A 69,062-nucleotide genomic window follows, 5' to 3' on the forward strand; every position below is an offset into this window, starting at 1 on the left:
AGTGGAAGAAAATGTTGATGGTGAAGTAGGAGTGTGGAGTGATGAGGAAGTAGTTGAAAAGAATAAAAATAATGGTGAAGTTGAAAATGAAAAAGATGTGGAGATTGAGGAGAATAAAAATGATGAGGTAATAAGGGAGGTAGTGAAGAAGCCGAGATGGAAAAGCGCTAGAATAGCGAAAGGGAAGGAGGTAGTGAGCGCTACTCCTGTCCAAAACCTTCCTTACCCTCACGCCCCGTCAAAAAGGGAGAATGAACGGCATTACGCCCGGTTCATGGATATTTTTAAGCAATTACAAATAAACATTCCGTTTGCTGAAGCTTTGGAACAAATGCCAAAGTATGCCAAGTTCATGAAGGACATACTAACCAAAAAGCGGAGGTATACGGAACCGGAGACCATCGTCCTTGATGCGAGCTGTAGTGCCATCATTCAAAGGACGCTTCCTAAGAAAGAGGTTGATCCGGGAAGAGTTACATTGCCGGTTAAAATTGGTGATGTGTATGTCGGAAAGGGACTTATTGACTTGGGGTCGAGCATAAATCTTATACCTTTGTCAATTATCAAGAGGATTGGCAACATCGAGATTAAGTCCATCCGAATGACATTACAATTAGCGGATAAGTCGACGACCCATCCTCATGGCGTAGCCCAAGATGTGTTGGTGAAGGTCGACAAATTCTTCTTCCCGGTGGATTTCATTGTAATTGATATGGAGGAAGATGATGATGCTCCGCTCATATTGGGCCGACCATTCATGAAGACCGCAAGAATGATGATTGATGTTGATGACGGTTTAATGAAGGTGCGTGTTCAAAATGAGGAGGTCACCTTTGATCTATTCGAGGCGATGAAGCATTCCAAGGATAGACATGATAGCTTTCGAATCGATGTGATCGAAGACGCTATTATGGAAGTTTCAAAGCATATTCACGAGATATCTCCTACGGAGTTAGCTCTCGACGACTCATTGGAGGTTTTCACTGTTGAAGAGGAGCTAGCTCTTGAGGAATGCTTGAAGGAACTTGATAGCTTGGAAGACCTACAACCGTGGGAAGTAGAGGAAGAAAATTTGAAGAAGGAGGTAATTGACGAGAAAGCGTCAATTGAATTAAAAGAGTTACCTTCGACGTTGAAATATGTATTCCTTGATGATACCGAGGACAAGCCGGTTATCATAAGCAACCTTTTGACAATTGAAGAAGAAGCCCGTCTCATATTTGTGCTAAAGACAAATCAAGAAGCTATGGGTTGGACTCTTTCCGATCTTAAAGGAATTAGTCCATCCTATTGTATGCACAAGATTTTGATGGAGGAGGATTTCAAGCCGGTGGCTCAACCACAACGCCGCTTAAATCCTACGATGAAAGAGGTTGTAAGAAAGGAAGTGGTGAAGCTTTTGGATGCGGGAATGATTTACCCGATCTCGGATAGTCCGTGGGTTAGTCCCGTGCACGTGGTTCCGAAGAAGGGTGGAATGACCGTAATCCGTAATGACAAAGACGAATTGATCCCGACTAAAGTTGCCACGGGATGGAGAATGTGTATAGATTATAGACGGTTGAATACCGCGACTCGTAAGGACCATTTTCCACTCCCATTTATGGATCAAATGCTTGAAAGACTATCGGGCCAACAATACTACTGTTTTTTAGACGGCTACTCCGGGTACAACCAAATTGCGGTTGACCCTGTTGATCATGAGAAGACGGCTTTCACGTGTCCGTTTGGAGTGTTCGCATACAGAAAAATGCCTTTTGGGCTTTGCAATGCGCCGGCGACATTCCAACGATGTGTCCAAGCTATTTTTGCCGATCTAATAGAGAAAACAATGGAAGTCTTCATGGATGACTTCTCGGTGTTTGGTGGGACGTTTAGTCTATGCTTGGCAAATTTGAAGACGGTGTTGGAAAGGTGTGTGAAGACTAATTTGGTGCTAAATTGGGAAAAGTGTCACTTTATGGTGACCGAGGGGATTGTGCTAGGCCACAAAGTCTCTAAAAGGGGGCTTGAAGTGGATAGAGCTAAGGTTGATGTAATTGAAAAATTACCCCCTCCGGTCAATGTGAAGGGCATCCGTAGTTTTTTGGGGCACGCGGGGTTCTACCGGCGCTTCATCAAGGACTTCTCAAAGGTAGCTAAACCTTTGAGCAATTTACTCGCCAAAGATCAGGTATTTCTCTTCACCGACGATTGTTTGCAAGCTTTCGAGGTTTTAAAAGAAAAATTGGTTACCGCTCCAATAATAGTCGCTCCCGATTGGAATGAAAATTTTGAATTAATGTGTGACGCGAGTGACTATGCCGTTGGAGCGGTACTTGGCCAAAGAAAGGACAAAACTTTTCATGCTATACATTATGCGAGTAAGGTTCTTAACGAGGCTCAAATAAATTATGCCACAACGGAAAAAGAACTACTCGCAATAGTGTATGCGCTAGAAAAGTTTAGGTCCTATCTTATAGGGTCTAAAGTCGTGGTGTACACCGACCACGCGGCGATTAAATATCTGCTGACCAAGCCGGATTCGAAGCAAAGGCTCATCCGTTGGATCCTCTTGTTACAAGAATTCGATGTCGAAATTAAAGACAAGAAGGGGTCGAAAAACTTGGTAGCGGATCATTTATCCCGCTTGGTGAATGTCGAGGTTACCGCATCTGAAAAGGAAATCCGGGAAGAATTTCCTGATGAAAAATTGTTTAAGGTTCAAGTTAGGCCGTGGTTTGCAGACTTTGCAAACCACAAGGCTAGTGGTTGTGTGCCGGCCGATCTAACTTCGAACCAAAAGAGGAAGTTCCTTTCGGATGCGAAGTATTATGTTTGGGACGACCCATACTTGTTTAAGTTGGGTAGCGATAACCTGTTAAGGAGATGCGTAACTGGTGATGAAGCCCAGAGCATCCTTTGGCATTGTCACAACTCGCCTTATGGCGGTCATTATAATGGGGATAGAACGGCCACTAAAATTCTTCAATCGGGATTTTATTGGCCAACTATTTTTAAAGACGCACATACCCATGCGCAAAGTTGTGACAGTTGCCAAAGAAGTGGTGGGATAGGTAAGAGAGATGAGATGCCTCTCCAAAATATCCAAGAAGTGGAAGTGTTCGATTGTTGGGGCATAGATTTTGTTGGACCTTTCCCACCCTCTTACGGGAATGAGTACATGCTTGTTGCTGTTGATTATGTCTCAAAGTGGGTTGAGGCGATTGCCTCACCTCGGGCGGATGCCAAAACGGTGATAAAATTTTTAAAGAAAAACATCTTTTCTCGTTTTGGAACACCCCGAGTGTTGATAAGTGACGGAGGGTCACACTTTTGTAATGCACCTTTGGAAACAATTTTAAAACATTATGGTGTATCGCATAGGGTGACAACTCCGTACCACCCTCAGGCTAATGGCCAAGCCGAGGTCTCTAATCGTGAGATTAAGAGAATCCTCGAGAAAACCGTGTCTAACTCGAAAAAGGAGTGGTCCCAAAAATTGGACGAAGCATTATGGGCCTACCGTACGGCCTTTAAAGCTCCAATTGGCCTAACTCCGTTTCAATTGGTATTTGGTAAAACTTGCCATTTGCCGGTTGAATTGGAGCACAAGGCCTTGTGGGCCCTCAAATTTTTAAATTTTGAGAATGAGTCGGCCGGTGAAAAAAGGAAAGTACAACTACTTGAGTTGGAGGAGATGCGCAATGCCGCATACCACTCAAGTTGGTTGTACAAGGAAAAAGCCAAGAAGTATCATGACAAAAAGATCCGAACCAAAGAATTCGTGCCCGGACAATTGGTCTTATTGTTCAACTCCCGGTTGAAGTTGTTTCCCGGGAAGTTGAAATCGAAATGGTCCGGGCCATTTCGGGTGAAAGAAGTAAAAAAGTACGGGGCCGTTATCATTGAAGACATGGACGAGAAAGACAGTTGGACCGTGAACGGCCAACGATTGAAAGTGTATCTCGGCGGTCATGTGGATCGCGAGAGTTGTGCTCAGCCGCTCGATGCTCCTCTGTGAGCATCGCACCGTCGAGCTTAGCCGACGTTAAACAAGCGCTAGTTGGGAGGCACCCCAACATTGTAAGTATTTCCTGTTTTATGTTTGATGTTGTATGAGTATTGGATGACATGCAAGTGCTGCATTTGCAAAAGCACTTGCTGTCATGCTCGCTTGCAGCTCGCTAGGCGAGGCTGCAGCGAGCGCGCTCGCTACCTGCTCGCTAGGCGAGGCAGCAGCGAGCGCTGCAGTACTGTTTTCTATTTAAACAGTTCAGCAGGGCAGTTTTGCCCTTACCCTAAAAATTCTTCTGAACTGCTCTGCTGAAGTGTGCGATTTCCCTCCTCAAATTCTCTACCGTGCATCCATATCAACAACATTTGTGTGTCGGTCATTTGCAAACACTTCCCACTTCTCCTTTCCAAATCTGTTTACCTCAAGGTTTGCCCTATTGCATGTTTCTTTTGTTGCATTATTTATTTCCAAATTTGAATGGTAAATAGGATAGGTGTGATAGGAACCTTGAGGTTGCATGCAATTTTGGGAGTTTGCAATGTTGTGCATTTAGGTTTTTAAATTGGGGATTTACTCTTACTTAGGTTTTCCATGAAATTAGGTATCCCCAATAGCATAGAACAATTCATTGTCATGAGGAATCATTGAGTTTTGCTGTGGAAGCCTTGTATGTACAGGTTTTGGGGAAACAATTTTGAAAATGCAGAAAACCCCAAAACCCGTAAGGTTCGCTAGCAGCTCGCTAGGCGACCTGGGGCGAGAGTTCGCTGCAACTTCGCTAGGCGAAGCAGCAGCGAACATGGCAGAATTTTGATTTATGTTTTAATTTCTAATCTGTTTGTTTCGTGTTTGTTGCTTTATCTCTTGTTTTGCAGAATGGAGTCAAGATCAAGTGCTGGCAAGAAAAGAAAGGGAGCGGCAACTACTTCACGAACCGTGCCAATCCAATTCGACCACGACAAGTTTGTGGGCCCGAAACAAGCGGCACGGTACATCGCTTTGGAGAAGCGAAACATTTTGCCTGAGAAGCGGTTTCTGATCAACCCACAGGGCACGTATCGGAGTTTTGCCGGGTTGATTGATACAAAGAAATGGGATAGGTTGATAAATCCCTTGGAACACTATGACATCGCTACAGTGCGGGAGTTCTACGCTAACGCATTGCCAGATGATGATGAGCCCTTCACTTGGGTCTCTAGAGTGGCCGGTCGGCCAGTTCCTTTTGACAGGGATACGATCAACCAAATCCTCGGGGAGCCGCTTCAGCTGGGTGCTGATGAAAGAGACCAGTACCATATTGACCTCCGGCTGCACAAGGATATCCCAGCAATTACAGCCGCCCTGCTTCTACCAGGGAAATCAGTTGAGCCGAACCCATCTGGGGTTCCTATGAGATATCATCGGGAGGACATGACTCCCATGGCTCAGCTGATTCTTCTTCTGGTTTTGACCAACATACAACCCAAATCCCACACATCTACTGTGCCGATTCCAGTGGCACATTTAGTACATTCCATCCTCGCCAATGTTGAGATTGATGTGGCGAGGATCATTGCCAATGAGTTGAAGACGGTAATAGAGAGCGGACTGAAGTCGGGGGCTCGGGTGAATTGCCCCCTTGCATTCCCTTGTTTGATTATGAGCCTGTGCATTAAGGCACGAGTGCGACTTCCGTCTCGGGGTCAGGTTAGGATCCCGGCTCCTATTGATGACCGGTATGTGGCAAAATACTGCAGAGCTAAGGCCACCGGCAGCAGTGCAGCCTCAGGTAGCACTAGGGTTTCTGATGGTCCTAGTGCTTCTACTCCCAGGGTCGATCCATACCTGCGGGCTGCGTGTGAATACAATTTCCAGTGGATGGCAGCATCGCAGAGGGCTATGATTGACATGCACGACTCGATGCAGCGTTTGCAGCTGCAGGGTAGTGGTGCACATGCTTTGATGACACGGGAGCAGTTTCTGACTAATGCAAATTGGCCCGTGGACGTGCCAGTCTATTCTGAGGGGGTGGGAGCTGATGATGATGATGAGGATGATGATGAGGCGACCGGTTCTGAGGCCGGTAGTGAGGAGGAGTCTTGAGCCCTTTGTGGGTTAAGTTTTTGTTTTTTTTTATTATTTCAGTTTTTATTATGGCATTTTTATTTGTACTTTTGAATTTTGTATTTTGACCCATGGGTTGTACTATTGGGGTGTTTTGTCCCCCACGAACAAAATTTTATTTTTTTTCAGTTAATGTTATTTATGTTTGTTGTTAATTTTGTGTGTTTAATAAATTTTTGGTTGAATGAGTGGCAAACCCTTCTAGATTGGTTGCTCCTCAAGAAGTACCCAATGAAGGTGCATCCGAGCTTGGATGGCAATGATAAGAATAACAAGTGAATGAAGCTAAGGTACATGGTTACCGTCGGCTAGAATTTTAGAATGCATTAGGAACTTTACTCTTTTTGGTAAATTGAATATTGTCTTTGTGCAACATAATTGAATGAATGTTTCATCTAGAACCTAAAACCACAAAGTGTGAGGAAACCTCCATTGTACACTTAAATGCTGGAGTCTAATAAGTTTTGTTGATTCATTTGATTCATTATTTGTCTGTTATTATTGTGAAATTGTGGAAGCAATTAGAAATGATCAAGGCACTTGTTTTCTTTCGAGCACAACTACATCCAAAAACAACTTACCTGTGAGCAGAGAGAGTATTTGTTAACCCCTTTGAGCCTGAACAGTTGAATCTCGGCTTGAAATAAAGCGAGATCTCAAAAATGTTTTTTTTACAACCCGAAAAATCTTGATTATTGTTCTTTTGCCGTAAAAAGTTAAGAGCATTCACTTAGGTTGTGGAAGAAATAAGTTGGGGAGAACGAAAAAAAATTGGTAAGTACCACAGCTTTTGAAAATGAAAAGAAAAACCGAGCAAGCATAGAAAAATATATGTATAGAAAATGTAGAAAATAAACATCTGTTTTGTATATTTGATGTGAAAGAAAAGAACAAAAATAGAAAGAATGAAAAAAAAAAAATGAATGCTTGCTTGGAAGAAAAAAAAAATAGTAGTGAAAAATAAGAATTGAGTTGTGGAATATGTGTTGTGAAGGTTACAAATAAGAAACAGATGAAACAAGTCGAGTAGTGTGAATAATACTGTGAATGTCTCTTTTGCATCGGCACTTTCGTTTCAATGGCCTTAGAAATGACCCTTGTTTGTTAACCTGACCAAGTTTCAACCGAAAAGCCCTTAGTGATCTTTTTGCTTCCACAGTACCATTTTTAATTGATTAGACATTGTATGAATCTATTTGATATCTTCATTATTTGTTAGTGAGTGAGATTAGTCCCGCGGTTGCAAACGCGCAAAATCTTCATTCCTTATTCGAAGAGGAGAGATAGGATGATTCATTCAGAATAGCATTGTTGTAGATAGATAAATATTTTGCATTGCTATTTAAGTTTTAGTTCTTATGTATTATTTTATTCAAAACCGTTGGAAACGTGTATTAGCGGATTTCGCTTGTGTTTGAGCCGTTTATCCAACTTCGGAGAAACTGTTTCTTTATGCAAATCCTCTTGTCTTTCAAGAGGCATACTTTGCTTGAGGACAAGCAAGAATCTAGTTGGGGAGAGTTGTTAGATGCCCAAAAGTGCTTATTTGAGATATCATATGTGGGCATCTTTCACTCTTTTGCCTTGCTAAAATTGCCAAAATCACATTTATTTTACATGGAATGCGTACATTGATAAACAAGCTTGGTGCCTTTGATGTGTTTGTTATTGTGCAGGAAAGGCATGAATTAATTGATAATAAAGACACAAGAGAATTGGCAAAGGAACCAAAGCAAAGGAGCATTTCATCTGCCAGCTCGCTAGGCGAGGATGTGGCGAAGCAAAACCTTCGCTAGGCGAGCTCCTGGCGAAAGGCTCCAGTAAATTGGGTAATTAATTCGCTAGGCGAACTGAAGGCGAAGTGGCAGCGAATTCAGTCTGTTTTGGTGAAATGAGCAGCCAGCACTAGCTCGCTAGGCGAGGCTCTAGCGAGTCCCCAGCGAGCATTCCAGTAGCAAAACCTCTCAACCTCGCTGGGGCGAAGGTTGAAGCGAGTTCTTCGCTAGGCGAAAGTCTGTTCGCTAGGCGAACATGACAGTTCCACAGGCCCAGTTTTCTCTGGGCGCAGGGGCATTTTGTGCCCATTTTTGGCCTTCGCTAGGCGAGCCATTCTGCTCGCCTAGCGAACGTGACAGTTCTGCACTTGTCTATAAGTAGCAGGTGCCACCTTTTGTGCCCAGCCCCACTTTTAGACCACTTTTTACCAACTTTTCCATTTTTTGTACTTTCTCTTAGATATTTTACAGCATTGCTTTGTGGGGGATTTTATGCCCTAATTTCATTTCTCTTCATCTAGCAACCATCTTCCACAAAAAGAAGGTGGATTCCCATCCAACTTCGATCATTCGACTTGGATGTTGATCAACCCTCTTTTCTTACTTGCCGACCAAGCTACCATGAAAATGAGTAGCTAAGTCTCCATTTGTCAAGGTTAGATGTAGGTGATTTCCAAGCTTTGTGTGTAAATGTAAGGATCCTCATATGTAAACTCTTTAACGGTAAATATATGATGAAAACTTTGTTTCTATTTAAAACTCTTTGTGTTGGTATTTGATCGAGAGATGTTTACCGATTCTTGACCTAGGTTTTCATCCAAACTTGTTTGTTAGCTAGAGATAGTAACGAATGATTTTGTTCACCATAAGGTTGAACCAAAACGTTGTCTTTTTGATAGATTGTGTTCGAGAGAAACAATGGATCAAAATGACAAAACTCACAATGGGTGTTCGAGAGAAACGCATTGAGAGGACTTTGTGAAATTATTTATCATCTAAAGGAGTTTATAATATTGTTGACCGTGCAAAAACATGCAAAGCAAATGTAATCATTGAAACCTAACTTTGACAATATTTCTCATATTAATCAAAACGTAACTTTTACCGCAATTAATTACTTTGTATTCAATATAACTTGATTAAAACCCAAAACCCTAGTGTTACTTCAAGTTAAGATTAATTCAACCATTGAACGGCAGCGATATCTTACAATCTCTGTGGATACGATAACAAAACCCGACACTTAAAAACTGTCTCTCAACAGAGAGCAATGTCCAATGTTATAATTGATAAAAGCTTGGACATTTTGTTTGTTAATGTCATGCCAATAAGAATGATCAACAAGAAGCTGAAGCAAAGTTTACAGGGCAAGAAGATGATGAGAGCACATTGTTAATGGTGATTTCTGAAGCAAAAAATAGCACACAAAATGCAGTCAAAGAAGAGTTTAATTTCTTGAAAAAGTGATGGTGACTACGTGAGAAGATGCAGAATGCAACGATCAATGATTCCTTGCCTCTAGGTGTTCAACACACATGATGGGAAGAAAGGATTCACTACTACAAAAAACACATTTAACCTCGGAGGCAAATTTGATTTAACCTCGGTTATAGATGCGAGGTAATAGAATGAGCTAAGTGACATTTTCTCATAAATGTTGATTTGTTAATCCATTTTGCTATGTTGAAAATGCCTCAACCTCTAATTGTTTTGGGTAAGCAATGTTTTTCGCTCATTTGAGATAAAATAGATTTCGCTAAAATCATCCACAAACAAACATTTTCTACCTAGAACTACGTAGCCTTTAGTTCTCCATTGCACCCAGAGATACGTAGGAGCAAGATTCGCAATCATGTCAGACACCTTAATAAAAAAAAACTTTTTTGTGACCCCTTTTTTTCTCTCTTTAAAATCTTAACAACTCGAGAAAGTAAACATTCAAAAGCTAACACATATGCATAAAACTAACTAAATGGTTCCCGTTGAGTACAACAGATTTGAGGGGTTCCAATATCTTCATTTTGTATAATCGACTCCCGAGACATATTTGGTTGCGACGACCATATACTTGTCATTTTTTAGGGATTTTATCGATATTTTCCCTTTCACTCTTTGGAATAAATAAAGTTTGGTGGCAATTCTATTTCTCACTACGAGCATGCGATGCGCTCAAGGTCGTATTTTTTGCGCCACGACAGGTCCATTACTCAAGTATATAAAGAAACCTTGGGTGGTAAAAGACTTCTTACCCACTTATCCTGATTACAAACCCTTGGTGTTTGTTAACAAACCTTTCACCTTTAATTTCTTCAAGAACCATGTCTTCTGCTCTTCTCCTCCAATTGAGCATGCTGAATATGTCAAATGGTTGGGCAGGATTGAAGAAAAGAAGAAACACTTTTGAAGGTATTTAGGCATTTTTGACCTAATCCAACTGTCAAGAGTGGGTCCCTCCTACAACTCTCACATGCTCATCTCTGCCATGTGCTTTTGGGACATGTCGACTAACATGTTCCATTTACCTTATGGGAGGCTAAGTCCTAGTCTCTTCGACAATGTTCCATAGTTGGCCTTCGACAAACTAGAGAGGCTTTCGTACCCTCAAGAAAAACAAAAACTAATCATGCTTTCAACTTTACTAGGACTTTTACAGCTCCTTCGTGGAGGACCATCAATGTTCGTCATATCAAATAATTGACCAGGAACATATTGCCTTCCTCGCTTACTGGTTCTCCAAGTATATCTTATGCACTCTCTCTGTTCAAGTAGCGAAGAAGTACGTTCCCCTAGTTACCCAACTCCATGAAGGGAGGAAAATTTGCCTGAGCAGGTTAATCCTCATCGGCCTCTATGAATCATTAGGGTTGGCCTGTGAAGACCTGAAGAAGGGGGAGAACCCCGACAACCTTTAGATAGGTAGCCCTATTTGGATTTTAAAATTGTGGCTCAATGCCACTTTTGAGCCTTCTCTCAAAACCAGAGTTCCTCCTAGCCCAGAGGTAGGGGTCGAAAGACTTAGGCTAGATAAGCTTACTCCCGACGATGGGAAGGTGGTCTCCTTAGATATCTTTGAAGATTATTTCCAAATGTTCTAGGGTGCAAAACCTTCACTTCGAATATGGCACCTTTTCCCAGTCCATAATATGGTCCTGACTGGTTTAGGAAACCCTTTCCTAATACATCCTAATGAGAGGAGGATGAAATTCATGACACTTTATTTGCATGCTTTAATCCCATTAATCTATGGTCGAGACTTAATTATGCCAAGACACTCTTTAGGGAAGCTCCCCACCAACTAAAATTGGTGGCCAGGAAGTTTGGACTGAGCCAATTGCTTCCCAAGTACTTCATTCCCATAGGCGAAACCTTCTTCTGCTCCACCGACAATGCTACTGAAAAGTTGCTTAAAGGAAGCCACAAATATTGTAAAAAGAAAGAAGTTTTCTTTCATGCTTTCGACTATACACTCTCCTATAACTATACTCAAGAATTTGAGGAGTGGTGGGCTACCCATTGGTAGACTATGCCATACTACACCCTCGTGGCACAGTGTCTAGTTGATGTTTTTCCTTCTTCAGAGAAATAGGTAGCTTTTGTCGATTGGACTTGAAATGATTTATTATTTTACCTTGGATCTTTTCTAGACTAATAAATTTTTCCTTGCTCCTTTGTAGGTATTCCCACTAATCCAAGAGCTTCAATTGATGGTTCCAAAGGCACTAGTACTTCAAGGGATTCAAGGGTAAAAATAACTAACCTTTTCTTTAGGTCTTTCTTTTCGTTTTTTCTTCGACATTACTGATCCAAGCCTGCTTTCTTAGGGTAAAAAAAACACTAAATGCCTCTACTTCTGCAAGGCCAACAAAGACAAGAAATTTAAGTGATGACCTCGACGATTCCTCCGATGAAAAGATTTTGGTTTGTACCATTTACTATATCATATGTTTTAACTAAGTTTAGTGTTTACTAATATTGTACAAACTCGTTAGTATCCCTATAAATAAGCGAGCTTGACATTAGTGATGGCCAACAAACTCCTCTCATTCCTCCACCACAACCATCAAATGCTGGCATCCACATTACTGAGGCCAGTGCTGCACCACCAAAGGTGAACCCAACTCAAGGTGAAGCTTCTGTCGGAAAGAAAAAGAAGAGAGTAAGAACTGGCGTTGTGACAAACTTCAAAAATAATGGTACTGAAGAGAGTGCACTTCCACCTCTGAATAAAAATAAAAGGAGTGGCAACACCTCCCAGCAACTCATTCAAGAAGTTAAAATAAGCCTTTGAATCCACATCCAAAAAATTGAATAGGTAACTTTACCTTTTTACTCTTTATTTTAATGGTGAACCATATTTATTAAAACTTGTTTTTGGCAGTCGGTCGACACTAACCCCGAAGGCCTTCAACCTCAATCAGACAAACTCAAAAGTCATCTTGAGGATTCTAACACCAAATACACAACACCCATATATAGGCTTTTTCTCTCACTTACCTCATATTCCTAGCCATGATTTAGAAACTAGGTTGATGGTTTGTTCTTCCCTCTTCAATCCCTAACCTCCATTTTTCTCCAAAAGCTCTATTTCATGCATTGACTCCTCAAAAGTCCCATTAACCCCCTTTATCTCTAAAAATCTAATTTACTCTCTTGATAATTATACTTAGGCTCAATTTATCTCTTAATCCATATTAGTTCTCTTTTTTCTACTTTTCACCCCAAAACTTCTTTTCTTATTTATTTTAATTAATTAATTAAAAACAATTATCAATTCCAATGATTTCCAATTAATTTAATTATTTTAATCTTTCTAATCCTTTTACCATCCTACTAATGCTCTCACTCCATCCCCCATATACATATACAACTTATTATATATTTAACTAAAAGTGCATCACATGCCAATTAATTAAATAAAATACGAATAATTTGATTAAATAAATTAATCAAATTTTAGGGTGTTATAGTGGTCCGTTGTAGTGTCTGCAACGACGATACAAGTGTATATGGATGAAAGAGCTTTCGCTTGAGAAAAAGCATAATGGATGACTCACACTTGAGGGGGAGATTGTTAGGTACAAGTGTGAGTTTGAAGTCTCACATTGCTTTAAAAAAATGGTGGTTGAACACTTTATAAGTGTGAGGATCCATACACCTATCAGCTTAAAGTTTTGGGTGAATATGTGGTATCTTTCTCACTTGTGTGTTGCTCTTGACCCAATATGGATGTTCCTCATGATGACCTAACAATTGAAGTGTTCAAGAGGTTGAAGAAGCACATGAATATGAAAGACTTTGAGGACTTCAATTAAGGTGGTGTTGAGAAAATGAAATAATTCAAGTTGGTGTAATCGGATACAGCAGGAGTGTGATCGATCACCACCCCTTCAGCAAAGTTCAATATCAAACAGAAGCATCGTGTAACTGGTTACAATTTTTCTGTATTTTTGAGACAATAGCTTCCTATATTGATTACAGATTAAGTGTAATCGGTTACAAGGTTGCAAATTTTATTTTTTCTCATTAGTTGGTTATATATATATATATATATATATATATATATATATATATATATATATATATATGGTTATTTACATATCTATGTTGAGTCATTAACAAAGTAACACCACATTTTCCACTCTAATTATCTCATTCTCTTCATCTCTCCATTATTCATCATTATCTTGTGATTCATTTTTTACCTCACACAATTCACACTCATAAAACTCAATTATCACATTATCTTACTCACTCAATAATAATAATTAAATTTATTAATCTATGAAAATTGTAACTTAAAAAATGATTAATACGTTATTAAAGTTGAATAATATTAAATATGACCAACTATCTCCTTTTCTATTTAGAATTTGTTTCATTCATCCTCATAAAAAGCATGACATTTATATATTTTTCATATTTTAAAATAATTATTAGTATTTTTAAATCTCAATACAATATTTATCAAGTAGTAGTAAATTGTATTTTTACTTAGTGATTAAGGAGATTTGCATTCAACAAAAACACATAGGATTCCATCGAATTCAAGTTAACTCATAAACATAGTGCATAATTCTATGTTACTCCTAATTAATATTCTCTCTTCTACCCTTCCAAATTCTTTTAACTTAGACCAATATCATGACTATGACCTTAGTTTTTGACCGTTACTCTCTATGCCCAAAAAAACTAACTAGAAAACAAAACCCATTGGTCCCCACATCATTGATAATCTAGAACTTTCTTTTCACTATTCCCAACCACAATACCAACGGCTACTTCCTCAATACCACCATAAATACAACACTCCAAATACTCCACTTCCCACATTCCAAAACTTCCAAAACCAAACCATTTTTTTCATCTGTTACAATCACAAGCAAAAAACAGAGCAAAAAAAAAAACAATGGCTGTTTCATCTTCTTCTTCTCTTTTGCTCCTTTTTGTTCTCTTTGCTTTTGCTGCTGCAGCACCTAAGGATTACATACTTGGTGGCAAACCTGATGCGTGGAAGGTTCCGTCTTCTGAATCGGACTCTCTCAACAAATGGGCTGAAAGTGTTCGCTTCCACATTGCAGATCATCTTCGTAAAAACTATCACTTTCTCATAAAAATTCAATCTTTATTATGTATATGTTTTCATTCTCTTGACTAATTGTTCCCCATTTCGTTATCAGTTTTTACCTATGAAGCTGGGAAAGACTCTGTTTTGCAAGTGAGCAAAGAGGATTACGTGAGCTGCAACATCTCAAACCCGATCAAAAAGTACAATGATGGGAAAACAAAGGTGAGATTTGATCGTTCAGGTCCATACTACTACATCAGTGGAGAAAAGGGTCACTGTGAAAAGGGTGAGAAAGTGACTGTGGTGGTTATAAGCCAAAGAAGTCCAAGTGTCGCTCCTGTTTCACCTGCTTCTGCGCCTTCACCAGGTGGCGGTGTTGAAGGTCCAGCCGTTGCTCCAAGTCCAACTAGCAGTGCAGATGTTTTGCAAGGTGGTGGAGTTTTGATGGCTATGGGAGTGGTGGCTTCTATGTGGGTTTTCTGATTTGAATTGCCATCTTTTTAGTTAGAATATTTCTATTATTATTATTATTATTATAAATATTGGGATTGGTTTAAAGTGTTTTAGAGACAGTCACAGTGTGGTGATTGCTAGTGCTATTATTTTGTTGGGACCATATTATTCAATTTTTAATAGTATGAATTATAATTTATATGGTTTGGCTTTCATTTTTCATTTTTTGTTTTTATATCTTCTGAAATTGTGTTATGAATGCATAAATTAGACATATGCAGAGAGTTGTATGACCCATTTGATCCATTGGTGTGATATGAAAGGTTACATTTCAGGACAGAATGACAAAACTCGTGAAGAAAAGAATTCTAAAAGCATTTATTTATTCTTGGATTAAGAAAATGAAGACACAAATTATTTATATTTTTATTTTGTTTTAAACGTTTTGATTGAAAATATATGGTTTTGACAGTGTTAAAAGATGGAAAAATGGCGAAAGAAAGAAAGGATTGCTTAGGTAATAAGGATTACAAAAAATATATTTTGTAAATATTAAAAAAAATGAAACATTTTGAGAGAAATTAAAAAAATGGATATGACGAAAAAAAAGTTTGATTACAAAAATTGGCAGAAAAGGATTGCTAAAAAAATGTTAATTACAAAAAATGGGGTAAGGATTTCTACAGATTACCAAACAATAGTATTTTGTAAATATTCCAAAAAAAAGAAACATTTTGAGAGAAATTGAAAAAATGGTAGAAATAGGATTGCTATAAAAAGTGAATTACAAAAAATGGCGTAAGGATTTCTAAAAGATAAACAAACAAAAATATTTTGTAAATATTAAAAAAATATTCTGAGAGAAATTGAAAAGAATGATTACAAAAAATGGCAGAAGATAGGATTTTTAAAAAAAGTTAATTACAAAAAAAATGAAAAAAATGGTATAAAGATTGCTAAAAGATAATAAACAAACAAAATATTTTTTATAAATATTAAAAAAAAACATTTTGAGAGAAATGTGGGAGAAGATAGGATTGCTAAAAAAAGTTAATTAAAAAAAAGGGAAAATGGCATAAGGATTGCTAAAAAGATAAACAAACAAAATATTTTGTAAATATTGAGAAAGAAAAAAAAACGTTTCGAGAGAAATTGAAAACTGGATTGGATGTTAAAAAGAGATTGATTACAAAAGAAGGACATGAGATAGGATTGCTAAAAAAATTAATTAAATAATGAAAAAAATGACACAAGAATTGCTAAAAGATAAGGAAAACAAAATATTTTGTAAATGTTGCAAAAGTACATTTCAAGAGTGTAATCTTTAAGAACTAAAAAAGTAAGTTTTTTTTGAAAAACAATTAAAGAATGTGTCAAGCACTCGTTAGTATAACTCAAATTAAAATGACATAAAATAGGATTAAGGGTATATATGATTGAGATTAATTGTTATAAACGGTAAACAAAAAAGATTTTACACGGTCAATACATCACAATGATCCATTTGTATTATTTTATATGTGATTATAATAAAAGTCAAACTTTTCTAATAAATTAATGATTTTAATTAATTGACAATGTAAAATATTTTTACACTATCAGTTCATTTCAATTAAATTCTATATGATTTTGGTCAATCCATAAAATTCAGTGAAATTCACCTAAAGGATTGGTTGGATTAGTTAATAAAGTGAATATAAGTTTAAAATCTAAATAATTCATTAAAAAAATTGAATTTCAACTAAAATTAGACTCAAATCCAAAAAAACTCATTAACCCGCTATAAAATATGTATTATTATGATTTTAAATATTCTAATGAATATTAAATTAGTTGTAATTTTAATCTCTTAACATTTTTTTTCATATTTTTATTTGTTCATTTAGAATAATATCAATGTTATATTTATTATTTCTTTCAACTAACGTACCATTATTTATTGTATTTTAAATCATGTAATTACTCTAGTATCTATCTATTATTAATAAGGTTGTTTTAGTAAATAATACTCATTTTATCATTGAAATTAACATAATTAATCATTATTTAAAAAAAACTGTGAAAATCTCAAAGAAGATACCTATTGTGAGACGCGGGAGTACTATTTGATTTTTTTACGAAAATAACTCAGTTTTTCAAGAAAAATCCTAAAATAACTCTGTTTTCAAAAATATTCTCAAAGTACCCCACTTTTAGGAGGAGGCTCAAATCCAATTGGCGAGTCCTCTTAAAAATAGAGTGGAGACGCCAATTGGATTGACTAGGGCACATGGTGCAGCCAATTCAATTGGCGCCCATGTGTATCAGTTGAAAGGAGGCGCCAATTGGATTGGATTGACTAGGGCACATGGTGCAGCCAATTCAATTGGCGCCCATGTGTATCAGTTGAAAGGAGGCGCCAATTGGATTGGCACCTCAGTGTATTTTGCATTGGTGGGCGACTGGGACGGTTGAAGGAGACATGGGTGTGAATGATGCGTCAAGGAAAAGTTGGAAAGATTGTTGGGGGTGTTTGGTAGAGATAAGGTTGTTTGAGGTTTTGGTTTTGTGAGGTTTGGGCTTCTTGGCTATGGTAGGATGAGGGACGATTGGTGTTGAATGATCGTTGAGTGTTCTAGCTAAGGCGGCTTTGGTAGGGTGATGTGTTGGGCGCGAAGCAATGTTGGGTGTCTGGTTGATGATCAATTTGTTGGTGGTGGTGTGGGGTATGTTCTTAGTATTGGGGTTGGGTGTATGACATGTTTGAGTTGTATGTTTGTGTGTTCGGAAAGTTTGACGGACAGGGGGTTGTGTGTATCTGGTCTGACAATGTTGTTAGGGGTTAGATGTTGAGGTGTCAGGTGTGTAAGTTTGTTAGCGTGGGTCGTACAAGTACATATCCTCGGCTATGAACTGAAAACCAACCGATCTGTACCAAGCCATATAAGTACAACTTGGTTTTTCTTCATTTGGCATCACTACGTCAGTTAAGACATGGTCATGGCGGTGCTTCCATTTGCGACACTCAGATCTTGCGAAGCTTTGCCATGGATTGAAGTTCCATTGGTCGTTAACTTTGCGCATATACCATTCTCTTAGGCTTGCTAGGGGATCTGGGATGTGTTGAAGCATACCGAACTGCAACTTCACACGATCACTGTTGTGCATGTCCAAGATGTGAATCTTATTATCGGTGTGCATGCAGTCCATACAACTGCGTCTTCATCGTTGACTTCATGGTCATGATCTAAATTTAGGTATGGACGCCAAATTAGCTGAAATGTGAAAGTAACTTGGATTATAAACTTGGTAGAAGAAGTTGACAAATTATAACAAAATAATGAGGTTATTATCCTTACGTCTGTCGATCGAAGGTGATCCAACAGATTGTGATATTGGGTAATACAATGTCTAGGACATATGTTATAACTCATACCACGTGCCGACCTTCTGTACCAAAAAGGTAAAAATATTAGTTAAAGATAATAATTGTTAAAGAAGTAAGTAAATATATTTCAATTTAAACAACTTACTTTTGTGCATACGAGAAGGTGAAAGGGTTGTTGTTGACGGGTGCTAGGGACAATAGTCTTGATCAACCCCATGCTTGGAACAAAATAACACATCTAGAAAAGGTAGATGTGTCTTTGTGTGAGTTTTTACACAAAGAGCTGCAAAGATAGGTCAGACAAGCGGATCCCCAACTGTAACTTCCTATTCTATCTACATGTCTTAGTAAAGGTAAATACATAATATGCATACTAGAACCACTACCTTCGGTAAATAAAAAAGAACCAATTAAAAGCATAATGTAACACCTAGTTTTTATTATTCGAGCATCTTCGGTAGAATGCTCATCTAAATGTAAACTGTTATAATATGACTTAAGGCGTGAAAGGAGTATACCTTGACCTCTTGAGTTATCATGTAACAAATCAGTATCCAAGAGGTCCATGCAAATTGAATTCGCATAGTTGGTTTTACCATTTACAGCTTTACCTTCAATAGGCAGTCACAAAAGCATGTAGACCTCTTCTAACGTCATGGTACCCTCACCGGTTGGAAACCAGAATGTGTGTGTCTCGGGACGCCATCTTTCACATAAAGCAAGAATGAATTTATTATCCACCGACCAAGACATAATTTTGCTTATATGTCCAAAACCGGCGAGTTCAACATAAGGTTGAATCATCGGGTTCATGTGGACATATTCGTGGACCCAAGTACGGAACTTTGAAACATCCTATAAAAGAAACAAAAAATACTTTACTAAGTTGATATGTTATTAAAATGTACTTTATTAAAAGGTACTCTATACAAATAACAAAATAATAAAACGCTTACATAAGTTGCTATGTTTGCAACTGTTCCTCTGTGCGATTCGCCCATTGTGAGGATAGACATCTTGTCGGAGATGAAAGAGGTTGGTACAGATGAAAGAGGTTGTTGCAGATGAAAGATTTAATGTGGTGGAAGAAGTAGTGAGTGATGATGTGGAAGAAGTGTTGATGGTGTGGATGAATTTATAGGCAAAAGTGTGGAGCATAGAAAAATGTGTTTGCATGTGGTAGCCAAATGAATTGGCGCCCATGTGCATTTTGTACATGGTGTCGCCATTCAAATTGGCGCCTCCATAGATACATGCATGACACGCCTAAAGAAAGCGAGTTAAAGGTGGGAGACATGTTCCACACTAAAGAAGAATGTGTGCGAGCTATCAAAAAATTCCACATGAACAATTCTGTTGATTTTACAGTGAAACGATTCTTTGTAAGTTTCAGTTGGCTGCATCTTACAAAAAGAAAAACGATTCTTGGGAGATAGCTTCAATAGACCCACCTCACAGTTGCATTGCAACTAACGTTGAACAAGATCATCCTAAATTAAGCGATGTATTGATATGTCAAGATATCCTGCCGCTGGTTAACAAAGACCCATCAGTGAAGGTGAGTATAATTATATCCCATATCAGAACAAGATATAATTATACTCCATCTTACAAGAAAGCCTGGATTGCGAGGACAAAGGATGTTGAATAAGTATCCGGCAACTGGATTCATACAAAGAATTGCCACGGTTTTATGGGCACTAAAAACATATGTCCCAGGAACTATGAAAATTATGGAGACATTGCCAGCAATGATGCCAGACGGAACCTGTGTTACAGGTAATAGAATCTTTCACTGTGTCTTTTGGGCATTTGACCCATGCATCAAAGGTTTTACATTCTGCAAACCTATTATTCAAATTGATGGCACTTGGTTATACGGAAAATACAATAGTACTTTGCTTATGGCGGTTGCACAAGACGGCAACAACAATGTCTTTCCAATTGCCTTTGCTCTGGTTGAAGGTGAAACGACTGGTGGATGGGGTTTCTTTCTTCGACATCTCAGAACGCATGTGGCTCCACAAGTCAATCTCTGTTTGATTTCTGATAGACATAATGTCATTGAGAGTGCCTACAACAACCATGACAACGGATGACATGATCCTCCTTCTACCCATGTCTATTGCATTAGACATATTGCACAAAACTTCATGTGTGCAATAAAAGATAAGAATCTTCGCAAGAAGGTGGTGAATGTTGGGTATGCTCTAACTCAGTCGTCATTTCAATATTATCGTGATGAAATTAGACTGTCTAATGAAGACGTAGGAAGATGGTTGAATAACATACCAGTAGAGCAGTGGACAGGAACATTTGAAGGAGGTTGTCGATTGGGCCACATGACAACAAACCTTGTGGAATGCATGAACGCGGTATTCAAAGGAATTAGAAATCTGCCAATAACCACCTTGGTCAGATTGCCTATTATAGGTTGGCTTCTACGTTCGCAACCAGAGGTGAAAGATGGAGTGCGGTGTTAATGTCTGGGAAAGTATTCAGTGAGTGTTGCATGAAAGTCGTGAAAGAGGAGAGCATCAAAGGTAGCACACACGTTGTAATAGTCTTTAACCGTCATATCAGCGTCCGGGAAACAATGGACCACAACGAGGGGATACCAAATTTAGCCTATGCTGTTAGACCAAACAAAAGTTGATGCGGCTTTGGAAAATTCTAGGCCTTTCTCATTCCTTGCTCCCATGTCATTGCAGGATGCACATATACTCGTCAAGACGCTTACAGTCATTTATCTGATGTGTACAAGGCAGTCACCGTCATGAATATATATAATAAAAACTTATCGGTGCTACCAATGGAGGAATATTGGCATCCATACGCAGGTGACATAGTTTGGCACAATGACGAGATGCGTAGAAAGAAAAAAGGAAGGCCGAACAGCACACGTATCAGGACAGAAATGGATTCGACAGATAAAATGATAAGATTATGTAGTATCTGTCGTCAACCAGGACACAAGAAGAACAACTGTCCCAATCGAGGAGCATCATTTGGGTCATAATCTTTATGTAACATTGTATTTTTGTAACCTTCAATTATTATATATCATAAAGTTTTTGTTACAACGAGAACATCACTACAAAATAAGTTAACTGAAAACAGAATATTTCTAACTGATTACAACAATCAAGGTGATGTCATCTCGACCGAACATCATTTCCCTAGCATCCTTATCAGTTTTCATTCGCACCCAGCCAAAGATAATGTCGAGTCTCTCAATACTTTTAATTTTTTCTCCTTCTGGTATTTTCCCATCTAACCAACGAATCAGCTCCCTCTTCAGTTGATCGAAAGTAGTGATGTTCCAGAAGAGCATCAACATCTGAGGTTTGCCTCTCGCATAAATCACATTTTCGTAGCGGCGGCGAACACCAAACATGATTGCCAAATGATGAAATGAGATGTGGAAAAATGATTCACACAACACCTCTATTTATAACAAAAAATATTGCATTTTACACTGAGGTGTCAATCCAATTGGCGTCTCCTTTGGAAAAATACACATGGGCGCCAATTGAAATGGTTGCATCATGTGCCCTAGCCAATCCAATTGGCGCCTCCACTCTATTTTAAGAGGAGTCGCCAATTGGATTGACGCCTCCTCCTAAAAGTTGGGTACTTTGGAATTTTTTTTGAAAACAGAGTTATTTTGATTAAAAAAATCGTACTATTTTAGTGAATAAGGATTTTAACTAATTTTGAATATTTTAAACTTTATTTATTTTGATATTAATACAATTTTATATCATACAGTTTTAATTTGTTAGTATTTTATAATAACTTTTATTAATTGATAATATTATTTCTTATTTTACAATGTTAAAAGATAGTAAAAATAGGATATATGACTTTTTTTTTAAAGATAAAAATATTGAGTAATTTTTCTGAAAAAAAAAGATGATTTAACATTTAATTATTTAATATTAAAAATTATTTTAATAAGTTACAATCTAATCCAATTTGAAAATTAATGGATTTATCCCTCATTGGTGGTTATTTTACATTGAAATTTTTTAATGCACCTTATAGATATAACACACCTTGAGAAAATATAATAATACTCTCAAATTTCAGATATACATCTCCGGATGAATCTCAAACACACTTCGTTTTTAGACACTGACTAAATTTATTCTGAAAATACTTTTTTATAATAAATTTCTTGTATCACAATACAAAATTGAAAATGTAACTCCATTTACAATTTAAGAAAAAAAGAACATAGAGTTGGAGCTGATAAATCCAGTTGTTGCCATTTTCCTCTAAAAGTAAAATCAGGATCCTTCTTGTTGATGTTTTATTAATCAATATTAATTTGAAAAAAACAAGAAAACAGGTGGTATATGAAATATGTTTGACACAGTAACTATACAAATTCAACTAGTGATTATTTTCCTGTGTTTATATCAACATGTATATGTGATCTTATAACAACCAAGTCAGATTTGTAATCAAACAAGAACATCATCATCTAACATTAAATCCATACATGTACATAGTTGAGTTAAAATCTTAGTATCCTACGACGCAGAAACAATTTATCCTTCCAAACAACAATTTATAGCATGTCTGTCACACATCAAGATTGAATCTATACATGCATTACAACTTTGATATATCGCTGCTTAGAGACATGTTGCCGTGCCCTCGATTTCTATTGCCAAAAATGGATGAGTCATTCAAAAGCATGGAAAAGCAACTATGACGCAGAAACACATCAAAATCATTCCCTCCCATGAACACTGCGCTCCTTGCTGTTCACTCACATATACTGCAAAAAGATTACAAAGTGAAAATCTCTGACAGAATAATAAAACCTAAATACTCTAGCTATCACTTACCAGAATCATATGCTCATGAGTTTTGACTATTCTCTTATTTGAGCAGAAATATGAGGACACGAGAAAATACTACTAGCGACAGATAAATAAACACATAAAAGCACTAAAACCAATGAGCTTGTTTCCTTGTTCAGTGCATCTTTTGTTCTACCTTCACAACCTCGTGAGAAATATGCACCCACTTATTCAAGTTTAGGATGACCCTTCCTGTTAGGTCGAAGACTAATATTGAGGAATCTCCCCTTTCAGAGCAGATTCTAAAGGTTTATTATAGAAAGAAGGGAAGAAATGCTAATAAGGATTAATGTTGTAATTTGGTTTGTTGTTGGCCGTTAGTGTTTTCTATTTTAGTTCTCCATTAGGTTAATTTGCTAGTCGGTTTTATTCTTGTAAGTTGTTTTGCAGTGTGAGCGCAGATAGTGTTCCCTTGTGCATTCATTTTTCTTTGATTAATAATCTTAAGGGGCGAATAATCCCTATTCTGTTGCACAATGGACAACAGAAATGGCACATTGCAGATATTGGCCAGCAAACATGGTAAGAGGGCCGTGGAACTCGTCAGAGAGAGTGATAGAAACCAACTGATATTCTAAACATAAACACAGAATTAGTAAAACGTAACAGCAATTATTAATATAATAATTTCCCATTAACCCCTCCTAATAATATAATAACAGTTTCAAAACTGAAGAGGCCTAATACAAAGTTTACTTGAAATATGGGAAATAAAGAATTGCTTCTAGATCATAAGAAAGAGACGCCTCGGAAAGCTCACTGAATAGGGAATCAGTTGCTAAGGATGGTGGAGATCAAATATCTATTATGAATAGGGGTGGCAACTCGAGTCAAAGTTTACTTCAATAATAAACCAACTATTTTCTATTGCTCATAATCCTGTCCGAAATGACCCAACGAAACATGTTAAATTGGACAAGCACTTCATTCAAGAAAAAATCGACAATGATGAGATTTGTATGTCCTACATGCCTACCAAAAGTCAAGTAGCAAATGTCCTCGATTATTTGTTGGGGGAGTTTTTCACTCGGGAGCATTGAATATTGTGAGACTTCTTTTCTAGAGCAATATCTTTGTGAGATACACACCACATATTCACCCAAAACCTTAAGGTGATAGGTAAGTGGGTTCTCTCACTTATAAATGCTCAAGTCTCCATATTTCCAACCAATGTGGGACTATTATCCACACTACTCACACTTGATACATTCTCAACACATTTTACTGTCACTTGTATTCTATAAATACCCCTTATGTATTGTTCTACAAAGAAATGAACTACAATATATATTTCTTATATGTTAGGATGTAAGACAATGAGAAGTTTGATAGTGTATGGAATAAGGAGGAGTTAGTAACAATATAGGATAACAGTCACACAAAAAACAATATAGGATAAGAAGCAGTTGTTAAAGATGTTAGTTAGTTAATTGATAGATTATAGTAGTTAGTTAGTTATTGATCAGCTAGAGTAGTTAGTTATTGATCAGCTAGAGTAGTTAGTTAATTGATTACAGAGAATGGTATGTATAAGTAGGAGAATCTGTGGATAGAGGAGTAGATTCATTGAATATTGTAAACTTTTCTGAATAGAGGAGTAACTCTACTGTAGAAGGTAAAACCCTTGGAGAAGAGTTTTCTCTCCTACTCTTTCTATTTTCTTAATAAAAGTGTTTTTTTCTTTTCAATACAAATCATGGGTTCCCAACGGATACACTTTAGGTGTGCATCCCATAATTACAATGAAAATGAATATAAGATTCTGGCACTATTAGGGGATAAAGGTGCAGCATTTAGGAAATATGTCTATTAGAATGCCAATAACTCAAGTCTTACCTTTTCACGTGAAGAAAAACAAAGCAATAGAAGAGAAAGAAAAAGAAAAACAGAAGAACGGGAGAAGAAAAAGCTAGAACCAACCTAAAGAAAATGTGAGCAGAAGAAAGAAAATGTGAAGAAAAAAGAATCGAAGGAGAAGGACGCAGAACAAAGAGTAGAGGGAGGAACGACGGCGAAGGTGGGTGCAAAACGAAGACTAGAAGGAGGATCTGCGACGGCTACTGCAGCTGAAGAACGAATTGCTGAGAGAAGGGAAATGTTATGCAGCGTTTTTTTTTTTTAATGGTCAAATAATATATAAATAAAAAGACAAAAGAGGCTGTAAGAGTACACAAAAGGCCATGAGCACAAGAAATACTGGGCCAGCAAACACCAATAAAAAGCCATCAATGAAACAAAACAAAGCGAGGGAAAAAAACAACAAGAACAAGAACAACAACTGAAAAAAAACAAGCCGAAAAAGAGAAAAGTCCAACAGCTAAACAATAAGCAAACCAACATCCAACACTGACCAAGCTTGAGCTCTGACACCCTCTAACCGCGGACCAAGACCACAAGGAAACACCAAGAAGCCCCTAGACGCCAAGGGGTCAAATCAGCACTTTCGAGTCGCTATTGGTTCATACACATGATAGAGTTTTGAAGTCAATCAATGAAGGAAAGAGAGTTCAACGGGGATCTATTACTAAACCAACTCCAGGTCAAATAAATACTATTATCCTCTACCTCTTTCATATTTGTTGACGAACCAGAAAAAAACTTATAATTACGAACAGACCAGATAGTCCACACCACCGCATGCCAAATCATAATAAACATACCCTTAATTTTAGGTCTAGATCCTAAAGAGAGAAAAAACTCAAAAACTGATCTAATATCCCTAAGAAGAGGCAATTGGACCCCTAACCACCTAAAAACCTTATATCAGACACTAGAAAGAAACATGCACAAGACGAATAAATGAGAAGACGTCTCAGCACTATCCCCACAAAGAGCACACAGGTTCCTTCCGAACCGGTAGTAACTTTGCGCTTGAATAAATTTTCCTTTGACGGAAACCTATCTCGCAGAAGCTGCCAAAAAAACCCATCAGCTTAGCAAGAGCCCAGCTCTCTCAAATCAATGGAAGAGTTATGAAGAGATTCCCCGCTTGCCCCTTAAGAAGGGGATGAAGACCTATTTGAACTTGATAGGCCGAGGCCATAGAAAAGGAGTCGTCTCTCGCATGTCTCCAAATCCACTTGTCTGTCTCACCATTAAGCTGGACCTCTTGGAGAGCAGAGAAGAACTCGGCCACCATAGGTTCTTCATACACAAAGAATGGTCTACGCCATCCAAGATCTCAAGTCATCATCCCCTAATCGCAACTCCCAACGTCACCTACAGTACCTTTAGGAATTTGGAAAATAGAGAAAAGTCTCTAAAACCTTGTTCCAAGAGGAACCGTACCAGGCCAAGGGTCTCTCCAGAAGGAAGTCGAAAGACCAAATCCAACTTTCTTAACCAACCCCGACTTAAATCAATTAGGTGGATCATCTTTCTTGGAATCAATAAGAGACACTTCTTTGCACCATGTAGAAAAATTACGACTCTACAAGGACCTACCTCCACATCAAGAGGAGACAATAGAGGCGCCATAACAGGCAGAAAGGATATCAAACGTAAAGTGTGGTTTGCATGCTGGAATTGTCGAAGAAAGAAACGAAGTGCGGAATCGATGGATGAAAGAAGGTTAGATTTGAAGAGGAGATCAAATTTGATGGGAAAACACAGTTGCATTGTTTTAAATTTAAAGGGTAATTTCAGTTTTTCAAAAGGGAAAAAAGATAGCGGGCCAGAAACCGCTTCGGGCTGGGAACCGCTCCCCGATATTTACCTTATAGCGACCGCTACTCTGTTCTGCACCGCTAAGGCTCTTCTCATAGCGGTCAGCCTATGCACCGCTTCGCTTTCCGGCTATAGCGCCGCTATTGGTTGTATATTAGTTAATGGACAAATGAAACTAGGATTACTAAGCAAAAAAATAAAAATATTAATTTGTTTGTGCTTGTGTTCCTTGAGAAGCATAGACAAAATACTTGTACTTGGTCTTTTTGCATAATCAACACTAACAAAAGGTGTGTTATCTATGCTAAGTTACAAACTTAATCATAAAGGAATAAAGACACTAGTTGCAATGACTGTGGAAAGCATCTTCTAAAATTTTGCCAGAACTTAATGAATGATTGAAAATACATCTCGAAGATGGAACTTTTTTTTACCTCCACATTGAAATCTCATGTAACCTATGACTTTGACTACATTGCTAACTAAAAGTTAATGCCTGTACAGATTTTATCCTCACAAAACCCTCAGACTCTCATATCAGAAGTCATTATTCTATTGACAGTAAATTCTTACCACCCTAAAGTTTAGACCATTATACAGCTACTCTAAAGAAATATATAAAATTTTAGGGGATATCAAGTTCATAGAAATTTGAAACCACTAACAGAATTTGGGTGAGTTAGGGTGCAATCACCTCATCATCATCGTCGTCGTCATCATCATCATCGGATAAGTCAACTATTATTGATTTCTTAATAATACTACTTCCACTATTACCACCATCAAGAAGCTCCCCTGTTGATTTCTCCAGAAACTCCTTGGAATCATATTGATCAGGTTGTTCTTCAGATGATGGATACTTCCTCTTTTGACCAGTCTGCTCATGATAGTTCAGATTTTCCTCCACCATATCCTGCCACTCAGCTGCTTGAAATAACCAGTTCTTTTTCAGACACATGAAATTCAAAATGAAAGATACAAAATGTGGCAAGCTAACCGAGTGTTCAACAAAAAGAGTATCAAAATCTGAATCATATCAAATTCTTAGCATTAGACAATCAAAACAAAGAAAATAACCTTGCCAGTATAACAGAAACTCTTAAAACACACAGACTAAAAAGAAAAAACTTAGTTTTAAGAGTCAAACGTATCTAGGATACGACTAGATAGATACCATCTTAGATTTCAGGGTTAACTCAACCTCATAAAACTTGAAATATTTACCACTCATAACCACAATTTAGGTCATATCTCTATCCAACATTAAACTCGCAACAAAGTTAGAATGAGACAGCCAACATGATTCTCCCCATGAAAAGAGTATGGATTCGATTCCTAGAGTCGTAACATTTGGGAGGTAGCCCAATCTCATGATTCTCACATCAAAGAAGTCATTCTATTATTTGGGTATTTCATAATAGAATAGAGCAATTTTGTCATTCCGTCTAAATCGGAGGGTACAAAAAATGATGAAAAGTGATGGAATGGGATGGAATACATTTCATCAGGTTCCGCTTCAAACAACAACAACAACAACAACAACAACAATAATAATAACAACAACCACCACCAAGCCTTATCCCACTAAGTGGGATCGGCTACAAGGATCAACTTCCGCCATAATGTTCTATCTTTGACATTGTACTCGAGCCATATAGTGTGTTGCTTTTGGCACGACCTAGCATTCACATTGTTTTGTAGTTGATACTTGTCATAGAGATTCGACAAAGTTTTAGGTTGACTATTAGGTTGACTATCGATTGTCCAACACAACCATCATTTTTTAATTACTCCAAACAATAAAAAATAAGTTTATACCATTCCCTTCCATCAATTGAGAAAGAATAAGAAACAAGTAACACATGTAAGTACCTTCACTGAAATTGGGAAGGCGTTCCAGTCTATTTTGGCACACACTAACCCTATCCTGTGAAACATAAAACCAACAATTTTCAGCAACATGCAATGCATCAGCAAAGATCAAATTTTGATCCATAAATAACACATACAACACAAAATAAAAACATGCCGAAATACTTACAAGCTCAAATTTGAAAGGGTGGTCATTTGGGTTAATTCCTCTACACTTCAACTTCACTGTAATGAAAAATCAAGATCAAATTGAAGTAGAGCAAGAACAAATAGATGATGATGATGATGATAATGGTAATAAAGTTGCAAGTACGAACATGAGAAGAGAGTTGAAGTGAGTTTTGCGAGGGAGATGAGAGACTGAGCACGTCGAAGGAGTGGGAGTTGGGAGAGGTAATCAGGGTCTGAGAGGGAGAGAAATTGGGGCAATTGGGGTTCGAGTTGCTCAATGTCGTATAAAGTACGGTTGAGTAGTTCTATTGTTGATTCAGGTACGGCTACTCCTTCTACTTCATTTGGTTTCACCATTCTCTTTCTATTGCAAATTATTCTCAGAATTTTATTTCGGATTTGGATCCTCTCCTCACTTTTTCCTCTTTAGAGGAAATGACTAATGACAAGTAAGACAAGATTAAAAAAAAAATTAATTTTGTAAAAAAAAAATAACTTTATAAATTATTTTACTACTTTTTTGTCATTATGATTAAAAATATATATAAGAAAATAATAATAATAGTATGCGATAGATAAATTTAAAAAATATTATTATAAAAATTTAAATTTGAATTTGAATCTGTCTTTACTTTTTCCTTACTAGAGGAAAAGACTACTGAAAAGTATGAGAAGAGGTAAGATTAAAAAAAATGAATTTTTATCAAACTATTTTACTACTTTCTCATAGATATTAAGTTATTCTACGAAAAATATATATAAAATAATAATAATAGCATCCAAAAGATAAGTTTAAAAAATATTATAATAATAAATAATTAAAAATAACATTAATAATTCATTAATATTTTGGTGTAAAATAGAAATTTGGTGGAGTATTATTAAAGGTCGTCTGTGGAAGTTCTTTAGTACGGCGACAAGAGTTTTCGGTGGATTGAGAATGGGTGTACATGTAATATACCACTCTAACATTCAAATTTGTAAGGTCGAAGAGGTGTAATTACAAGAGTGAAAGAATATATTTTTGTCTAACGCGTGATCGCACTTATATATGACACGACACAATAATAAATGTAAAGGAGTATGTCCAACGGTGAAGAGAATTCACAGCTCGAGTCCAACCATTTTTTCCTTGACAGGGAATTAATTGATATGTTCATGGGAACGTTGCACCTCGAGTATATAGAAAAGATGGTGGGAGCTAGATTTCCAACATTTTTCGAAGTCGTCACCATCGAAGAAAGGATAGAAAGCCAAGTGAAGAAAGAAAAGCTACCTTGTGCTGTAAATACCTCAGGTGGAGGCAAGAAACCATACTCTAATTTCTAGAAGAAGTCACTCTAACTTCTAGAAGAAGCCAGAAGGTGAGGTCAATGTGATAATGGAGCGGGGGGAAATAGAGCTCAACAGTGTATTCCTATACTTTATCACCAAATTGCTGCCATAGCACCTACACCCTATCCACAACAACAACCATATCAATAGTCGACTTACAAACAATAACAATCGTATCAGCAGCAATGGTATCAACACCGGCACTGAAATCAGCAGCAACGCGGTCCACAATAGTGTCAACCTAACCAACAAAGGCTGAGGAGGCCAAAAAGACAGTTCGATCTCATGACACTCTCATATAATCAAATCCTTCCTTATTTGCTAAAAGGTGGATCTGTTACCTTGAAAGAATTAACGTCTACAATTCCCCCTTATCCACCAGGTTTTGATGTCAATGTTCAATGCGAGTACCACATGGATGTGTGAAGCACACAATGGAGAATTGTAAGGCTTTGAAATACAAAGTTCAAGACTTAATTGACTCTAGAGCAGTCACATTCACACCAACAGACCTAAATGTTGGAACAAGCCCCATGTCGACGCATGTGAGGGGTCAATGAATCTCATTGAAAAAGTTGTTGAGGCTAGGCATGAGGTGATCATCATACCTGCCTTAGCAATAGTGTCAATTAACCATTATAGTTACTGTAAGAATTAAATTAAGTAAAAAAATACAAGAGTTAAGTACTCTAGAATTTGGTAGGAAAGCGTTACTAAAATACTTTAGTGAGATATTTAGACTTTTTTCTTAATCACTAAGTAATAGCATGTGACATGTTCTCATTCTTCATCGTTAAGAAAGCATCTTATTGGACCAAATGCATGAACCGCCTATAGCTTTTCCTGATGACCAAGATAGCTTACTTAAATGTTAAGCATAAGAAGTTCATAAAAAGGATGGCTTATGTACATGTAGTATTATCATTATCAAAATCAAAATATATGAATGAAAGAGTGATAAGAAAATTCTTTCCTCCGTGTTATGAATTTTAGTTTATCTTTAGTCTCATTTAACAACAAATTTGTATCATAGCAAGGTAGGTCCTGCTAGTGTGAATGTCAAAAATATTTCAAGTGTGTGAGAAACAAAAGAGTTTTCATGGTGTAAAAAATGATTGTGAGTATTTTTGTGAGAGATATGACAAATTATAATTTTTTCTTGTCCGTTCCAAAATTAAATGCAGAATCAGATTTTAGCTATTGAGAACTTTTGATGACAACACATCTAAGATTTTTGTGGATCCCAATTTATAATAAGGAGCTGATGATGTCGCTCGTATAAGGGACCAGTTGGCACTTTCACAAATTCATCAAGAAATTGATTATTCAATATTTACAAAATAACAAATGTCAAGACTCCTAAAGAAGCGTATAACATATTAAAGTTGTCACATAAAAGAGTAGAGAAAGCTCAAAAGTCCAAATTAGAATCGATTCGTAGAGAATATGAAAGGTACAAAATGTCTAATTTAGAAATGGTAGAACAATATTTTTCTTGTGTTATAAATCTTATCAACAAGATGAGAGTATATGGAGATGATATTTCGGATAGCAAAGTGGTAGAAAAGATTCTACATACGATGTTGATGTAGTTTGACCATGTGGTGACTACAGTAATTGAGTCTCACGACATAGACACTTTGTCTATATCAGAGTTACATGGGAACATTGAAAGTCATGTCAAGAAAATATTAGAAAAGATTGAGAAAGTAGTAAAATAAGAAGTTCTTAAGAGTCAAGTAAATTTCAACAACACTTTTGAATCAAATCGTATTGTATAAGAAAGATGTCAAAATAATTACAATATTATAGGAAGAGGAAATTATAGAGGAAGAGGCCAAGGAAATTATAGAGGAAGAAGACGTGACAACTTCAACCAACAGAGAGACAACAATTTCAATCCATTCAATCGAGGAGGAGGTAAAAATAATTTTGGGTTTAACAACCATGGTAGTGGAATGAGTATTTATAATTAAGAAAGAACAAATTATAGTTGTTATCATTGTGGAAAGCTTGAACACGGAGCAACTGATTGTAGATAAAAACCTCAGGCAAATGTGGCAGAAAGTTCGTATCAAAGTACGGGTGAGTACTATGAAAATCCTCAAAATTTATTTTTGGCAAGTTATACATTTTCAAAAGAAGAAGAAATTTGGTATTTTGACACTAGATGTAGTAATCTTATGTGTGGAAAAAGAGTTATTTCCTTCTCTATATGAAACAACGAAGTCAATGGTAAAATTTGGAAACAAATAAAATATTCCAATTTTAGGGAAAGGTTGAATTTCTATCATGTTAAAGATGAATGACAAAACTTTATTAGTTATTTTTTTCTAAGCTTTTGGTCTTCATCACAATCTATTGAATATAGGATAATTGTCATAGAAAGGTTACAACATGCAGATTCATAATGATTTATGCACGTTGATCGACCTAAATGGTAGATTTATCACAAAGGTAACAATGACACTGAATCGCCTATTTCCTTTGAAAATTCAACATGAAAAATTTCTTTGCTCGTGTTATATTATTCCAAATGATGATTGATTGTGACACATGAGATTTGGTCACTTTTATTTTTCTGGATTGAATTACCTATCACGAAAAAGAATATGTTTCTGGTTTTTCTATTATGAGTATTCCAAATGGAGTGTGTGAGACTTGTCAAATTGGAAAGAAGCATAGAGACTCATTTCCAACTGGAATATCTTGGAGAGCAAAGAAACTACTTCAAATAATTTATTCATACCTGTGTTTAGTAGAAATACCAAAACCCGGTGGTTGTACGTACTTTATTACTTTTATTGATAATTTTAACATAAAAGCCTGAATGTATTTCTTGAAACAAAAATCAAAAGCATGTAATGCCTTCAAGACATTAAAGGAATACTTTGTTGGTACAAGTTTCTTCGAGCAACATGAAATTGAGCATCAATTAAAAATAAGATACACACCTCATCAGAATGGAGTTGCTTAAAGAAAGAATATAACACTCCTTGATGAGCTTGGAGTGGAAGAAGACCTTCAATCGACACCTTAGAGTTTTTGGATGTATTGCATATGCTCATGTACTAGATCATCTGAGAAAGAAGTTAGACGACAAATGAGAAAGATGTATTTTTGTTGGTTACATTTCAAACTCAAAGACTTATAAGCTTTACAATCCAGAGACAGAAAAGGTGATTATCAATCGATATGTGACTTTTGATGAATGAGGAATGTGAGATTGGTCCTCAAAGTCACAAAAGGATCCAATGGTGGTTTTAAATGACTATGAAGAGAAGAATGAACATAATCTAACACCTGATGAGCCATAAACTTCCAAAAGACAATAAAAGTCGCATAAATTATCAGTCAGACTACAAGATTGTGTTTTGGGTAACGATAATGATCCATCTGACAGACTTGGGCCTAATGTCCTATTTCCTTGGCATTGAGGTCGTCTGACAAAATGATGAGATTTTTATTTCTCAAAAGAAGTATGCAGGTGATATTTTGAAGAAACTCAAGATGGAGCATTCAAAGCCAAATTACACATCCATTGAAGTTAAAGTTGACAAGAAAAATGGTGGCAAGAGGGTAGACTTAACCTAATATAAAATTTTAATCGAAAGTATGAGATATTTGACTGTGACAATACAAGATGTAGTTTATAGAGTTAATTTACTTAGTAGATTCATGGAAGAGCCATGTGTTAGTCATTTTCAAGGAGCTAAGAGAATTCTTCGTCATATCAAAGCTACACTGACTAATAAAAAAATTTATGCTAGCAATAAAGATGTAGAGCTTGTTGGATACATAATAGTGATTGAGTTGGAGATATAGAAACAAGAAAAGGCACGTTAGTACGCATTTCATTTGGGCACAAATACAATTTCATGGTCTTCGAAGAAATAACCACTTGTTGCGCTTTCTACCGCTGAAGTTGAACAATGTGGATGAGAAGAATTTTAGAAAAGTGTATCAAAACAGAATAGTCCTACAAACTGATACGATGACAACAACTATTATCCTCGATAAGGATCTAATTTTTCATGTAAAAAATAATCCTACAAAACCATTAAAGAGTAAGCATATTAATATTCGATTTAACAAATTGCAAATATTTTTATAAAACCATTAAAGATTAAGTTATTTTACAAATGCTTGAAATATGTGAGCTTGATTTAAGGGAGGTAATGTAAGAATTAAATCAAATAAAATAATACAAGAATTAAGTACTCTAAATTTTGATTGGAAAAAGGAAAAAGTGACTAAAATACCTTAGGAGTTTTTCTTAATGACCAAAATAACTTGCTTAAATGTTAAGCATAGGAAGCCTATAAAAGGCATGACTTATGTACATGTAGTATTATCATTATCAAAAGAGTAATAAGAAAATTGCTTCCTATTTTAGTTCATATCTTTAGTCTCATTTTAAAACAGTTACCATGGTCATCCAAAAAAGACATTTTTCAATTATTATTTCTTTTACTATAACAATAAACAAATAGAAATGTTAATCTTCAAAATATTTTGAATTATATTTGTCAAAAAAAAATTAATTATGGACAACTCTATGTAATCATTTCTATAATCATAAACAAGGTTTACAATTTTTAATATATGATAAAGAAGAATTAATTACCATTAAATAGTACTACAAATATTTTAATTGTTATTAAGTTATAATATATTGTTATAGTGGCAAAATTAATTACCATTAAATAGTACTACAAATATTGTTATACTTGTAATTGAAACATGAAGTAGAGTGGCAAAATTGAGATATATCAAAGGAAGATTCAACAATTTGATGTCTCCGTATATTCAGCTATGACAAGTAGTGCTTGGATTGATTTATTGACAATCAAAGCTACTACATATTGTATTTTTAATTGTGATTGAAATTATTCATGCGCATAGGACAAATCCAAAAGTGCATCTCCATACTAAACAAAAGGAATGAGACTAAAAAATGCACACAAGTCAAAACAATCTATCAGCATTCATACAGAAGTTCATTAAGAAAGATTAAATTTATCACTGAATCTCCTGGATACTGATTAGACGAAAAGTAGACCTTTTGAAAGTGAGGTGTAGCATCAAAATGGCTACAACACCATGTCAAACATCAGAAATATTTCGTACAAAATGTTTAATATCAAGATTGCCAGTGAAAATAGAAAAGACTTGACATCTGCACCACTGTTGATAGTATGATTAGAAACAGTATTTTCACATCATGATTGGCGCGAAACCTCCGCCTTCAAGCTTCCAATGAACGAGATCACATTATTTTCAGCTCAAAAACAAACACTAATAATATCATCACGGTGCAATCCTGAGTGGGTCGCGTGGATAAAGCGATGTTTTGCGAATGTTATTCAGGCCACAGAAGAGCATTACTACACGCTCCAATCCTACTCCAAAACCACCATGTGGTGGTGCACCATATCTGAAAATGATGAAGCATTTAGCTTTCTGATAAGACATTTTCTTAAACCAAAAATTGAAAACAAGAGGAAGAGGTAAAAAATAATACCTGAAAGAATCGATGTAAGTAGATATTGTTTTGACCTCAATACCGCAAGCCTGGGCACGTTGTTCCAAAAATTCAGGCACGTGAACACGCTGAGCTCCTGAAATTATCTCCTCACCTGAATGGAAATGAATACACAAAAATTCAAATCAAGAAACAATTATCAAAGCTCGTGCGGCTATGGAACTACACACACATTTGGCAAAACATGACCAAAAGCTCGAGCTTTTATGGAAGTACAAACGCATTTACAGAAGCATGAAGGTTAAATGAGACATGATGAATTTATGTGCACTAGATTGTAATACCAAAACATTGCATGATAAAATAACTTAAGTGTCTACTTACCACGAATAAAGACATCAAACGAGTTGCTGTAATTTGAATTGTCATAGCAAGGCATTGTATAAAATGGCCTTACAGCCAAAGGATACCGGTGAAGAATATAGAACTCTGTTCCATACCTATATATAGAATTACAGTCCAGAAACAATTTTAAACAATATCCTTAAAAACAAAGACAAAGTCTTTAGATGTAAAAGATTTGAATAGGGAATTACTTTTCTAAAACTAGTTGGCCTAGTTTCCTTTCGGCTTCAGTGTTCAAATCACCAAAAGGTTCGATTTCAACTCCAACTTCCTGCAAAGCAAAATCATTACTAGCTGCACAACAACACAACAGTATATAATATAGTTTCACAATGACATTTATAATATTGTTGAGAGTTGATATTAGGTATGATAATCTATAAGATTAAAATGTGCACAGGATACTGCCTATCGGTGCATAAACTTCCACCCCTCTCTATCTCACTGTTACGACAAATACAAGGATAACAAATTTAAAGGTTCAAGCATCGCCGTCTCGTCCTATCACATTTATTTGTTTATCTACAGCATGCAAGTTAATTAGTTGAGAAACATTTAAGCTTACCTTGAGCATCTGAATACCTTCTTCATATGTAAGCCGCAGAGTATTTCTCAGATACTGCACATTCAAAAGGCTATAGTCAGATCATAAAATATAAAAATGCATTCATTTGCACCTAATACTAATACATTACACAACAAAAGCAACATCTACTCACTACATAACAAATCATTTGAACAAAATGAAACTGATTGTGTGATAAATAACAAATCCGATGCATAAGACAACCAAAGATGATACAAAATAAACACCTTTAAAGGTTCAAATGGATACTGATTCGCCACAGCTTCGAGATCCTTCTTACAATTTGTGTTCAAACTGTCAAACAATGTGACGAACAATCTGTCAACTACATCCATAACCTGCCAAAAAAACTCAATTCCTCAGTCAACCACGTTTTGTCCCTCAACAATTTCAAATGCAAACACCCAAAATTTCAAATCTGTCAAATGTACCTCAAAATAATGCTTTTTAATCTCCATTTCAACATCAAGCCCTGTAAACTCGCACAGATGTCTGTGAGTAAAGGAGTCCTCTGCTCTAAACACAGGACCAATCTCAAAAACACGGCCAAAGTCAGCACAGATTGACATTTGCTTGTGAAGCTGAGGTGACTGAGCCAAGCATGCAGGTTGCCCTTTGTAGTCCAGTCTAAAGACAGCAGCTCCACCCTCACTAGATCCAGCAATCAACTTTGGAGTGTGGATTTCAACAAAACTTTCAGCTAATAAAAATTGTCGGAACGCCTGCCCAACACCGCAATCATGAGATAACCAGATCATTCAGATTAGCACCCCACAACAAAATGCATTTCTTAAGTTAGTTCCTCAGTAGTCATTTATTCCAATAAGTAACAACTATGATTCAAAAAAACAAAAGATAAAAAACTTGTCAGAATAACATCAGAAATAACAGGCTTTACATTTCCAACTTGAGACTGAATACGGAAAATTCCTTGATTAGCTGGTGTTCGTAGGTCAAGTACTCTAAAGTTCAATCGTGTATCCTGATTCACACGAACAAGTTGTTCACCAGCCTGCACCAATTAAAAAATCCCCATCAACATTCATATAAATAGAGGTGTAACAGGTCTGTCTAGTTTGATTTTGAGGAGGATGAAAATTTAATCAATAAAAAAATGGTCAGTTTGGTTCTGTTTATGCAATCTTTTCTCACGAAATCCAAACCTCGATAAAGAAAAGGTCGGTTTGATTTGGTTCAATCGGGTTGATTACCTTTAAAAAATTTAAAAACTTATTTAAAATAAAATGAACTTTGTCTCAAACATTATAGATTTCCTATATTATTAAAACCAGTACATAAGCACAATGAGAAAAACAATATATAATGCACTAGAATAAAATACATGCACACAACATATTTTTTAGCATAAAATTCACAATAGAGTGATACAAAAGAAATAACAACATGTATTTAAGAAACTTATTTGGTTCGGGTCTTGGGGATAGTTTTGAATGACATGAAACTGATAACCCAAACAATAGAGGCCGGGTTTGGATGCTAACATAAAAGAAAATCAAACAATTTTCTTGATTTGGATATTTGGGTTCATCGGGTCATTGGTTAGTTTGGTTCTTACACCACTACACATAAAAGAAGACAAGTTCCACAATATTAAACAATCAACAGACATACATATTTAATCAATCAATTGTGATACGCAATAAAGTAATTGCAACGGAGACTCCACGACCTAATTGTGATTAAAGCTTTTACAGCAACTTCAGTTACAACATTGCTAGTCACTAGTCAGTAATGAATGTATATACCTGAATGGCCTTCTCGATTTCAACTTCACTTCGGGCAGCATCCTCAAGATTAATCGGCAGAGTAGGAACGGCCTTACTCACACAATACAGTTTGCTCACTTGAATTTCAACCTATAGAGAACAAAACCATACAAAAGAAAACCATAATAATCATAATAAGAAACCTATACAATCAAAATTCACAAACCCTAAATTCAAAACACCACAAAATCACAAAACCTAAGCAACAAGAGAACAAAACCAACCTGTTGTGTGGCACCTTTGATAGGAGCAGCCGGAATGGAAATCACACCTTCGACATCAACAATAGACTCACGGCTGAGTGCGGCAGCAAATTTCACCATCTGCGGACTCACTGCCTCAGGTTGTGCCTGAACCAAACACTGTACAGTGAAACCATTTTCTCTGATGACCAAGAACGCCATCTTCTTCCCCACTGGTCGAATAGTTTGTGCCCTCCCCCGGATTTTGACCGGTTTGTTGGCTACTGAATCATCAAGAGCTTCAACTCGGGTCCATTCGTTGACATCAACAGGGGTCTTTGACTGGATCTCAATGAGCGGGACAAAGCCGTAATTGACGGCAAGGGGGTCATCTTCGACCGAGAGATTTGATGCGGCGGCGGTGGCGGCGGCAAGCTCTTGTTTGCGGCGGAGCTTCTCCTGCTTTGCGGCTTCCTTCTTAGCGGCCTTTTTGCTTTGCGCTTCTGACGAGAGCGGCGGTTCTTGAGACTCTGAAGACATGTTTTTGCCTGAAACAGACAATGAGAAAAACTGAAATCTTAAAACTCACAAAACATCGAACGGGAAATCAAAATAATAACTGTGGAAGACAATATATGAAGAATAAGAGAGAGAAATTGATAAACTTACTTTGCTTTCAAAAAAAACGAAAATGGAGATGGTGTATGGAGAAGGAAAAACGCAGCAAGGAGTGAGTGTGAGGGGTGAGAAATGAGGGTTTGAGTGAATTGTGAGAGATGAGTAAGGGATACTAGGTTTGTGTTTTTTATTTTATTATTTATTAAAACAACAAAAAAAAATTTAAAACAATAAACTTAGACTTAAGGCTATATTAAAGTATAAGAATTTTTTATTATATATATATATATATATATATATATATATATATATATAATTCCAAATCGAACAACCAAACTCAGAGATTCTACCATCAACATCAAATGCATAAGAGACATCAATAAAGTATGTAAACTCTAAATTTGTTAGTTTTTTAATGTTTTAAATTTCTTTAGAGTTTTTGTTTAAATGTGTAGAAATTGATTATTAAGATAAGAAATGAATAGAAATTGTTTGAATGATAGTTTAGACATACTCTAAAACATATATGTTAGATGAAAATGATGATCAAACCATTATTTTTGGGTTTTGCATGTTTGTATTGCCGCCATTGACGGACCTGCAGAGTTGTAGACATTTTCGGAAATACATCTCTAGAATTTTTCAACGTTTAAGTTTCATAGTAACCGAAGATGCATCTCCAGAAATTAGCAGTCTGTTTTATTTTTTGTTTTTCTTGCTTGTAGTGTTGTTTGCTTGCACTAATTGTCTGGTTTACTTTTATTTATAGACATTATGACTGATCGACACGATAGACTAAGGCACAGGAGGATTGCACAACATGCATCAGCGCGGCGGGAGAATAGTCAAGTTTCAGAGGCTCCTGATCACTCTGGCCATACAACAACATCTACTTATATGACTCATGCTTCTCCATCTTCTTCTTCCCGTATGAGACGGGTTTCACCTATTGAATCATCACTCCCTTCATCCTCCCACAGACGTCAGGTTTCACCTATTCAAACGCCAGAGGTACCCGAGTCACCGATGGTACTAAAGGCACCAATGACACCTCAGACGGATGCTTTTGAGCCAGTGTTACCTCTGGTTGTTGATACTGTTGAGCCACTTCCACCTCTGGATGGTGAGGTTGCTAAGGATGTTAAGCTAAAGCCATTTGGAGGAGGCCATGTAGAGTTGTCACTATTGTCTTTGTATTCAGACGATACTGCCATACATATTTAGGAAGGAGAGGTAACATTAGTTGGACTCATTCTTTTTAATTTACGTTTATTAATATATTATAAGTTTCTGACATCGATTTATTTTTCTGCAGGATCGTGATCCGCGAAAGATTATTAACTACATCCGAAAGATTACTAGCTTGCCTCAGTCGTATGGGGAGTGGTTTCATGCAGCTTTGTCACTATCTGGGATGAAAGACTTGTGCATGACCGGTTATATTAAGGCCAACCATGTGACACTTAATGCATTCCTGGAGAGATGACACAATGATACCTCATAATTTCATCTCCCGTTTAGTGAGATGTTTATCACACTCGACGATGTGTCATGTTTGCTACATCTTCCGATCAGGGGGAAACTTCTATATCATGGGAGGATTAGCAAAGACAATCTACTCGAGTTGATGGTAGAGTATTTGGGAGTTAACCCAAAGGATGCGATGTCGAAGATGGAGAGAACTATAGGGGTTCATGCTAGGTTTGAGCTCCTTAAAAAAATATATACAAATGATCTTCTTATAGCTCATTAGGCTAGAGGCGATGACAAGCAGGTGGGGCTCCATAGAGCGTATGTTATGATAGCATGCCTGCTATATTTAACTGGCACTGTTATTTTTGTGGACAAGAGTTCCACTTATGCATATGTCATCTACCTACGTTACTTTGAGGACATCTAGCGGAACCATGAGTACAATTAGGGGGTCGTTTATTTGGTATACCTGTACTCGAAGTTATCATATGATTGTAGGTGGAAGACAAAACATGTCACAAGCAGCATCACACTATTGGTTGTAATGTTTATTTATTTATTATTATTTCCATGACACAGGAAGCTCATCAGGAGATACTAAAGGATGAGCATGCACATTCAGATCATGTTGAGACTATCTTGTCTATATATAGTTGCATAGTGGAGCTTGTGCATGCAGACATTGACCGGAGTATCTTCCCTGATGGGTTTGATGTGAGGCAAGTCCTAGATGTCATCATGACGGAGGCATGTGGGCGTTAATATACCGAAGACAACGCCAGAGGACGGGGGTATTGAAGACCGAGGAGCCAAAGGTGGCAGAGGAGATGTAGTCTGACATACACAGTATTGCAATAGTATATAATAGTTGTAATTTTGATTCATTATGGATTGTATTTTATTTTCATTTCATGTTACTTTATCTTGTATTTTCGATTTTATTTACATATGTCATTTTTGGACCATTTGGATTTATATACGTCATTTTTTACATTTCGATTGTATTGTATGTTTTAAATCTCGTCACATAACATGTTACATAACGTTTATAAATCTTCATTTGAATAAACATAAACAAAACATAACATGCAATGTTTTGATATGTTATGGAGATATATCTCCGTAAAATAAACGGAGATGCATCTTCGGAACAATATGTGTGTCAAATTCTTTTCAGGGTGGGATGCATGATGTATATTTTAAAATATTACGAAGATGCATCTCCGACTCACTTAACATTTCAAGGTGCGTCCGAAGATGTATCTCCAAAATTTGAGAGGCATTTTGGATTTTCCATAGAGTGTTGTTCCACCCCTATAGGGTGGGATAAGAAATTCCCTATAATATCATAAAATGATACTAGCGGAATTGAGCGGAGCAAAGTGGAACAGAGCGGAGCAGAGTAAAACAAAGTGGAGTGGAGTGGAATGGATCATAACATAGAAGAATAAAATAAAAATCTCATTTCATTGTTTGGGTACTTCATGACATAATAAATCAATTTTTCTATTCCACCAAAAGGGTCCAAAAAATGATAGAAAGCGATAAAATAGGATAAAATGCATTTCATTTGATTCCACTCGATTCTATTCTTTTTTTAATTAACTCAATCAATAGAAAATCCAAACATACTCTTAATAATTGTAAGAATTTTATATTTTTATATACTAACCGAACAAAAATCTACATCAAATTTAATAAATAAAATATAAAAAAATTGGTCAACCTCAAGTTTGTGTCAATGATGTTATGAGATATTGTCTCATTTGAATGTGAGAATTTCACAGCTTTATCTTTTAGGAAATATGCATCGTTAGGTGTCTTATTTTAGTGTAAGAATTTCACAACTTTATCTTTTAGGAAACATGCCTCATTAAGATGAGGTGTATGGGTGTTGTGTATATAAACTACCTTTAAACTTAATTCTCAAGCAATGTGGAACTATTTTGGCCAACCTGAAACAATTATCCCCCAATTGAGGTTAAAGGGCAGGGTGCAAACATATGGGTCTGACCCCTCCTTCTAGTGCTATTGTTTCGGTTGGCCTCAAGTCAGCATCACTACAATTGCGATGTATTGTCTGTTTTGGGTATGAGAACTCTCACGACTTTATCCTTTAGAAAATAAGCCTTGTTGGATTGAGGTGTATGGATGTTGTATATAAACTACTTTTATATTCGATTTCCAATTAATGTGGGACTATTTTGATCAACCCATAACAGTTAATTATTTTAGGTTGGTCGTAAGCCCGATGGAGGAAAGGCCTATTTACTATTACGAGTGTTGAGCCCAAACGGGAAAGGTCCACTTACTACCTATAATATATATATATATATATATATATATATATATATATATATATATATATATATATATATATATATATATATTCTTGCATGCGTAAAGCGCAAGGTACACAACTTTTTCCATTCTTCACTCAACACCTTTTTCGTGGACTCTATCACTGACTTGGATGTTGGAGTGCTAACATTACAGGTCCACCTTGCGCTGCCGCATCGAAGACTTCCACCACTGCATCGAGAGTCCACCATTATAACTCTTGCATATTTCTTGCTCCCAATGGCACCATATGTGGGAATCAACTTATGATTCATGTGAATTTCCATGATCAGATCTCATTTGATCAAAAATCCAGATCATTATAACAGTGCATTAAGATGGATAAGATAATCTATAATTTTGCATTGAAAATTTCCTTCGAATCTTGTGACCTAACATCACTCTTGATTTCAATTGTTAAGGAGATCATAATAGATTTACTAGCTTCAGATGAGTTTCCACTGCAGAACTTCCTCTAATCAATGATGTAGGTCGAGTATCACATGAGCGACAAATAGATATTAGGATTCTGGGATCACAAGAAAGTAGAAGAAATACCTAACAAAACATTATTGTTAGTCATAACCGCCACAATAACGAATCATGTTGTATAAGGCCTAATGATTGACGACGGAAGTGTGTGCAACCTAATATACCTCGATATATTCACGAAATTAGGTATTTGTAGGCAGCATCTGAAGAAATGTGAAGATAGAAACCTCCGAGAATTCAACAATTCCACCACTCGCGTGTGTGAGGCATAGACCTAACAGTTTCACTTAAAGAGGAAAAGGACAAAAGGAATGTTAGTGTAGGTTTCTTGGTAGTTCCTTGTAAAAGTGTTTTCAACACAATCCTATGGAGGTTGTTCCTAGTAACATTAGATCAATGACTATCTTGTTCGAAGATAACTCTAAAAGCTCTTATGAATGGGAACCTACTGTTTAAATACTGATCCATACAACCATATCCAACTTGTAGAATGTCTCTTTAATTTCTACTATGCAAGCGAATCAGATAAGTGTAAAATGTTCACCCTCACATTAAAAGTGAGACGATTTATTTTACAACCCACTTAATTTTGTGCAAAAAGAAGGTAAAATCAATGGAAAGCTCGGGGTCAATCACGGAGGAGAAATACAAACCTTTAAGATCCTATATAAAGAGGTTCAAAGGTGAAACTGTTATGATAAAAAGACACTGAGACATAATAACGAAATATATGTTGAACTTATGGCTTCAACTAGGATTGAAGTTCTTCGAAAGTGTGGAGATAGAAAAATTAAGAAGCTTTAATAGTATGTTAGATAAAGCAAATAAATATATAAAATACAAGGAAATGTTGGGGGAAAGCAGGACCATAAACAAAGGTGGGAGACTATGTACTAGTAAGTCTATTTTGACATAGTGACATCCATACCCAATGATATATACACCACAACCCTAATAAGTGAGTGGGTTATGAGCTACTTAAAACAAGGTCAGATAAGCTCGTCGTAGAGAGACAATAGCGAAAGATCTTGGCTTTAAGATCAACACATCTCAATTGAAGAGATCGATTTTACCAACTGACCTAGCACTGACGTAGATGGGATAACCCGATAAAAGAGCTTTAATACATAAACAATACATTCAAGGAAAATTAATGATCATGATACGAGGCTCATACAAGGAAACACGAGTATTCATGGTCATTAATTGGCCTTAAAAATAGAGGTTGTTCACTTCATATATATATATATATATATATATATATATATATATATATATATATATATATATATATATATATATATATATATATATATATATATATATATATATATATATATATATATATATATATATATATATATATATATATATATATATATATTATATATATATATATATATATATATATATATATATATATATATATATATATATATACCAATAGCAGTAGAAGAGAAAAAGGAAATCAATCCATACACAGTTGAACAAAGACTTTATTGATCTTCCCTAGTAGTGTTGTGTACTTTTTCAAATACAAATTACATTTATAGATTCGAAATATTATAAACTTAATTAGTTTATTGTTTTATTTAAAATTTTCATAACTTTTTTATCTCACTGCTTCATTTTATTGGAAAGGAAAATGTTGGAAAAACTTATAGTGTTATGTATTTCTTTTTATAAACCTGAAATCCATTAAATAAAAAACAATACAAAATATTGGGGGGACATAGAGTCTGACCTAATAAAACAAAATATTAAAGAAAATATGAATTAGAGAGAGACATCCATACATCACTTACACGACCTATCAAACCATTTACGGTGTGAAACCAAATTGAAAAAAAATATGATATATGAAATTACAATCACTAAATTAAAATTTTGAATAAGGTCAATAAACTCGACCGCAAACACGATAAAAAATTTACTAACAACTTTCTCACAAATTGCGGTAAGTAATCACGACCATTTATAGCGAAACATCCTAAGATCAATAATGATCGACTAAGGCGAATTTTAAGACCACGGAGGTAGTAAACTCGAACCAGAGCTGGAATCTATGACCCACCGCCAATCGAACAACCAAAAATTCTTTGACATAGTGAAGACAAAGTAAATCTTGAAACCTACAAATCTCAACAGATCTGTAACCAAACAGAGATTTGAACGTACACAATCTATCAAACCACTTACAACGCGAAACCAAATTGCAAAAAAAATGATATATGAAATTACAATCACTAAACTCAAAATTTGAATAAGGTGAATAAACTCGACCGCGAACACGATAATAAATTCATTATCCAACAACTTACTCACAAACTGCGGCAAGGTAAGTAATCACGACCATTTTTTGCCAAACAGCCCGAGATCAATCATGATCAACTGAAGTGGATTTCAAGACCACAAAGGTAGTAAACTTGAACCAGAGCTAGAATGACCCATTGCCAATCGAACAACCAAAAATTCTTTGATGCAGTGGAGACAAACTAAATCTTGAAACCTGTAAATTTCAACAGATCTATAACCAAATAGAGATTCAAGAATAAAAAAATGTCAACTCAACCGTTCCAGAGAAGATAAGGCTTAGATGTAAAAAAAATTGGCGCCGAAAGATCTCAAAATTACTATAAACCAAAAATCCCCAAACTACAATAAAAAGAAGCTATACTGAAAGGAGGACTTTAGTTCACCGCCACAAACGAAGACTATCAGAGCTATACGAACACCGCCTAAAGACATTGAGAAAGAACCACCAGTTATGATTGACCGACAAACGCAAAGCTTCTAGCGTCCACCACTAACCGGCAAAAGTCCAACCGCCTAGGAGAGGTTGAGGGGTGGTGAAGCCGCTTAGAGCAGGCTCACCACCTGTGTGAAGATACACGAGAGAAGAATTTTCATTTTTGTTGCCTATGTGTCATTTTTATCATGCTTTCAATTTTTTAACTTTTTAACTTTTGAATTTTAAATTTTATCACCTTAATTCTCACTACTAAAAATATATAAACAAAAACATAAAATCTGAGTAAATAGTTTAAATGTATTAGTTGAATTAACTAGCGTCATTAATTAACCATGACTATTAACTCTATCATAATTGTACCAAAAAAATTTAGAGTATCATTGTAAGGTGATCAAAATCGAATCGGATATCAAACCGTCATATCTACGAATTCAAGATTTTATATATATATATATATATATATATATATATATATATATATATATATATATATATATATATATATATATATATATATATATATATATATATATATATATATCCCAAACAAAAGCACAAGGACACCAAAACTCAAAATCCGAGTAAGGCATTAGCAGAGTTTCTATATGGTTTCTAAGTTTTGGATTAATCCAACTACGATACCATATTGTCAATAATCTTGGGACCTATAGTTTTGTTGCTAATCTTGATCACAAAACAACTGTTGTTTCTATAAATTCGTATGTCATAGATTGTTCTCTGAATGCATATTTGAGAAGGGCAATTGTTTCAATTCCTGACGCCAACCCTTAGGAGCATGATTGATCTTTAACCAACTAAGATATGATCCCAAATTTCTCTCACAGTAGTGCAGGAAAAGAGGAGATAGTGAATAGATTCTTCTTTCTTGCAAAAATAACAAGTTGTATTATCTAGCAAACCAAAGTGATTCAACATATCTTTAATGGTTAGTCACTCGTGACAAACCATCCAAAAAACATGTTTAGCTCTTGGTCTAGCTCCATTATCAAACATCATTTTTCTCTAAGTAACGTTAGGTTATTCCTCTTTGAAAGTTATGTACATAGTCCCAATTTGATATATAGGTCGTTGTAGCATCATAATCCAAGCCTGGGACTGGTTCACATCACTTCTCACATTGAGAATGACTTTTAGAATCTAAGAACAAGATTGTCTAATAGGGACAATCATGGGATTTTCCCCTTTCATATAATAATCATGGACCAACAAATTCATAAGTTGTCAGACTTATCATTTAGGTTCCAAAGCAGCTTACTAAAATAACTATGTTTTTAAAATAATATAAAATAATTTATTGATAATTTTATAATATATAATACTTAATAGTTTTTTTTTATAATCTTCTATTTTTAAAATTTTATATTTAATTATTTAAAAATATTTAAAAATTATCAATAAACAAATTAACATAAAAATATTTAAAATAACAAGAACCTCGTTTTCTCGTGTTAAAAAAATGCAGCTTATTCTATACTAAAATCATCAATTTTAAATTTTACACAAGAAATTTAATAAATTTTCAAAAGTAAAAATTATTGGTCAATATGCTCGGTCCAAACTTTCATTTTAATATAATAATAATAATAATAATAATTAATAACATACTATATATATTATACCATATACTCTGTGTTATGTATTGTTATATAAAATCCAACTTTCATTCATTAAATTGATTTTTCTATTTGATTTATCAAAATCCAACTTTCATTCATTAAATTGATTTTTCTATTTGATTTATCAATGATGTTGTATACTAAAGTGATTTACTAAAGTGATTGGAGAAGGAAGAAGCTAATTAAATTAAGCAACATTTTCATTCAAAATGAAATATTTTATATATTTTTATAAATTAAAAGTCAAATCGATATGACCTTTTAAACCTTTGATTTTTCGATCCTTTATCAATTTTTTAGTTTAAATCTATGTTATTTTGCATGCCTTTTTTCAAGTCTACATAGATCAATTAGAATTTCGATTCCCAGTCTGATCAGTTGAATCAGTCGATTAGATTCGATTTTGATTGTCATGCAATTTTGTATACATATTAAAGCTTCAATGGTGTCTGCAAGAGAACTCCGATAACAACTAAGAATTTTACCTTCGGTGCTAAACGAAAACTCTGAAGCAATAATATGGGTCGGTTCGTCAAGCCCGAAAAAATCATAGGACTTGCACCTCAAAATTAGATTCTATATTTTCCAAGAATTTTTTAGCCTGGTCCTAAAAAACTCGCAACCCATTAAGGCTAGCTCGTATGGATTGCGGGTAGTCCATTAGACTCACATGACTACAAATTGAAAGAAAAAAAAAAATATATATATATATATATATATATATATATATATATATATATATATATATATTGTCTAATATATATATATATATATATATATATATATATATATATATATATATATATATATATATAAAATAATATTTATATTGTCTAACTCCAATGTTTATACTAAATTTCATTCATATTATGTTCAATCTTTCTCTTTTAAATATTATACATTAACATAATCAAATTAATATGTAATTGTTTTGTGTTTAATTCACAATTTCCTCATACTCTATTAGTTTCTTTTATTTTAAATATTTAATTATTATTATATACAATTTAGATATGTATTATATTAAAAAAAATATATTATAATATTTATAAAAAATAATGTAGTAATTAAAATGTATTATTTTTAAAATAATATAATTTTTATTGTATTTATAATAAATATTATAGGTTTTTATTTTAATTTTTGTATCAAAAATAATTTTATAAAAAATTCGTTTAGGATCAAGTAGTCCAAAGCCCCTAGAGAGCCGGGTTCGAATAACAATTTTGTACTGCATATTACAAATTGTTTTTTTTACTCGGCCCTAAAAAGTCTGAGGATTGTCAGGACGGACCTTTTAAGACCGGATAGTCTATTTTGATAGCTCTAACCTAGACATCTATAACCATTATACCAAGAGTAGGATATTTTGTGGAATTTACCTTCCACCAATTCAAGATGTCAAAATCTGAATTTTTCTTCTCTCCAGTCTCTATGAGCATTAAAATCATCATTTGTAGATGCTTCTTCAACTTGTCTTTTCTTTTTCTTTTGAACATTGACACCGTTGTGTTTCTCCAAATCAATAGTTAGGGGTGGATTTGTTGTAGATATCACTGATGGATTATTTTCATACTATAAAATTAGATAAACATGACAAATTAACCTGAATTTCAGGCTGCAAATTAGATAATCACAACTGAAAAAGATTCATATATTGTCTTTATGCAATTTTATTTGATTTTCTGTCATAAAAATAGATGCATTAGAGACAACAAAATAACTGATTTTGTTTTTGCCAATAACCATATCTAAGATTAAAAAACTAAATTGAAAAGATGAGAGATTAGAAGATGAAAAAGAAAGCGATGAGACAAGAGCTTATAGAAGAAGAAGAGAGACTAGAAGATGAAAAAAATAGATAAGAGATTTACCCTGCTATGAGAGATTAGTATGCGGAAACTAAGATGAGAATTCCGTCATTGGTAAGTGAATGAGTTTGAATTAAGGCGGAGATTTAATATTTTAGTCAATATAATTTTTTCTCTACTTTTAATTTTATTGACTAAAATATTATCAATGATTGAATGTGGATTAAATGAATGGGTGATAATATAGTCCAATTTGATTTGGTTTGAATCAATTCGATTTTCAAAATAAAAACGGTAAACTAAATCAAACCACACTACTTCTATTAAAATATGGATCAAACACATTTGAACCAAACATAATTTTTTATCATTTTCAATATGACTATGTTCGGTTAATCGTTTTTTATTGGATCAGTTCAAGACATGTAATTTTATAAGTAATGTATAAATATTAACTTATTCAAAGAGATAGATAACACACGGCTAATTAATAATTAACACATCACTAAAAGGCCTTCTCTGGTATTGTTGAATCATCATGGCAAATCAACCACGACTCTCTTCAACCGCCATAATCTAAGCTTATAAATAAGATAAGTATCTCATTCTACAATCAGTTACAACTTCAACAAATATTAAAAAACTATTTCTTTAATATTCTTCGATCATCATGGCAAATCAACCACGACTCTCTACAACCGCCATTATCAGCCCTCAATACTGTGCTCCAGGTATCAACCATCTTTTTGAAACACTTTTTACTAACTTACTATTATTCAATACCGAGATTATTCGTTTGTTACAGCTACAAATCCGGTTGATTTGGTAATCACAAAGGAGAGAACTTTGAGAGATAGCTTCACTGTCACAGACACAAACAACAACGTTGTTTTCACTGTCAAAAGTTCTCTTGTAACCATCGTAACATCCCATGAACACCGGTTCTTATGTGATGCTAGCGGAAATCCCATTCTTCATCTTCGTAGATCGGTTAGTTCGTTACTTATTTGATCCAAAATTCAATATCTAACCTTTAAACAATCATTGACTGCTTTGTTTTTGCAGCTGACAGCAACAAATGATAGTTGGAAAGCATTTAGAGGTGAAAGTGAAGAGCCAAAGGATATTATCTTTACTAGGAAGCTATCGTCATTGATTCAGCTTAGGACTAAATTACATGTGTTTTTGGCTAATAATAGTACACAAGCTTGTGATTTCACTGTCAAAGCAAATTTATCTCAGAGTTCTTGGAAAGTTTACATTGGCAATTCAGACAATCTTGTTGCTCAGGTTTAATATTTTTATATACATTTAGTTTCCATAAACAATGCTTAGGAATGAATCTACCTATCTCAACATAAAATTACCTTGTCAATATAAATTGTTTCTTAAATCTAAAATTGGTATTGTTGTTATTGCAGATAAAGAAGAAGAGTGGCACTATGTTTAGCAGGGAAAAGTTCATGGTCACTGTTTCTCCCAACATGGATTATGCATTCATTGTGGCTCTAATTGTGACCTTTGATTAAGTAATAGGTTTACGAATTTTCTTTTAATGTAAAGATATTTCATACTTAAATATAAGAAATATTTTGTGTATTAAGTTCAAATTCCTAAACATGTCCAAATGTCTGCATAATAATAATAATAATAATAATAATAATAATAATAATAATAATAATATGAGTTTAATTGAAATGCACTTTTACACTGTCAGTTAATCACAACCATTGATTTTTTAGATAAGTTTGACTTTTTCTATAATCACATGTAAAATAATTCAAACGGATGTGATTTATTGATAGTGTAAAATTTTTACACTGGCAGAGCATAACAATTAATCTCTAATAATATTGTTATCTAACTCATTTTCTTTGCTTGTTAGTGGCCGATTAATGGTTTTATTTGTAGGACCTTCTCGTTGGTTTTAGGATTGATGATCTATCATCTTTAGCATGAAAATGATACTCTTGTTGTTGTAGACCATTTCTTAAAAATCTATCATGGTTATCTTATCTTAGAGATTTTGAGCTTAATATATAACCTTTTAAGAGTAATTTGATACGGGTCAATATGAATTCTGTTTTTTTTTGGGGGTTTTATTATTGATTTTTTTACTGTAGAATCGAGAGGCTCCTTTTTCAATATTCAGGGTTATGATATCCTTGTCTCTTTTGAAAATTTTGATAAATATTTGGAGAAAAATATTCAAATCAAGAGAAGGTTTTTATGGGGTGACGTTAATGGAGAATCAAAAATTTATGTGGCTAATTAGGTCGATGATAGCAAGTTTAAAAGTAAAGGCAGCTAGAGGTTTAGAGATTTTTGTGTGTAGTTTGAGGATCTTAGGTGCTTCTGACTAGTTTGATGATAGTATCACTAGGAAGGTTGGATCAAAGTTTTAAACATCTTTTTGAACTGACCTTTGATTTGGAAGTGTACCCTTAAAGAATAGATTCTTTGGGTTGCTTATGATCATTGATTATCCTTAGGGAAGTGTGGGCGAGGTATGGAGGTGTTTATGAGACCTTTATTTGGAGCTTTACGTGGAGGATACATTTCTTTACTTATGAGGAACTTGTCGTCGTTGAATTCCTCGCAGTCGTTCAACGCATATTGTTTTCTTTGACAGAGATGAGTGAGTTTGGAAGCTTGCTATGGGTGGTGTTTTCTTAGTGTCCTCTGCTTATCATTCTCTTTTGTCCTCTTCTATTTTTTTAAGTCACCCATTCTCTATAAATAATTTCTCTCTCTCTCTCTCTCTCTCTCTCTCTCTCTCTCCTAACAACAGATGTAAAAATTTCATCGAAGTCGATTCCTTCTTTATGAAGAAATTTTTGCACCACTTCTCCTTTGGGATTCAATTTCTCCTTTGAGATTCAATTTCAACTTGTATACCCACTTCACATTGATTGCCTTCTTGTCTTGGGGCAATTCGACAAGTGACCAAGTGTTGTTGACTTCGATTGACTTCAGTTCTTCGTCCATTGCTTTCATCCACTTCAAATCTTTCAATGCCTCAGCTGCATTGACTGGTTCGACATCTGTGTAGAAAGCATAATGTACCAACTCACCTTCTTCATCGAACACATCATCTTATATAATCGCACATTCTTGCAATCTTGCAGGCATGTGTCTTGTTCTTTGAGGTCTGTTTGGGTCTGCTTCACCTCTGACTTCTTGTCGAACTTATCTTTTAACTCCACTAGTTGGTTCATCACATAAGATTCTCACTGAATCTTTCTTGACATTCTCAGTCCAATCACATTCTTAAACTCATATATGATCATGTCCCTGCTGATCACCACTTGCTTATTCACTGGGTCAAATAACTTGTATCCTTCAGTCGAATGATATCGTATCAGGATCATCTGACTCGACTTGTTATCAAGTTTTCTTCTCAGCTGATCTGACACATGTCTTTGTATTATAGATCCAAACACCTTCGTATGACTCACGCTAGGCTTGACACCAGACCAACATTCTTTTGGCGTGATTCCTTCTAGCTTCTTCGTCGTACATCTGTTCAGGATATATGTTGCAGTTCACACAGCTTCTCCCCCATAATTCTTTGGGTAGATGCTTGTCTTTCAACATACTTCTAATCATATTCATGATGATTATATTCTTCCTTTATGCGGCTCCATTCTGCTGTGGAGCGTAGGGTGGCACCACCTCACGCACAATCCCTTCTTTCACACATAATGCATTGAAGTCTTTCAACACATATTCTCCACCACCATCAATCCTCAAAATCTTGATCTTTTGACCATAGATTTAAACTTGGCAAATACCTCGATCACTTCACTTTTCTTCTTGATCAGGTAAGCCTACAATTTTTGACTGAAATCATCTATGAATGTAAGAAAGTATTTGTAACCTCCAATCGAATACACCTGGAGAGGACCACATACATCAGAGTATATGACTTCAAGAATTTCCTTCGACCTGCTTCATGCATCCTTACTGAAGTTGTTCTTATGTTGTTTCGCCTGCACACATTCTTCACACACTTCGTTTGGAATGTCGATTTTTGGTAATCCTTAAATCATATTTCTTCTCTTCAAATCTCTGATGTCTTTGAAATTGAGATGGTTAAGTCTATAATGTCATATTCATTCATCTTTGTTGATTGTTGTTGTAAGGCACTTATGCTCCATCACATTAAGCTCAATCTTGAAGGTTCCATTCTGAGACATTTAAGCCTTCAAGATCAATATTCCACTTAAGTTGAGAACTTTCATCATCTTGTCTTCGATCGACACTCTGTAGTTCTTTTCGACTAACTGCCCTATGTTGAGCAAATTGCTCTTATGCCTGGTATGTACAACACATTTGAAATTACTGACCTCTTGATATCTTTCCTTATAATCAGAATATCACCAACACCTTCAACTGCTAGAGTGTTGTCATTTGCAAATTTCACCGTGTTCTTCATTGAAGGCTTTATGTTGACAAATCAGTCTTTCCTTCCAGACATGTGTGATGAGTATCCTGAGTCCAAATACCGTTGGTCCTTGAATCTCTCTTCATCTCTTATTGTAACCATCAGCAACGTCTCTTCTTCTTCATGTTTTGCCAGTTTTACATAAGTTCTTGATTCTTCGACACAATAACACAACTCAACACACTAGGTGATTCGACAATTCCTACGATAAATCCCTTATTGATCTCTAACTAATTAACAGAGAAATAACAAAGTTAATTAGATATACTATTAAGTTAATTAAATAGTCAATTAGGGTGAATAGTAAATTGATTAGTTAAAGAAAAACCAATTAGGTGGATTTGATCATGATTAGGAGTTAATCATAAATAAATAAATTGACTAAGTTAAATAGTAATTAGATATATTTTTCTATGTGGTGGGAGGTGAGTTCTCTATCCATACCAATTCAAAAATAGTTGGATTCAATGGTAAAATAGATAATGATTAGGATGCATTACGCATCTCATCATTGCTGATATTCGATATTGTTGATTATATCAATGTATTTGAATTATCATACTCTAATCATTTTATCTTTTGACTTTTGAATAATGATAAATTTTCAACATCTTTGACAATTTCATACCACATAGTATCACCCATATAAACAAGCTTTTAATTCTTCTACACCAAAATTTCTTTGATATCTTCAATCCTCATGGCAAACCAACCACAACTCTCTGCAACCGCCATTATCAGCCCTCAATACTGTGCTCCAGGTATAAACCATATGATCTTGGAACCACTTTATTAAGCTCCATGTGTTTACATCAAATAATTTTTACCACTATTTCAGCTACACATCCAATTGATTTGATAATCACAAAGGAGTGGACTGGGAGAAATAACTTCACTGTCACAGACACCAACAACAACCTTATTTTCAAAGTTAAAACTCCTCTCGTAACCATGGTAACACCCCGCCAACACCGGTTCTTGTTTGATGCTAACAGAAACCCCATTCTCCATCTTCGTAGATCGGTATACAACTTATCAATATAATCATCAACCTGTTCCATGTTTATGGATAGTGACTGCTTTGTTTTTGCAGCTGCTGGCTGCAGATGATAAATGGAAAGCATTTAGAGGTGAAAGTGAAGCGCCACAGGATCTTGTCTTTACTAGGGAGCGATCCTCGTTTATGCAGCTAAGGACTAAATTAAACGTGTCTTTGGCAAATAATACAACAACACAAGCTTGTGACTTCACTGTCAGAGGAAATTTATTTCAAAATTCTTGGAAAGTTTACATTGCCAATTCTGACAATCTTGTTGCTAAGGTTTAGTTTTTCTTTCAGAACTACTAGTACATTACCAATATAAATTTTTGATTAAATCTAAAATTGTTGCTATTATTGCAGATTAAGAAGGAGCTGGGCACTATGTTTATCACAGAAAAATTCATGGTCACTGTGTCTCCCAACATGGATTATGCATTCATTGTGGCTCTAGTTGTCACCCTTGATTAAGTATATTTAACCCAAAATGATATGTGTATGTAGTAGAAAATCCTAACCAGCTCAAAATCTCTGCATATTGTTATTGCTAATATTAATGACCGCTTATTGAACAGGCACAATAATATATTTAAGTTCTTGAAAAAAAGTAAGCTAGGGGTCGATATGTAATTAGACATTTTCTAAGCATAGGTGCACACTATACAATATGCAATTTTGTTAATAAGAAAACTGTCATCTTCAACTGCTCTCCAATCTTGGTTCAGATGCACCTTCTTCATTTGAAGATGATTGTTCTTCAGCTCGTGCATTAGTCTGCACTGGTTTTTTGAACTGCACCAAAATCATTGTCATGTTATCGCATCCGTCACCCATAGCCAAAGACGGCGCCAAACACCGGTCGAGGACTCTTTCACAAACCTCAGAAAGTTTGGTATCCTGTATGATAGGGAAGAAGAAAAAAAATAGTGTCATGTTAAAACATCATCTTACACAAATCAGCCAAACTACTATGGAATGATAACTTAGAGCATTTAGAGGTGAAAGCATAGAATGCTAAAATCATGACATACTAAGTACAGTACTAAGAACTGTGTTAAATATCATCAATAATTGAGTATTGAATGCTCAAACCATCTTATTGAAAATAATGTATAACTTGAACACTCACCAAGAGAAGTTCTTGACGTACAAAATCTACCAATTGCTGGCTTGACAGGCAATCCCTGAACCATAAGAATAACATATTGTCATGATTCTCGAACTTTCAGATATAGATATGTGGCTGAGCACCCTCATGCTTTGAACTAGCTTTTGGAAGTGAAATTCAAACTCATTTAACATGGTATCGGAGATAGTGGTTCAAAACCCCGGTTGGTATTGGTATTGGTATTGGTAAAGGTCGCAGGATATACGCGTGAAGTTTTCTAAATCTAATGCCATTGTAATTTGCGCATATAGGTATCATAAAACTACAAGATTTTCATGAAAAGTAAGTGTACTATTGTCATTATTACATAGGAAAGTGACAGATATCTGCCGAATATACGATGATATATAGACTAAACGGGAATATAAACATAAGAATCATACCATATGCCATCACAAGCTATCACTATAAATTCATCTTCGTCGTGAAGGTCAACCTATTAAAAAATGTCAAAACCAAAACTATCAGTCATAACTACTACTCTTGACTAAGCATTGGATTATTGATTCTACTATATTTTCTATTGAGAAACTGGTTAATCTGATTTGCGACGGAGCAAACTTACAATGTTTATGTCTGGATTAGCGGTGACAGCTTGTTTTTCAGCCGAAAGAAATCTATTATTCTTAAAGTCCACATCACCTGCAGAATATTAAAACATATTTAATATTCTCTATAGACAAGATATAAGTGCATCTTCTTCACAAAGAAACTATACAGTCAAGAAGAAACAGTTATAATATATATCCTGAAATAATCATTTATCCGATTTGAAACTAAAAAGCACGCGGTGCATGAAACCTCCTCTTGCCTCCTATGTAACCAAAATAAAGCATACAAAATAAGATTCCTATCATTTTCGATGAAGTAAAATACTGTCTATTATGTTCGTAAATGAATGGATATTTGCCTAACTAAAGGCGCAGAGGGGAACGTCACTTACTAAGGTTAAAACTGAATAAAGGAAGCTCACTTGCCCGTAGGTATGTTATGTACCTATAGCTCTTGCTAGATTTAAACTCCCATTAACTCGTCCTGCGTGAATAAAACCTCCAGCTTTATAGATTCTTTCCTTCTCAATCGCGAGTTCCGGTTTGTGGTCTCTAGACAAATTGTAAGCCTATAGAACAAAAATCCATAGTCAGAAATAATCATGTCATTATCTGCAAGATCCTACTTAACGATAAAATTCCAACAATTTCCGTTCTGAAGATACCTGACCATTCCTAGATATTATGCAGCGAGAATCACCGGCATTTGCGACAAAAATTAGGTTGTTTCTAATGATTGCGACACAGGCAGTACTTCCTGAAGTTGGTCCATCAAAATCAGAATGAGGTCCCTGCTTACAATATAAGAAAATAAAATTACATAATGCCTGATAAGTGAAAACTGAAGTATTCTCCGCGCATTATTCCTACCTTCTCAAATCCCCAATCATCACTTTGGTCCTTATTATTATTATTATCACTGCTTCTTGGAGACCGAATCAATCCTTCAATCATTCCATTGAATCCTTTTACCTTATCACCCAAGACCGCTAATTCCCTCCATCCCCTTTGACCACGCATCATCTCGTCCATTCTGCATAATAACCAAAATGATAGTGTTTATTAATTTTATAGTGGGAGAAAACCATGCCCGAACGAAGAACCGGGGATCACTTTTTCTTCTATAATATCAATTGGAACTGCAGACAAATGTTACAAGCCATACTTCATATGTACTAATAGCTGAATACATTACAGAAAAACAACCTTCACCATTCATTACACAAGAGACTCTCTTTTCTTTATCTAACCTGAAAAATGCTTTCTGAAGTGATGTTCCAACATCTCCGGCTATGTATTCTTCACTCTTGAGTACCTGTTGGTGAAGATGCTTGGCGCAAAACTTTGCAACTGCCTTACCTGAACATTTGTGTTAAGTGAGCATGTATAACAAATTTTCGATTGCAAAAATACACAATATCTGTAACATTATCCTCTTTTCTTGGCTTAAATCACTAACGTGCATCATCTATATCATTTCTATCAGAAAAATGGTCTGAAAAGTGAGATAGCAGCTATTACTATTAGTTTTTAAACACTAAGCAGAAACAGTAGAATGTGATATGGACTAATTGGATATATAAAACATAAGCACGAAAACTATTTAAAGGTACTGAAAATAAAAACAATTATCAGTAGATCGAAGCTTTTCAGGTTTAATTTGAATCAAGGTATGCGTGTTGCACTAATATTCATTCCACCAAAATTCATGCCTGATTCACAAGTTTGAGTCCAATTTCTGTTAATCTAATGGATTCTGTTTTTTTATATATATTTCATAGTTTTTAAACTATCTCTTAACTTTTAGAACAAATCATGCATAGAAGGTTGAGAATTGAGATGTTACTCAAAGAAAAATTTGAATGCATCTGTAATATAAAAGCAAAATTCGATCAACCTTCCAAAAAACAAAACTTGATCAAAATTTTTTACCTCCATGACCATCATAAACTCCAAAAAATGAAGTGGATGAATCCACATCAAGATGTGCCGCATGCTAGCAAAAGAAACAAGAACGAAAGAAATCAACTACATATCAACGTTCAAGTACCACGAAATGAGTTCCAAAATACAAAGTTAAAAGCATAGTCAGTGACTAAACATAATCCAATCAACACAAAAAAACTCATTTTCTCTGAGACATGAGAATTGTTGAATTCATAATTTCTGTGTATAAATCAAACCACACTCACCTCTATTTATAATAACATCCAAAACTACTAAATACAATCCATCGCAGAGTTCTAAAAATTTTCAAGAAACCTTATAGCTTGCATTGCACATTACTCATAGAACTTTACAACGTATAATTGTGTCTGCAGTTCTACCAGACCTATGCCGCGCAGAAGCCTCAAAATATACATAGAATCTCAGCAGTAAAATACATGATGCATCTATAAAAAAAATAAGGTAACAAAAATCAATTCACACAATAAACTAGTAATTTATCGATTGATTACTCACTGCATCTTCCATTGTTGCACGCCAACCTTGCATAGATGATAATCCATATCTAAGATTCTCATTTTCGCCATCTTCAGAGAACTTTTCAGTTCTGGGAATGCTGAGATTTGTTCCCATTCCTGTATCTGAATAAAACCAAATAAACATTAGTGTTATTTCTTTAAGCATGAAAATTAATCAAAACATACACACAAAAAATGTAATAGAAAACCAAACAAAACTTTTGCAATCCGACATATCAAACCAATTATGAACAATTCAAAGAAAGAGGAATCATCTAAACTTCACTTTTATTCTATTTGTTTTTTTTCTCACTAACAGTGTTAAAAAAATGATATAATAAACAAGGAACGATCTAAAAACAGCCCTATCTAACAAAAACAAGGATTAAATATTTGAATATGAAAAATACAAAGTAAAGAGTAAAAAATTATTTTTTTTAAAAGGCAATTTGTTATTTATTAAAAATATGAAGAGTAATGAAAATCAATATAAAGAGAAAGCAATAATTTGAGATTAAACAGAATGCAGAATCCATAATCATGAAGGACAGGGAAGACCCAGATGAGAATATGGGTAGTAAATCAACAATAAGAGTTCAAAATCCAAAATTTAATGAATTGTCGCATGAAAAATGGAGAAAATTGTGAGAAGAAACAATTGAAGAATAGGTAAAGTTAGGTTTTTTATAACTGAGAAGAGGGAAGAATGAAGAAATAAATGATGGGTTGATAGGGAGGTTGAAGAAAAATACCAGAACATGAAAGAAGTGTGAAGAGAGAGAGAGAGAGAGAGAGAGAGAGAGAGAGAGAGAGAGAGTAGTGTTGCCAGTTGCCACTAGTGATTAGTCAGAATATGGAATGAAAAGGAGAAGACTTTGTGGTTTTGTGTGTCGGAATTTGCACAAAACTGTTCATCCACTCAACACAACATTTTTCCTAGAAAAATGTTTTTTTATTTTAACGATGATGATGAAATAAAAACGACACTTTTGTTTTGTTGTATATGGACTCTCTCTTATCTCTCTAGATATGTTTACCGTGTTACATGGAGGATATGTAATTTCTCATTTCTCTTTTTATTATTAATGATTTTTTTTCATTGTTGTAATTAGGAGATATTTATTTTAATTGGAACGTGATAAGGGTATGTGTGATAAGGGTATGTGTGATAAGGGTACAGAAAATTCAGATTTTTCTTGGTGAGTGAAATTCAGACATTTAATACAACTAGTTTGGCCTCTCCTTTTCTTTTGCTTTCAATTTCTTGTCTATTTCTTTGCTTTTTCTAAAGATACTTAAAATGTTAATATTAAAATAACAATTATTATATATAAGATTAAAGAAAAACAAAAAAAAATGTATTAAACAAAAACAAAAAATTAAAAATAATAAACACAATCAATTTTTTTAATATATCATCAATAGTGTTTATCTCTACGATTATAGAACAATTATAATTCTTTGTATTCTTGTGATGAATTAGGGTTTACAGTTTTACAAATAATATATATAATATTACGACTCAATTTATAATAAAATCCTAGAACTGGATTGTGGGAGCTACTGCTCGTGCATCCTCGGTTAATTATTCATAATAAATAATTGGGCTTAAGATATGTTTGGGCCAAACGCAAAGGCAATGTATCCCTGACTCTTCCTCCCATCAGTGTCTACATATATGAGTCATACTCAATATTTTTTTTATAAATCTCATGCCTTCTTTATTTTGTAGTCACAACTAGATATTTTGTTGATCTTGTAATCGATGTGTTCTAACTATATAAGTCATGATCAACAATCTTCATGTTGACAAATATCAAATTTCTATGAAGACTTATTGTGTGATGATCACATTCTATAAACTATGGAGATACTAATCTTGTTTAACATTAAGAAACTTGTAAAAAGTCCATACAATGCCTGAACTTGTCACTAATTACTTGTTTGATCAATATATCAGATGCATTATTATTTACATCTGTCTGATATGCAATTTGCACATGGAAACAACTACACATATCTTTTTTTGGTTGTCCTTTTGTGATGAGTATTTAGAAGGAGACTACTAAGAATTTTGGCATTGGAATACAAAAGAAGGCACGTGATCTTTTTCTAATGGAACCCCAAACTTAAGAATATAATCATTGTGGCTGGGAATCACACCATTAACAGGTTATGGATAGCTCAGAATGACACGCATTTCAATAATAAAAAAATCTATTACATATATCATTGTGAGAAACATTCTGACCATTAATAAGATTAGCTTCTTGCTATCGAAAGGTTAGATAGAAAATATACGAAAAGAGCATGTGATTCTAAATAACCTTCATATCAAGAGAAAATACATGATTGCTCCAAAAATAATTCCTATTTTTGGAGGAGGTCGTCTAGATGATGGAAGAAAATAAATATAAATGACTTGTTACGAAATAGAACATCAGATGGTGGGTAAATAACGTGAGATCATCATGGTGGGTTCCTATGAGGTTTCCTAGTGAACTTCAGAGAGATAATGTGTTGAGAGTCAAACTCATATCCATTATGATAGCCATAGAAAAAGGCGCATCTTAAAGGATGAAGTAATATTTGGATAGAGAGTGATTCCTAGACTGTCATTCAGTGTCTCAACAATGAAATGTCAATCCTATAGGACCTTGAATCAAATGGCTTAACTGCAAGAGCTTGCATATAAATATGGTTTTTTCACATATATACCGAGAAGGTGATAGATGCACTGACAAGCTAATTAATCATGGTCATTTAACCGAGGATTTACTATGGTGGGATACACTTCTTATTTCATATGTGACGAATTCTTTATGGGTAGATTTAGTATACTGAACTTTCAGTTTGTTGGAGCCTAGAATTGGTGGTTGGTTGTTTGAACTTTAAGAAGATTTGATAGGTATGTCTTTGTCGGTTTCTTTTGCTATTTCATTACACTTATTTGTATTTTTTTTCTTTCTTTTTTCCTTTTTGATTTTCTAGGTTAAATATAATACCCTTTTTTACAATTATCTTTTATATTTATAAAGTAGCATTTCCATTTCCTTGTTAAAAACAACTAAGTCGAATATAATTTAAAGTAAGTAGCTCAACTAAGATTTATTAGTTATGCTATATGAGTGTTAACTATTTGTCCAATTTCAACTTCTAACAACATTTCTTTATATATTTTTAGACTATATTGTTTGAAGTTCAAAGCTCGAGCATGCAAGATTTTACTTATTTCTTTTTAAATGATAAAATTATAGTCATAGACCTATTAATTTTTTTTGTTAAATTCATATAATTTATTTATCTCATATAAATTATTCTGACTCTTAAGTCGTCGATTGTTCCACTCTATTCTTAACAAATTAATTAGGATATTATACAACTTTGCCTCAATAGAATATGAGTGTTTTTTCAATATACTTATATTATTAAAAAAAATTAATTAAGTTAAGAATAATAATTTATAAATAAAATAGTCTTTGGAGAAAGATAAATCCTATTAATTTGTCTTTTAGTTTCCATTTAAAAAAAACAGCTTTTTGGTCCCCTTATTCAATGTTTTTTGAAATATTTACTATTTTTTGAAATTTTCATGGTCCCTTCAAATTTTTCTTGTTGACACTTCATTTTATGATATGTTCCTGATATGACATTGTGTATGTGATACCACATCATAAAATGTTTGTCATAAAATGTTTGTCATGTCACATTTTAAACTAAAAAATCAATTTAATGATATTATTTTAATATAATTAATAGTTAATAAATTAAATAATATTTTTTCAAGTGTCAAAGAATGAAGGATTAATTTGAAGGTGTGAAAGACACAAGAAATAGGGGTTTGAATTGGGTTTTTAAAAACAAAAGATTTTTCAAAAAACAAAAAACACCACTAACAAGTTAAAAACAAAGAGATAAAAACACAATGATTTTTATCTTGGTTCACTTGAACTCAAAGTTAATCCAGTCCATCCGCCAAGGTGATTTTGCCTTACACACAAGGACTTAATCCACTATAATCAACAAATTACAATAAACACAAAGAATAACCTTCTTTGTCTTCTCAAATATCCAACTAAACCTTAGTCTCCTTAAGAACTTCACAAAGAACAATTTTCTTTGTCTTCTCAAGGATAACCTCCTTAAGGATTCAAACAAATATTTTGAAGAATATTTAGTGTGTTACAATATGCTTCTACACAAGCAGATTTTACACAAATGAATAACAAACACTTAAAGAAAACTGTATACAAAGAAAAATAGCTTGTCAAAATACTTGCGCAAGATCAGTGTTTTCTTCAAGTCTCCAATGCATGCTTATAAAGTAAAGCATGTGACCATTGAAGGGTAAAATGGGGAAAGCTCCTTTGAGCGGTTGTCCACTGTTGGATGGGAAAGGAATGATACCAGGTACTTCCCTTTCGCCAATAAAAGCAGTGACAGATATGATGAATAGTACTATCCTTGCCCATGAAATCAGATAGTGGAAAGGTTATTCGATTTGTACCATGTACTATTTGATCACGTTCCTATTTTGATTTTATCTTCAGATTTATTGGCTTATGATAAAAGATGATTGAATCATGAAGTAAAGAAGTAAAGAGATAGATTCAGAAACTTCAGAACCTTGAGTCAGAATCTTGACAGCGTCAGTAGTCTGACTTGAGGTCTTCAGAATCTTCAAAGTCTTCAGAATCCTCAGTCAAAACTTTGATAACTTCAATCGTCTGTCTTGAGATCTTCAGAATCTTCAGCTACATAACACAACTTCAGAAGCTTGTCATTCTTTAGAAGTTTGGTGATCAGAGTCACGTCCAGAAGCAAGAACTGAGAGAATATTGCAGCAGCAACATAAAGTCTCCTCAGAAGCTTCTGATGGATGAAATCATAGAAATAGAAAGAATATTGCAACAATGATATTGACATCTTTCAGAGCTTCTAATGGTAGGCACAGAACGGATTTCGAAAGCAAAATTCAGAAACTGATGATGTTGCACATCATATGATCAGAATCAGAACTGGTTGATAAAGCTACGCAATAACAAACCATTAGGGTACCAAAACTGTTCTCACATAAATACACTATTGTTATCATCAAAACTCAAGGTATATATGCAGAACCAAATATTGTTTTAACAATCTCCCCCTTTTTTATGATGACAAAACATGTATTTTGATGAACAGTTTTGTACAAGGTAATCACAGAAGAATACATCTTACAGAAGCACAAAGCTCCCCCTGAGATGTATAGTCATATAAAGATAAAATCATAATGAAAGAACACTTTCCTGATTTACCTTTTGAAGTATTAGAGTGAATATTCAGTCAGAATCTGGTTTATCTTCAGAAGTTAGTCGGTGTTGTCCAGAGCACTGATTGATAACATCATCATTCTGATAGCCTTTACTTCAGAATCTTTTCTTCCTTGAAGGATAAGGTTTTCAGAACCTTTATTTCTCAGAAGTATGATTTTCAGAAGTAGCACACTCAGAACCATTCTGATTCTTGAGAAATAACCCTGCAAAAACACTTAACAAACTTTTCTCGAAGTATTTGTTAACAGAAGCATTTAAGCAATGTTTGGGTTTTTTACTTAGGAATTTAGATATCAAAATAAACCCTTAATTCTTTCCTTTTAGAACGTTATGTTTTCTCCCCCTTTGTCGTCAATCAAAAAGATAAAAGACAAAAATAAATAAAGAGAAACAAAACATTTTTCATTAATTGAGTGCCCACAGGCAGTGCAGAGTACAGAGAAAAGAAGCAAAAGAAAATTTCAAGAAAGTTAAAGTAAATAAAATCTAGGGGTTATGGGGAGGAGGTGAAGAAGGTGGATGAGGAGGAGGAAGTCTTGACAGAATCAGCTGAAACATCAGATCTTGCTTATCCATACGCTCGTTGACCTTTGCATAGCCTTAATCTGCTTGATTATTTCCAGAAGAGAAACTGGAATAGGCTGAGAAGCAGAAGCTCGTAAGACGACTATTTGATTAGGAGTTACTTCCATAACAGAGTCTTGAGGTTCAAGAGCAGTAGGTTTTGGAGTAGCAGGTTGAATGTGTTGAACAATTTATGTTTCCAGTGTCGTTTCTTCTTCTTCCATAGCTTTTGGAGAGGCTTCCTTGATTTCTGGTGCAGGAAGGCATAATTGGGAATTTCTCAGCTTCCACAATTCCATTAAGGGCACAAACCCATAACATAATTTGCTTTCAGCAAGAATGTACCCAATATCCTTCATCTTGGAAATCACGAAGTTCATCTAGCTTCTATAAGCTTCCCATGTTGAATCACTTGCAGTAGGTTTTGCAGAAGAATGACTGACAATCATTGCTTTCTCCAAACATCTCTTAGATTCAAAATAAAAATCCGTCAGAACCTTACCAAGGTTAGGGGAGGATTGTGTTGGTATTTTTGGGTATTTTATGGTGAGGTTGATTTTGGACGCGTCAAAGTCAAGACCAAAAACAGAAGGATGTGATGGTTGAATAATGGGAGGTGATTCTGGTGAAGTGATTTTTTGTTCGAAGTCAAACATTCTTTCAAGAGTATCGTCAGAAACATGTTTGTCAGAAACAATTCTTGCAAGAGATGTTCTAGGTGTTGTAAAGTTTAGATTATTTGGTTGGGAAGCATAAATAGTTGGTGGTGGTGAGATGGGTGAAACTTGTAACTGTGGAGGAGATAATGATGGTGGTATCTGTTGTTTTTCTAAAATAGGAGTAGAAACTAAAGGAGTTTCTGTAAAAGTGTTACTATGCGATTAGATATTGGTGGTGGAATTTTTATGATTGGTGTTGATATCTATGGATTTGATTCTGGTGGTGGAATTGGAATTGGTTTAGAAATAATGGATTGAGATGGAGGAGGAATTGGTAAGATTCTAGAAGAAATTGAATCAAAATATAAAAAAGTGTTATTAGAAGGAAGCTTACCAAAAACTCTTGAAGACTGGACAACCCCAGAAGTATCCTTCAGAATCATGGCCTTCTAGCGCTCACTTACAAGCACCTCATCTTCGTCCTGAAAGATAACAATCTTCTTCTTCTGAGCCCTAGAAGATCATTCGCCTCTGAACTCTTTCTTTCTCTTTCCATGAACATTTGGGCAAGTTTCTGGAAGGTTAAATGGATCCACCAGAGGTTCAATTCCATCCTTTAGATAACTTTCCAAGTAAGCCATCAGACTCTGTGGAGGGTCAATTTTGGTGAATATATGGTAGTTCTCAAGGGGATTTCTTATACCACATATATCATCCTTAGTTAACATGACATCTGGTCTTTTAAATCTGGAGATAAGACTCATACTCTTCAGATTCTTCCCCCAAAAGACTTTACCAGCATCCTTCACCAACTCTTCTGTCAAGCCACTCACCAGAAGGCCGTCAATCGGACCGTTTTCCACCAGACTATCTGAAATCAATCTGCCATTGGGAATGAACTTGCTCCTATATTTCTTGGATGATCCACCAGTTTTGGTTTCTCTTATATAATCCCTTATGAATTTAAATAGAAGTGATGGAAGTCCAAGCTTGACACCTTTTTCCAGAAGAAATAACATAATTTTCTAACGTGTGTTGATGTAGTCAGAATTGTTTGTATTTAGCCTGTGGTTGATGCACCCCAAAATGATCTTGAGCCAAACCCTTAGGTTCCTTGTTAAGTCCTTAGCATTAGGACCCTTTTCATCAGCGAAATATGTTTCTTCTTTGAATATGATCGAAGAAATGTTAGCATCTATCTTAGTAATGATGGTTGCATTGTGAACCTTATTTCCTTTACCATCATGGCCAATAAGGTCCGCTATGGACTTCTCAGTGACGATTATCTTCATATTCATGACATAGGAAGTTATAGTTTCCCTCTCAACAGTTGCATGAACCCGAAACTGCTTTACCAACACAGGATAAACTGGGCATGTGAGTCTTTCGAAGAAGGTGTTCCGTTCTTGAACATTCAACGTTTCAGTGAAATCAAAATCGTTATCCTTTAGGTTTTTGAAATCAATGATGGTTTCAACACAACACTGTTAACTCATTGACTGAAGTGTGAAGCCGTTAACTCAGGAATTCCTTCCAACATGTTGTTGCTTTCGGTTGCCTTTGAAGATTATTGTTGTTTATCGATTTGATTTAGAGAAGATGAAGAACGGTTAGAGAGAGAGAGAGAGAGAGAGAGAGAGAGAATGGGGTTGTTTAAAGTTTGAAAACTTGAAAGTGTGGGAGAATTGTGTGTGTATTGTGAAAATGTGAGTGAAGTGGGTTTAAATAGAAAATTTTGCAATGATGACAAGAAGGAGTGCGCAGTCATAGGGGGAAATGTAAAGGTTTAGACCTAGTTCCAAGAATTGTTAAACCCAATATGTCACACTTTTATCACGCATGCTCAGAAAGTGGGACAGTTGTCGCCACTAAGAACCACATGCATTCAAACAACAAGACAGCCATTAAATGTAGCAACTGTTCAGAATTAGGAAGATAATTTGATAAGATTGCTTCTGATTATAACCTTTCTGATTCATGAAAATTGTCTTACTTCATAAAGCTCATGTTTCAGAGTCAGAAAGCATAACAATCTCAGAATCTAATATAGAGTTCTAAAGACTTAACATTTTGAAATACATCTTTTCATTCTGGACATGGTTTAATTAATAGGTTCTTCAGAATGAATATGAATCTATCTTCAACAAGGGGTTTTGTAAAGATATCATCCCATTGATGATTTGTATCAACAAATTTTAAGTGAAAAATTCCCTTCTGAACATAGTCACGTAAAAAGTGATGTTTTATTTCAATATGCTTAGCCCTATAATACAAGATAAGATTCTTAGTTAAACAGATAACAAAAGTATTATCACAGAGAATAAGAATGTTACTCTCATATATCTGATAATCTTCCAGCTGACTCTTTATCTAGAGTATATGAGTGTTGCATCCAGAAGCTGCAATGTATTCAACTTTAATTGTTGAGAGCGTAATTGTTGAATGTCTTTTGCTGGACCATGAGATCAAGTTATCTCCTAGAAATTGGTAACTTCCAGAAGTACTTTTTCTTTCAATTTTATCTCCAACATAATTGGTGTCATAATAGCCTACTAATTTATACTCACTTGATTTTCTATAAAATAAACCAAGATTAGTAGTACCTTTCAGATACCTAAAGATTCTCTTAACAATAGTTAAGTGAGTTTCCCTAGGATCTGATTGAAAGCGAACACATAAGCAGACACTAAATAAGATATCAGGTCTATAAGCTGTTAGATATAAAAGAGAATATATCATACCTCTAAATAACTTCTGATTTACCTTACTAATTACTTATTCTTTCTCCAGAATGCATGTAGGATACATTGGAGTCTTTGCTAGCTTACATTCTGATAAGTTGAATTTATTCAGAAGTTACATTGTATATTTGCTTTGATGAATATAAGTGCCTTTTGGTATTTGATCAATCTGGATTCCCAAAAAGAACTTAAGTTATCTCATCAGACTCATTTTGAATCTGCCTGCATAGACTTAGCAAAATCCTTGCACAACAACGCATTAGCAGAACCAAAAATAATATCATCAACGTATATTTGCACAACTAAAATGTCATTCTTGAAGGTTTTGCGAAAGAGAGTTATGTCCATTTTCCCTTTGCTAAAATCA

The 69,062-nt window shown here is 34.9% G+C and overlaps 6 protein-coding genes across 6 annotated transcripts; 3 read left to right on the plus strand and 3 right to left on the minus strand.

Annotated features, from left to right (window-relative positions):
• Positions 1-14,194: 14,194 nt before the first annotated feature.
• Positions 14,195-15,108, plus strand: LOC127098172 (early nodulin-like protein 1). Its single transcript, XM_051036682.1, has 2 exons — positions 14,195-14,462; positions 14,553-15,108. The coding sequence occupies exons 1-2, from the start codon at positions 14,282-14,284 to the stop codon at positions 14,921-14,923; spliced, it is 552 nt and encodes a 183-aa protein (XP_050892639.1). The 5' UTR covers positions 14,195-14,281; the 3' UTR covers positions 14,924-15,108.
• Positions 15,109-22,722: 7,614 nt separating this feature from the next.
• On the minus strand, positions 22,723-29,294 carry LOC127098174 (uncharacterized). The gene is made up of 5 exons (XM_051036683.1): positions 28,990-29,294; positions 28,842-28,897; positions 28,673-28,727; positions 27,495-27,724; positions 22,723-23,049 (listed from the first exon to the last, which is right to left on the minus strand). Exons 1-5 carry the CDS (start codon positions 29,198-29,200, stop codon positions 23,041-23,043), a joined length of 561 nt encoding a protein of 186 aa, XP_050892640.1. The 5' UTR covers positions 29,201-29,294; the 3' UTR covers positions 22,723-23,040.
• Positions 29,295-35,146: 5,852 nt separating this feature from the next.
• LOC127098175 (aspartate--tRNA ligase 2, cytoplasmic) lies at positions 35,147-39,461 on the minus strand. Its single transcript, XM_051036684.1, has 11 exons — positions 39,293-39,461; positions 38,666-39,171; positions 38,421-38,531; positions 37,553-37,666; positions 37,086-37,376; positions 36,882-36,992; positions 36,634-36,687; positions 36,260-36,339; positions 36,048-36,163; positions 35,703-35,817; positions 35,147-35,615 (listed from the first exon to the last, which is right to left on the minus strand). Exons 2-11 carry the CDS (start codon positions 39,161-39,163, stop codon positions 35,489-35,491), a joined length of 1,617 nt encoding a protein of 538 aa, XP_050892641.1. The 5' UTR covers positions 39,164-39,171; positions 39,293-39,461; the 3' UTR covers positions 35,147-35,488.
• Positions 39,462-50,334: 10,873 nt separating this feature from the next.
• LOC127098176 (protein LURP-one-related 15) lies at positions 50,335-51,356 on the plus strand. The gene is made up of 4 exons (XM_051036685.1): positions 50,335-50,477; positions 50,552-50,736; positions 50,812-51,036; positions 51,168-51,356. The coding sequence occupies exons 1-4, from the start codon at positions 50,417-50,419 to the stop codon at positions 51,273-51,275; spliced, it is 579 nt and encodes a 192-aa protein (XP_050892642.1). The 5' UTR covers positions 50,335-50,416; the 3' UTR covers positions 51,276-51,356.
• A 3,518-nt stretch (positions 51,357-54,874) lies between these two features.
• On the plus strand, positions 54,875-55,939 carry LOC127098178 (protein LURP-one-related 15). The gene is made up of 4 exons (XM_051036688.1): positions 54,875-54,954; positions 55,032-55,216; positions 55,287-55,514; positions 55,596-55,939. Exons 1-4 carry the CDS (start codon positions 54,894-54,896, stop codon positions 55,701-55,703), a joined length of 582 nt encoding a protein of 193 aa, XP_050892645.1. The 5' UTR covers positions 54,875-54,893; the 3' UTR covers positions 55,704-55,939.
• On the minus strand, positions 55,747-60,353 carry LOC127098177 (probable protein phosphatase 2C 60). The gene is made up of 11 exons (XM_051036687.1): positions 60,169-60,353; positions 59,415-59,539; positions 58,884-58,947; positions 58,202-58,310; positions 57,822-57,984; positions 57,617-57,742; positions 57,397-57,520; positions 56,966-57,042; positions 56,784-56,836; positions 56,362-56,416; positions 55,747-56,129 (listed from the first exon to the last, which is right to left on the minus strand). Exons 2-11 carry the CDS (start codon positions 59,529-59,531, stop codon positions 55,932-55,934), a joined length of 1,086 nt encoding a protein of 361 aa, XP_050892644.1. The 5' UTR covers positions 59,532-59,539; positions 60,169-60,353; the 3' UTR covers positions 55,747-55,931.
• Positions 60,354-69,062: the final 8,709 nt, after the last annotated feature.

This window comes from Lathyrus oleraceus, chromosome 6, assembly GCF_024323335.1.
Source record: "Lathyrus oleraceus cultivar Zhongwan6 chromosome 6, CAAS_Psat_ZW6_1.0, whole genome shotgun sequence".
NCBI classification, from domain to species: domain Eukaryota; kingdom Viridiplantae; phylum Streptophyta; class Magnoliopsida; order Fabales; family Fabaceae; genus Lathyrus; species Lathyrus oleraceus.

What these genes read in the sequence shown, in the direction of transcription:
- LOC127098175 (XM_051036684.1), bottom strand. Translation starts at nt 39,163, where the DNA reads ATGTCTTCAGAGTCTCAAGAACCGCCGCTCTCGTCAGAAGCGCAAAGC. An exon ending in AAATCGAGAAGGCCATTCAG is followed by an intron (nt 37,667 to 38,420) that starts GTATATACATTC and finishes TAATTGGTGCAG; the next exon opens with GCTGGTGAACAACTTGTTCG. An exon ending in TTCAGTCTCAAGTTGGAAAT is followed by an intron (nt 37,377 to 37,552) that starts GTAAAGCCTGTT and finishes GGTGTTGGGCAG; the next exon opens with GCGTTCCGACAATTTTTATT.
- LOC127098177 (XM_051036687.1), bottom strand. Translation starts at nt 59,531, where the DNA reads ATGGGAACAAATCTCAGCATTCCCAGAACTGAAAAGTTCTCTGAAGAT. An exon ending in GTGCAACAATGGAAGATGCA is followed by an intron (nt 58,948 to 59,414) that starts GTGAGTAATCAA and finishes TTCTTTTGCTAG; the next exon opens with CATGCGGCACATCTTGATGT. An exon ending in ATGATTGGGGATTTGAGAAG is followed by an intron (nt 57,743 to 57,821) that starts GTAGGAATAATG and finishes TATTGTAAGCAG; the next exon opens with GGACCTCATTCTGATTTTGA.
- LOC127098172 (XM_051036682.1), top strand. Translation starts at nt 14,282, where the DNA reads ATGGCTGTTTCATCTTCTTCTTCTCTTTTGCTCCTTTTTGTTCTCTTT. An exon ending in CCACATTGCAGATCATCTTC is followed by an intron (nt 14,463 to 14,552) that starts GTAAAAACTATC and finishes TTTCGTTATCAG; the next exon opens with TTTTTACCTATGAAGCTGGG.
- LOC127098174 (XM_051036683.1), bottom strand. Translation starts at nt 29,200, where the DNA reads ATGGTGAAACCAAATGAAGTAGAAGGAGTAGCCGTACCTGAATCAACA. An exon ending in ACCCTTTCAAATTTGAGCTT is followed by an intron (nt 28,728 to 28,841) that starts GTAAGTATTTCG and finishes TATGTTTCACAG; the next exon opens with GATAGGGTTAGTGTGTGCCA. An exon ending in CCTTCCCAATTTCAGTGAAG is followed by an intron (nt 27,725 to 28,672) that starts GTACTTACATGT and finishes TATTTCAAGCAG; the next exon opens with CTGAGTGGCAGGATATGGTG.
- LOC127098178 (XM_051036688.1), top strand. Translation starts at nt 54,894, where the DNA reads ATGGCAAACCAACCACAACTCTCTGCAACCGCCATTATCAGCCCTCAA. An exon ending in CCCTCAATACTGTGCTCCAG is followed by an intron (nt 54,955 to 55,031) that starts GTATAAACCATA and finishes CCACTATTTCAG; the next exon opens with CTACACATCCAATTGATTTG. An exon ending in TTCTCCATCTTCGTAGATCG is followed by an intron (nt 55,217 to 55,286) that starts GTATACAACTTA and finishes TTGTTTTTGCAG; the next exon opens with CTGCTGGCTGCAGATGATAA.
- LOC127098176 (XM_051036685.1), top strand. Translation starts at nt 50,417, where the DNA reads ATGGCAAATCAACCACGACTCTCTACAACCGCCATTATCAGCCCTCAA. An exon ending in CCCTCAATACTGTGCTCCAG is followed by an intron (nt 50,478 to 50,551) that starts GTATCAACCATC and finishes CGTTTGTTACAG; the next exon opens with CTACAAATCCGGTTGATTTG. An exon ending in TTCTTCATCTTCGTAGATCG is followed by an intron (nt 50,737 to 50,811) that starts GTTAGTTCGTTA and finishes TTGTTTTTGCAG; the next exon opens with CTGACAGCAACAAATGATAG.